The sequence below is a fragment of the Dama dama genome, chromosome 20 (assembly GCF_033118175.1).
Source record: "Dama dama isolate Ldn47 chromosome 20, ASM3311817v1, whole genome shotgun sequence".
Classification (NCBI taxonomy): domain Eukaryota; kingdom Metazoa; phylum Chordata; class Mammalia; order Artiodactyla; family Cervidae; genus Dama; species Dama dama.
This window is the reverse complement of record NC_083700.1, coordinates 56,470,301-56,536,200: the sequence shown is the minus strand read 5'-3', so window position 1 is coordinate 56,536,200 and position 65,900 is coordinate 56,470,301. Positions and strand designations below refer to the sequence as shown.

Sequence of the window (65,900 nt, the reverse complement as noted above, 5' to 3'; positions counted from 1 at the left end):
ACAGCTAGGTTAAAATCCCAGCATTAGAATCCGTATTCATCATTCTATGTACCCCCTTGGTGAACCTTATCTGAGCTGGGATGAGAACAGATTGGCTTTCTCTAGCAGCTGTGGATACATTCTAGTTGCAGCATGGCTTATAGGCTGTATCATGATTCGTATCAGTCCTGTCCGACTCTTGGCAACACCACATGGACTGTCTTCACTGTCCATGGGATTTTTCAGGCAAGAATACTGGAGTGGATTGCCATTTCCTACTCCAAGGGATCTTCCCAACCCAGGTATTGAACTTGAGTCTCCTATGTCTCCTGCATTAGCAAGCAGATTCTTTACCACTGAGTCACTGGGAAGCCCTCTCCTGGGAAGCCCAAGAAGCATAATTCTTGGGGCGTTTCTAGCACTAAACTAGGATTCTAACTAACTTTGCTAACTTGTCATAGAAAAATAACTGTACACAGAGGTTAGGCTTTTGTTAAGAAAAATACTTATTTAAATTGTATTGGTATTATAAGTTGTTGTTTTGTTGTTTACCACCTGTATAAACATTCAAGAGGAAACATTCACAAAAATCTCAAAGTGATTACATAAGATTCTTAAATTGACCTATTTAACTGAATTGTCCAGGTAAAGTAAATATGGCATCCCTCATCATCTGACTCTAGTCTGTTCCCTGAAATCTGGTTGGATAGTGAAATTTTGGATAGAAATATCTTTTATTCCATTTTTACATAATGGGAAAACATTCCAGTCCATCAAAAAACCCACTTTCCCCAAATATCATTAAATACTTGACCACCTGTGAAACAATCTGCCAAGGATTTCTGCATAATTTAAAGCAAAGGCCAGTATACTTTTTCTGTAAAGGGTCACACAGTAAATATTTTCAATTTTGTGGGTTATACAGCCTTTGTCATACTTAACTGTCACTGTTGCAGAAAAGATGCCATAGAAGATATATAAGCACTTGGCTTGTCAGTGCTCCAATAAAATTTTATTTACAAAAATAAGTACCAGAATAGATTTGGCCTATGGGACATAGTATGCAAACCTCTGATATAAAGCATTTTAAAACATCAAATGCCTAATAAACATTAAACTCATTAGTGGGACATTTGTGTGTAGGATCCAACAATATGGAGTTGGATAAAAATTATGTGTTTGTTTTTTCCCCCTCGGCAGTGCTGGATAAAATTTATGTTTGTTTTTTTTTTTTCCCCCCTCATGGCACCAAATGTACACTATAATGTAAAATAGCAAACAATGAAATAATAGGTTAAAGATATTTGATGAATAGAAATACTGAGCAAAATAAAAAAGCAATTTAAAAAATAGTTTGGTGGTACAATAAACTGTTTCCAAAGATGGCCTCCCAACAATTCTCAGGCCTGTACACACGTCACAAATGGAGTCTATTTTCCCTCCTCTTGAATTTGAACAATACAGTGTAGTGAAAGAGTGATCCTAGACTGGTTCCAGACCTAGGCCTTGGGAGACCTAGAAGGTTCTGCTTTCCTCTCTTGGAAACCATATGAGAAATCAAATTACCCTGCTGAGGAAGGAGACTTAGCCATATCCTAGCTGTTTAAGCCTCTCACCTGAGGTGCTAGACCTGTGGGCCAGTTGACTTTCAAGTCATAGCCTTGTTCCCAGGTGAATACAGCTGAATGGGTGACCCTAGCCAATACAACATCATGATCCAAAGCAATGCAAATTGAAACTACTTTCATTTTGAGAGAATAAGCAAATATATCCCAGACCATTTGGACCCCAGAAATTTCAGTGAGGTATCAGAACTCTGAATTGTCACAGAGTTTAAACCACCCTCCACCTCACCCCCAAATCATATGTGTTCTTTCCAATTTGTTTTAGTTTTCTTTTGTTGTTTTATCAAACTTAGTGGTTTGAAACAACACTGTTTTATTTGTTCTGAACTTCAGGCAGGGTTCAGCTGGGTGTTTTTTTTTTTGGTCCATGTGGCAATACCTGGGGTCTCTCACCAAGTTGCAACCAGACTGTAGCTGAAGTTGAGCTATCCATGATGACTTTATATATCTAGTGACTTGGTGGGTTCACTTGAGAGGCTAAGACCTCTTCCCCCTCTATCTATGTGGCTCTCTATGTGATACCTGAGTTTTCCTCATGGCAACTGTATCCCAAGAGTAAGTGTTCCAAGCAACAAAGGCAGAAACTGCAGATCTATGGCCACATAAGTTACACAGAATCGCTTCCGCTGCATTTTGTTATCTAAAATATATCAAGAGAGTCAGGCCAAATGTGAGGGATTCCACCTCTGAATGAGATAGTGTCAAGGTCCATAGCATCTATGGGAGACAATTTACTACACAAGGCATCTATGGTATGTGCTATTTCCTGATCATCGGATCTTGTCAGTACATTATCGTAAATAGAGTAGACAAAAGTGATGTCCCATAAGGTGATAAAATCATCATGGTTCCTGCACACTAAATTATGAGAAGGAGTGAAAGAATTATTAAAGCTTTACATAAATAAATTCTCCTTCATTCTCTCACTTCCAAATGAAACTGAATAGTTTCAGTTGTTCCATGCATATTAGGATGAGTAAAAGACATTTGTTAGAGTGATATCTGCATATTATGTGCTAAGAATTGCATCTAACTCCTAGGAATTGCTAGGAATCAACATTTTAGACAACCCATTCATCTTCTACACAGGCCAAATGGCAAATTAAATGGGAGTGTGGTGAGAATCACCACCCTGCATTTTTTGAGTCTTTGCTTTTGGCACTAATCACTAGAATTTCCCCAGGAATATGGTATTGCTTTTGGTTTACTCCTTTTGTAGAAAAGGCAGTTCCAAAGCTTCCAACTGGACTTCCTATTTTAATAGCCATGAGTTAAGAAGCCAATGATAAGATATTGTAAATCTCCATTAAGGTGATGAAGTTTAGGACTCTCTTCATCGTATCTATCAATTTTTCATTATCATGTAGATTGTCCATCCATTTCGCTGTGGGGACACCATGATCAATTATCCACAGCTAAAGATGCCTCTCAGTGAAATGACTATAATTACTTCTCTGGCACTCCTGCCTATCACCATAACCACAACTACCTCATCTCTGATGGTTAAGTGTGGTCATTTGACCTCTGCCATTTTTGGATTCTACTATGTGTATTAGGGAATTGGGGACCCCATTAAATGGTGTTATCTCCTAATTTCATCCCTGGGCTTAGAGGATAGCAGCTACAGTGCTGTGAAAGGATTCTGGCGCTCCTCCCCACTATTTTCTCCATGCATTAGTGAAGAGAAGGTCTTTTGGGCCTTTTCAGGACATATTTGGAGATGGATGACTGGGTCACACATGATAAACCTGTTCCAACTATCCTATCTCCTTAAATCATTTAAATCAATCCTCTAAAACATCTTGAGAGAGTTCTAGCATTTCAACTATATTTAAGTGCAGGCCACCACTGAGTCCAGGCTTCAACCAAAAGACTAAGAAAATCTTTAGAATCACCCCAGATGCTCATGATAAATCTATGGTCTCTGGTAAAGTATAGTCATTAAACATTTTTGTCTCATCAAAAATTGTATTCTTTCATGCCTGTTCCAACACCATTGGAATTCATTATTATATTCAATAGGTTTCCGCCAGCACGAATAAGCAAATTCTTGCTATGTTTTGTGTGAAAGCCTTTTCCTAGGCCAGACTTTTTACTTATGCCCTAGAATATACTGAGAGCCAACTCTGTAGATCTATACTAGTGGTTCTTGACATTTTTTTTTCTTTTTTTGGAGTCAAAACTGGAACTGTGGGAGGGTACTACCAGCACCTGGTGGGTAGAAGCCAGGGATGCTGCTAAACATCCTTAAATGAACAGGACAGCCCTCACATTTAAAAAAAAAAAAAAAAAAATTATTTTTCAGGCTAAATGTCTGTAGTGATGACATTAAGAAACCTTGGTTCAATATGGAGAATACAGAGGTCACTAGTCACCTATAGCTATTGAACATTTAAAATGTGACTATTTCAAATTGAGATATGCTTTAAGTGCAAAATACACACTGATTTTACATATTAAGTTGGCTTAAAACTCAACATTCAGAAAACTAAGATCATGGCATCCCGTCCCATCATTTCATGGCAAATAGATGGGGAACAATGGAAACAGTGACAGACTTTATTTTGGGGGGCTCCAAAATCACTGCAGATGGTGACTGCAGCCATGAAATGAAAGACGCTTCATTTCAAGCCATGAAAGATGCTTGCTCCCTGGAAGAAAAGCTATGACCAACCTAAACAGCATATTAAAAAGCAGAGACATTACTTTGTCAACAAAGGTCCAACTAGTCAAAGCTAGTTTTTCCAGTAGTCATGTATGGATGTGAGAGTTGGACTATAACAAAAGCTGAGCACTGAAAAATTGAGGCTTTTAAACTGTGGTGTTAGAGAAGATTCTTGAGAGTCCCTTACTTGCAAGGAGATCAAACCAGTTAATCCTAAAGGAAATCAGTTCTGAATGTTCATTGGAAGGACTGATGCTGAAGCTGTAACTCCAATACTTGGCCACCTGATGTGAAGAAGTGACTCATTGGAAACGACCCTGATGCCAGGAAAGATTGAAGGCGGGAGGAAAAGGGGACGACAGAGGATGAGATGGTTGAATGGCATCACCGACTCAATGGACTTGAGTTTGAGCAAGCTCCGGGAGTTGGTGAGGTACAGGGAAGCCTGGCATGCTGTAGTCCATGGGGTCACAAAGAGTCAGACACGACTGAGTGACTAAAATGGACTGAATAATACATTAATAATTTTATATTGAATACATGTTTAAATGATAGTATTTTGAATACATGAAATTAAATAAGATATATCATTATACTTTAACTATTTTTACTATTTTTAATGTGGCTACTAGAAAATTTTAAAATATGTATATGGCTCACGTATTTCTACTGGGTGGTACTGGTTTAGAAGGATAAAGAAGTGATAACACTGAGTTATAAGAAGGTAAATTCCTCAGCCGATGTTATTTCAGAATTTTCTAAAAAGACAGGACCAGCCTCATAAGACAGGGAAGGAGGAGTTTTTCAGAAAGCCCAAAGCTCTGTAAGGTCTGTGTATCAAGATGACAGAATTATCTAAGTCTATCCAAACAGCTTCACTACAGTTCTCAAGATCCAGCTCCTTCTCAGTCATTGCCTTAATTTTTCACCTTGTAAGTTTGTTTGTTCAACTTACTTTGTAACTCAGCTCTTCACAGTGTTAATATTTGATTTAGATATGTATGCTGGCTCAGCAGTAAAGAATCTGCCTGCAATGCAACAGACCACCTGCAATGCAGGAGATGTGAGTTTGATCCCTGGGTCAGGAGGTTCCCCTTAAGAAGGAAATGCAACCCACTCCAGTATTCTTGTCTGGGAAATCCCGTGGACAGAGGAGTCTGGTGGGCTACAGTCCTTGGGGTCGCAAGAGTTGGACATGACTTAGTGATTAAACCAACACCTCCATGTCATCCCAGCAACTCACAGTGATGTTTTTAGGCAATCACAGAAGCCTTCCTGACCGCTGTGCTGTGCTTAGTCACTCAGTTGTGTTCAAGTCTTTGCGTCACTGTGGACTGTAGCCCTCCAGGCTCCTCTGTCCATGGGATTCTCCAGGCAGAATACTGGAGTAGGTTGCCATGCCCTCCTCCAGGGGATCTTCCCAACCCAGGGATCCAATCCAGCTCTTGAGCTTATTGCATTTTTCTTTAAGCCCCTTAATACAGTGATAAAGATCAAACCCACCACATAATGTTTGTGTTCTTCATTTCTGCCATTCTCATCAAAGGCTTGCCTTTAATAACTACTTATTTCCTGATCACTACAGGTCATTTTTAAACTGAGTTAAAATGTACATTCAATAAAGTGCACAAAACAGATATTAAATGTTCAGAACATGAGTTTTGATGATCAGATACACTGATAAAGCCACTACCTAAAACAAAGATTTAGAAACTTACATCAACCTAGAAAGTTTATTTGTATTCCTTTCCAGTTCATCAGCCAAAACTACCTTCACTCCTTCTCACCACCTATGTGCACACTGAGATAACCATTTTCTAATTCCTGTCACTAGAGGTTAATTTTGCCTATCCTTGGTCTTTATATAAATGCAATCATACATTATATATTATTTTGTGTCTGGCTTCTTTCATTCAATATATATGTTTTTTAGATTCATTCATGTTCTTGCATATTTTAATACTTTGTTCCCTTTTATTCCTGAGTAGTATTCAGTTATATGAATTTATCACAATTTATCAATTCTCCTCTTGATAGCTATCTAGGTAGTTTGCAGTTTGGGATTCTGCTACAAACAGTCTTGTAAAAGGCATTTCATGAACCTGTTTTCATTTATTTACCTTGAAGTGGAATTGCTGGGTCATGGGATATACATATCTTTAATTTTATAACAAAATGCTATTTTCATCTTCAAAATGATTGTACCAGCAATGTGTTAGAGTTCCAGTTGCTTCACATTTTTGCCAATATTTTTTATAGTCACCCTTTTTTAAGCTATTTTAATGGATATGAAGTGGCATCTCATTGTGATTTTATTTTGCATTTACCAGATAATTAACAATGTTACTGAGCATTGTTTTAATAGTTACGGGCCATATGTATATCTTTATGAAGTGTAATTCAAGTTTTTTGCCCACCTTTATTGGGTTAATCTTTTTATTACTGATTTGTAGGAGTCTTTTATATTTGTGCTTTTATCAAATATAATATGAATATTTCCTCTCAGTCTGTATTTCAGTTCAGTTCAGTTCAGTTGCTCAGTTATGTCTGACTCTTTGCGACCCCATGGACTGCAGCTGATTCCATTCCTTGTGGGAGCCCTCTTCCTACTTTACAGATAGATCCTGTCCCCCCAGGAGAGAGAAAGGAAACAAGCTCTCTCATGTGTCTTTTAATGACGGCACTAATTCTATAATATGGGGTCCATGCTTATGACCTAATTATATCCCAAAGGCTTCATCTCCATATACCATCACATTCTTAAATATGAATTTGGGGAGAACACAAATATATAGTCTGTAACATTGGGCAACATACTACCTGTTGTTGAAAGGAAGTCCTTACCAGAAAACATTCGGAAATGCAGCAACCCCAGTTTGGGACTAACTTGTTCAAGCTGGTTTTAGAAAAGGCAGAGGAATCAGAGATCAACTTGCCAACATCCGCTGGATCATCGAGTTGGAGTATAAAGAAAGCTGAGTGCAGAAGAATTGATGCTTTTGAACTGTGGTGTTGGAGAAGATGCTTGAGAGTCCTTTGGACTGCAAGGAGGTCCAAGCAGTCCATCCTAAAGGAGGTCAGTCCTGAGTGTTCATTGGAAAGACTGATGTTGAAGCTGAAACTCCAATACTTAGGCCACCTGATGTGAAGAGCTGACTCATTTGAACAGACCCTGATGCTGGGAAAGATTGAGGGCAGGAAGAGAAGGGGACGACAAAGGATGAGATGGTAGGATGGCATCACCGACTCGATGGACATGAGTTTGGGTAAACTCCGGGAGTTGGTGATGGACAGGGAGGCCTGGCATGCTGTGGCCCATGGGGTCACAAAGAGTCAGACATGACTGAGCTTCTGAACTCAACTGAACTGAAACCACTGGAGATCAGGCTGGGAATAAGCATGAGATAAGGTTGAAATGCATTGTTACAGTAACATAGTGATTAGCAGCACGGGCTTTGAAAACATTCCATCTGCATTCATGTTTTCTAGTTGTAAGTCTTGAGCAAGTTACTTTATTTGTAGAACACATAGCCCTGACCTTAATAAATCCTGATTTCCCATAAGTAGGCAGTATTAATAAACAATGATAGTTTTAAGGTTCAAAGCACATGATATAAAATTAGAATGATTAGCTCTCTCTTTTTTTAAAGACTTAATTTTCTTAGAACACTTTTGGGTTCACAGTTAAAATTAAGAGGAAGGAACAGAGATACACTATATGTTTTTCTGCCCCACACATGCATAGGCTTCTCCATCAGCAACACATCTCACCAGATGGAACATTTGTGATGACTGATGAACCTCAACTGACACATCATGATCACCCAGAGTCCATAGCTTAAATTAGGTTTCACTCTTGGTGTTGTGCATTCTATGGGTTTGGACAAATATATGACATGTACTCACCTTTATAGTAAGATACAGAATGTTTTCACTGCTCTAAAAATCCCCTGTGCTCTGCCTATTCATCTCCCCCCCCCCCTCCAAAACACTTAACAACCACTGATCTTTTCACTGTTCCCACATTTTGGACTTTTTAATATATTTGGAATCATACAGTGTATGGCCTTTTCAGATTGGTTTCTTTCACTTGGTAATATGCATTTAAGTTTCCTCTGTGTTTTTTTCATGGTTTGATAGCTCATTTCTTTTTAGTGTTGAATAATATCCCATTGTCTGGATATACCATAGATTATTTATGCATTCACCTACTGAAGAACATCTCAGTTACTTCCAAATTTTGGCAGTTAGGAATAAAGCTACTCTAAACATCCATGTGCAGGTTTTTATGTGGACACACATTTTGAAATCCTTTGGGTAAATACTAAGGAATGAGACTGCTGGATCTGATTATCAGTTTTCACCCAGATACTGTCCGCAGAAGTTGACGTCTTCAGACATGAACTTTCTTAATGAACAGAAGCAATTTCAATCTAATGGTATAAAGATGCTGTGTGGTAACAGAGAGTACAGATGTTATTTTATTATTCTACCATTTCAAAATCTATCTACTAATATAATTAGAAATTAGGAGAGTTAGTTAACTATCTCAAGAACACTCAAAAAATAATGGACCCCCAGGTGTCAAATATGAAGAAAAATATTCATAAGAAGATAGAATGTGGTCTTTGGAGGCAGAAGATTAGTAACTCAGGGATACAAATATGAAATTGGCATAGTTACTATATTATGGTTAGTATATGCTTTAAGAATAGCTTAAAAAAGCTAAATGATTAACTTTGTTGTTTTTGATTTAATTATTTTTTTTTTGGCTTGTCTGCTATGGATGGGCATTTTTAAAACAGATCTTTTCCCTGCAAGCTTAGTGAAATCAACATGATCCTTTTGTACAGAAAAGAAAATCACTTGGACAAATTTTTTTCAAGGAAATGAAAATGATATTAATTTGTTCATCAGAATATCATACATTTGCTTATTAAACCTCTTACTGTACACGTTTTCAAACATTGACTTGCACTTTTTAGAAATGCCTTGGAAAAAGGAGCATCAGACACCACTTTTGACCTACGGTGTTGGAGAGTCCCTTGGACTGTAAGGAGATCAAACCCGTCAATCCTAAAGTAAATCAACCCTGAATATTCATTGGAAGGATTGATACTGAAGCAGAAGCTCCAATACTTTGGTCACCTGATTTGAAGAGCTGACTCATTGGAAAAGACCCTGATGCTGGGAAAGATTGAAGGCAGGGAATAACAGGGGACAAGATGGTTGGATGACGTCACCAACTCAATGGACACGAGTTTGAGCAAACTCTGGGAGATGGTGAAGGACAGGGTAGCCTGGCGTGCTGCAGACCATGGGGTCTTAAAGAGTCAAACACGACTGAGTGACTGAACATCAACATTGCTATTTTCTGGAGAACATTTATCAGTTGCAAGATTTTTGGTGGGAAGTAACTGGATACCTAACTAATGATGGCTTGAAGAATCAGCACTTACTTTACACAGTAAGAAGCCTGGAGTTTGGCACTCCCTGGTCGGCTCAGTTGTCACCTGTGTCATCAGCGACCTCGGCTCTTTCTACCTTTCAGCTCTGCTGCACCTCACTTTTTGGCTGCCCTCTTCACCTAATGACCACAGAGACTTTCCCAACCACTGTCCCTTACAGGAAAGAAGGGTAGGCTTTTTGTAGACATTTCTCTTCTTTTTCAGGCAGGAAAATCTTTTCTGTGAATGATCCCAACACCACCACTTCCTTCTCCTTCCTCTCTCTCCTGCTAGGAGACTACTCCTTAGACTATTGACTGGGATCACAGTGCCCCAGTATGAGGGAGCCTTGGGGAAAGAAGCCTCAGATATTTCTGACTTCTGTTCTGCCAGCAAGAAAGAGAAGGAGGCTGACTATTGGATAGGCAACTAATAGTGTCCAAGCAGTTGCCACACACCAGAGGAAGGCCATAATTAATATGGATTTAAATTTACTAAACTCTTACTCTGACCTAGACACAGTTTTAATCACTACATGTACAATTTAAATTTTACAGATGTTGAAACTGAGGCATGGAGATGGTTAATAGCTTACCGAAGGAAATTCAACCCACTCCAGTATCCTTGCCTAGAGAATAGCATGGGCAGAGGAGCCTGGCGGACTACAATCCATGGGGTCACAAAAAATCGGACACAACCGAGCGACTAACACACAAGGCCATTCAGCCAGTAGAAAGCAAAGCTGAGATTTCAATTCAGGAAGCCTAACTTCAAAGCCCAGTCACTTAACCATGTAACCACTGCTTCTACATAATTAATACAGTACAGGATTAAAGATGAATGCCAATAAAAATTTATAATTGAAAACAGAAGTGGTAGAAAATTTCAACATATCCTTAGACTCTGGGATTTTAATATTTTGGCTTGATCCACTGCTTAACAAGCAATCTACAGTGTGTGACTCATTGCTGTAGTTGATATTATGATAACTCATCCTCAGGGAGATAAAACATGTATGTGATATAATGACATTTAAGATAAATTATGACACTGGAAAAATTCTTTATTCTTTGTTAAGAAGATAAAGTGCTTCCTGAAAAGTTTCTTTTAAAACATTTGTCAGGTTTTCATAACCATTGTTTTAAAAATGCTCTTAATATTTTTATAATATGAGAATTTGATCTTAGCTAAAAATGTATCATTCATTGCACATTTTCTCCTTAAAATTATTGTGCTTTAATAACCAATTATAGGATCATATTAAAGAACTGATTGATTTTTTCCTTTTTCCTAGTTATATGACTCTGAAGAATCCCTACTCAAAAGACCCTCATTACTTTCTAATAGAAAAAAAATTAAAATGGCTATGTAATAAAAGATACATACTAATAATTCTTTTTAAAAAATTACTGCCTAGCATTTTAGGAGAACAGAAAAAAGGAGAGAAGAAAGTTGCCATAATTGAGACAAAAAAAAAAGAATTGATAGGTAATAAGGAATAAAGGGTGCTTCCCTGGTGGGTTAGACACTAAAGAATCTGCCCACAATGCGGGAGACCCGGGTTCGATCCGTGGGTTGGGAAGATCTCCTGGAGAAGGAAATGGCAATCCACTCCAGTATTCTTGCCTGGAAAATTCCAAGGACAGAGGAGCCTGGTGGGTTATAGTCCCCGGGGTTGCAAAGCATCAGACATGACTGAGCAACTAACACTTCACTTCAAGGAATAAAGAAAGGAGATCTCAGTTTAAGCAGGGCCTTCACTGGAATTTTCAAGCAAGCCGCAGCCCAAACTCTTGAAATAATTACAATGGGAAGTTATTCAAGAAAACTTGGCTCAAGGTAGTTTGCTAGGAATTGTGGGATGGGGGATGAACTCTGAAACCTTATCTATGCCCAGCTAGTTAAAGAGAAAAGACCAACTTTAGGAAATAGAAATGACATGTCACAGGAGAAGTAATGGTAAAAGAATAAATGCTTTGACTTTGAATTTAGAGAAGATGGAGAGATGAAACAAATCTTGCCTGGGAACCTATTTCTCAAGACTTGTATCCCTGATGACACAGCAACAGTATTATCTTGCCCAGAGACTTTGCCTGGAACCCACTCTCCCTGGTTAATCTTGTGCCAAAGTTATCTCAGGATGATGCCTTGGGAAAAGGTTTGGTGGAACTCTTACAACCTTGAGGTATTCTTTTTATCTATTCTCAGCAGCTAGTTGGAAAGTATACAAGGTCCTACTTAAACTAGTGAGGTGGCTATTCTCCTGCCCCCTTCTGATGTCTGTGTCAGAAGCTTTTTCTGTCACTTTCACTTTAAATAAAAATCTACCCAAAGCTCTGCGTGACTGAGACTGTCTTTGGTCCCAAAGTTAAATCTTCTCCCTTAGAGACCACGAATCTGGTGACACTGTTCACTGCTCACCGCATAAGCTATCATCTTGGGGGCTTTCCCAGGATCTTCAAGACAAGGTAAGAATACTCAGAGCTGAGGCTCTTTTGCTCTTTTACTGTAAAGTCTCTACTAACTCAGAAGCATAAAGACCAAACTTCTTTTGCTGGTCAGCCTTTTCTGGTCTCTCTGACCATTTCACAACTGCTTGGGGAATTAAAGCTACTAACCTAGTGTGCCAGATTGTAGACTTTCAGGAGATTCGCAATCCATGCTGTTATTGTGTTTTGCTAGCCAAACCCTCATTCCAAGTTTTACAGGACACTGCAGGCAGGAACACATTAGGGAGCTCTAGCTCCAGGGACATCTCTCAGACTGGAAATCATCATCCTGACCCCAGAGACCCAGAGGCAAGTTCTTATCATGGCTATGCCTCCAGACTATATGGATGGAGGCATTACTGGTAAGCATGAGATTCCTGAGGACACAGTTCAGGGAACCTCAGATTTGGGCAGATTGGAAATTCAGCAGGCTTCTTCCCTTGTAGTGCTAGCTCTTAGAGGACCAGAGAAAGCCCTCCAGTGGCTCTTGTCTCAATTCCTTAGATATTCTTTTTGTACAACCTGCAGGACAGGAATAGAAATATTGACCTTGACACACCATGAACATGAAAGATTATTTTTTTTCCCTCTCAGGCCAGCTCTCCATCACTTCATTTGTTATCACATAAACTGGTGTGATGACACTCAGATGGGACATCTTAGGTTTTTGTTCATCCCTTTATGACTTACCATTTCTACTGCAGTCAGGAATATGCTCGGGAATGTGCACAAGCATACAGAAGAAAGATGTTTCCCCCTAGCAGTCTTAGCTTGGGAGACATTCTGGAAGGTTATTCTGCTCCACCCCAGGAGGCACCAGAGAAAAAGGGGAAATCAAGTCAAAGTTTTAATAGCGGGGAACTGGGCATCAATCTGGGATGCCATCAGGTCTACCCCTGGTATACCTCCACCGGTAGGACACCTGTGTCAGTAAGAGACGGGTTAACTCTGGCCAGGAAGGAAGCTTAGGTGGAATACCTGTCTCTGGCCCCATCTGGAGTGGGGAGGGACGCCTCCAGTAGAAAAAAGCCACAGCACTTGGTACCGCTTTTTTCTCTCTTACAGATGGGATCTAGCAGTTCCAGAACCACCCCTTTGAATTGTGTATTGAAAGACTAGCATATGTTTGATCCGCAGAGCCTAGAAAGGCCAGTATATACAGGCTCTCTTTGCTTTAAGAGAGGACCTCACCTTCCCAGAGAGACAATCCCTGCTGGGTCAACACCTTATCAGTCAGTCCACCCCTGTCATCAGAGCCAATTTGAACACACTCTGGTTTAACTTTTAGCTATGAACTATAACTACAAAAAGGAGAGATGACATTTCTGACACTAAACTTTAGACTCTGGAGAAAACTGGTTAAAATGAAATCTTTTTTTGAAATTGCAGAATTGTTTCTTTTTGCATGTGCAATTAGAAAAAAGCTGACTTGTTTTTTGTTTTTGTTTTTGTTTTTTTCATTTATTTTTATTAGTTGGAGGCTAATTACTTTACAATACTGTAGTGGTTTTTGCTGTACATTGACATGAATCAGCCATGGATTTACATGTGTTCCCCATCCTGAACCCCGCTCCCACCTCCCTCCCCATCTCATCCCTCTGGGTCATCCCAGTGCACCAGCCCTGAGCACTTGTCTCATGCATCCAACCTGGGCTGGTGATCTGTTTCACACTTGATAATATACATGCTTTGATGCTATTCTCTCAGATCATCCCACCCTCGCCTTCTCCCATAGAGTTCAAAAGTCTCTTCTATATACCTGTGTCTCTTTTTCTGTCTTGCATATAGGGTTATTGTTACCATCTTTCTAAATTCCATATATATGCGTTATTATACTGTATTGGTCTTTATCTTTCTGGCTTACTTCACTCTGTATAATGGGCTCCAGTTTTATCCATCTTATTAGAACTGATTCAAATGTATTCTTTTTAATGACTGAGTAATATTCCATTGTGTATATGTACCATAGCTTTCTTATCCATTTGTCTGCTGATGGGCATCTAGATGACTTTTAAATTTAGTGATTTACACCTGTTGGTAAAGTTATAACTTTTTTCTCTCTGCCTCATCTCTCCAGAAATCAGAGCCTTATCAGATATAAACCTCAAAATATACTGGGGAGCTCTAAAAGAAAAATCCACCCAACTGATGTCAGGCCTATGGCATATATTATGTTTCACTGAATACTAAAGTTCTAGTTTTGTTAATTAAGGTCTGTATATACTAAGATTCACTTCTGAGACAGTTCCTTGTGGTTATGTTATATTGGTAAGAGGTTTAATTAAGTTATTTAAAAAGGCACTCTGAGTTTTTTTTATAAAGCTTATCTCAGTAACCAGTCTTTGAATAAAGATCAGATGCTCCAGGATCAACAACCAGGAGATTAACAATAGGCCAGAGTCATTTAACAAACTAAGTCAGATGACCTGGAGATGTCACTGAGCTATACCTAATGGAAGTTCTTGACTTAAGTTCTTGCTTATGATTTTACTGTTACTACTAACTATATTGTTTTCTATATTGCTTGTTGCAAAAGTGTTGCTCCTTACATTATCAAGTGTGTGACTGAGCCACTGATATAATGATGGTGTACAGTTACATTTGAAATTCATAATTATAATGGTGTGGCTCTGTATATGAGAAGAAGCAACAAAAGGGAATATTTTCCTGGACCAACAAACTAGTGAGACAAGTGTGGTCCAGAGACCTTTGCTACTCACAGGGCCTGGTCAAGTAACAGCACACTGAGTGACCTATCAGTGAAATCTTCAACAGAACTGGGAATGAGCCTTCCCAGTACTGTGGGACAAGACGGTCTTGAAATCCCCTCCGAACCATGGGCAAACTCATGGCCATAAAGGGGCCCTGTGACTGGAAATTGGCACTTGCCATCTGCCTCTATAAAGATTAAATCATGGACACTACAGCTGCTGACCTTCAACATCCCCTGAATAGAATTCAGGGTGAAAATCAGAAATTAGACACTCACTCTGTGCTCTGAAGAAAATGGACAAAACAGGCCTTCAGATAGTTAGATATTTTCAGGTAAATATTTCTTGAGCCCCAATTCTTGCATTTTCTCATACCTAGAAAAACACTGAAATTGTTAATGGTGACAACTACTTTGGCTTATATGTTAATACAACAATAAGAGGCTAAAGCCTACTTGGACAAAACTTAGACAACTGGTTACCTGGCTATAAGTTTCCCTAAAACAGCTGTCTACACTGGGGCTCAGACTCATTCTTCTAAAAAGAAATGGTAAGACTTATTTTGTTTGTTAAGATTCAGGTTGTCACTCTTCCAACTACTTCTAACTGGGTTTGTTATACCTACATTCAAAATGTGTATGAACACGCCAAATGGCTCCATTCTTATAAACAGGGCAGCCCAGGTGTTGACTCTATCTAGAACAGGATCAAAGTTACTACCAATGTGACCTGATTCTTACTCTTGCTTGGACCGCTAACTACAATAATTCTTTTACTAATTATTGGGCTCTGCCTTTTTAATCTACTTGTCTAGATTGTTCTTTCTAAAGGGTACAATGGCTTCCCAGACAAAGTAAAGGTGATGAAGAAATTCTGGTCACACTTCAAAATGGACTCCCCTGATGTTCTACTCTCGTCACAGATACAATTTTGATTTACAAGCTCTCCTTGGTGGAAAACTATCTCGACTGTAATAATCGTAATCATCTTAGTCTTGCAGTTTGTTCCTTATATCTGTAACTGTATAATGAATTTTGTATCTAAGCGGCTTGAGGTATTTAAGTTACAAATGGTTTTTCAAGCTCCTAAGATTGCCACAGCCTCTTCCAACTATTACTTGGGGCCCCAGGATCAGAGATCCTCAGTATGAGGGTAAGGAGAATATGTTGCCTAAACAATATAGGGTCTGTGCCCCTTACCAGCAGGAAAAAGTTACAGAAAGAATTCTCTGCCCCTTTCCCTTGCAACCATATTCTGCTAAAAGAAAAAAAGGGGGGGGGGGGGGATGAAAGAGTTAAAGCTTAGGCATGCCGTCTAAAGCCCTTTAAGGAGGAGATGAACATTCTCCCTCATGCTTTCTTTTTGCCTCGTGCAACAATGCATCTTGCCCAAGAACTGGCCTTTCTTTAGAAGCTAATGATCACACAGCACAACCTCTTACTCACAGAACTGCTTTTCTTAGGCTCTGTGTTAATGACTATAATTGTCACACGTCTTGCCTGGGAACCTGTTTCTCAAGAGGCACCCCTGATTACACAGCAACAGTATATCTCACCCAGAGTCAGTTGCCCAGAACTGTTCTCCTTGGCTAATCTTGTGTCAAAGTTATCTCAGGGTGTATGCCTTGGGAAAGGGTTTGATGGAATTCTTACAACCTTGAGGTATTATTTGTATCTATTTTCAACAACTAGTTGAGAAGTATATGAGGCCCCTTAAACTAGAGAGGTGGGTACTCTCCTTCCCCCTCCTGATGTCTATATCAGAAGCTTTTTCTGTCACTTTCTCTTTAAAGAAAATCTACACAAAGCTCTGAGTGACTGAGACTGTCTTTGGTCCCAGAGTTAAATCTTCTCCTTTGGAGACCACGAATCCGGTGGCACCAGTCACCATTCACTGCATAAGCTATTAAACCTAGCTATCTGTGTTAATGCTGCTATTTTCAACCTTGTACTTAGTAGTTGTTTCTTTACAAAGAATAAACAATGGTGTTACCACAAAAATCCATAATTAATGCAATATTTTTTCCCTGAGTTCTGAAGAAAACACATGCCTTTCCCATGAGAATTTAAAAGAAAAAAAAAAATTGTTAGACTACACAGACTACCTCTTTCTAGTGTAAGGAATGTAATCACGAAGTGTGGCCCAAGGACTAGCAGCCTCAGCATCACCTGGGAGCTGAATAAAAGTGCAGAATATAGACCTTGCCTTGACCTCCAGAGTTGGAATCTGCATTTGAACAGGTAACTCTCAGGAATATTTAAATTTGAAAAGCACTATGCCAAGTATCTTTTGGTCTACTCTAGAAGGTCTCTAGAAGGCTAATTTTGTTTGCTGAGAGTTTTGCCTGGGGATTCAGAGCCCCACGTACCTACACTCTAAAAACAGAAGGGGGAGCCCTAATCCCCCCATTTCCAGATCTGGTTAGAGTTGATTTCCTGTTGTTTGTCTGTCTGGTGGGATTAAATAGAGTAGTAGAAGCAGCATGAGAGAAGGAAAACTGAAAAATTTGCTGCCCCCTGTTGGTGGGAATGGGTGAAGTCAAGGAATCTGGCAGAGCTGGGGGCTTCTCAGAGGTATTGAGGACAGAATCAGACCAAGAAGAAAGCAGAAAGGGAAACTAGGGAAGAGCAGAGTCAAGATTTTAAACTTCTACTTCTGCTTTTTGTTCTTACTGAATCTCTCTGGTTATTTTTCATCTTTTAAAATAATTTCCCCTACATGTTTGCTTTCTCTTTTTTCTTCTCTGAAAAAGTAATGGTAGTAATATCTTATACATAGCGTGCTACTATACACTATCTGGTACATAATAGAACAATATTTTATAGAAAGCAACTTTATAGAATTTTTTGCAAATGAATATTCCATACCTTTCTCACATTTTCTTTATTGTGCTGTGTCCTCAGTCGCTCACTTGTGACCAACTCTTTGTGAACCTATGGACTATAGCCAGCCACACTCCTCTGTCCATGAGATTCTCTAGGCAAGAATACTGGAATGGGTTGCCATGCCCTCCTCCAGGGGATCTTCCCAACCCAGGGATCGAACCCACATCTTTTAGTCTCTTGTATTGGCAGGTAGATTCTTTACCACTAGCTTGGATTATCATTAAAAGTAGTTCTTGTTTCCATTCATTTGGGCAAATTTTGGAGGGTTTTCTTGTGCACAAAATCATCTTCATTATTGCCACCATGAGGGTGGAGTTATTGTTGTTCAGTTTCTCAGCTGTGTCAGACTCTTTGTGACCCCATAGACTGCAGCACACCAGGCTTCCCAGTCCTTCACCATCTCCCAGAGTTTGCTCAAACTCATGTCCATTGAGTTGGTGATGCCATCCAATCATCTCATCCTCTGTCGCCCCCTTTTCCTCCTGCCTTCAATGTTTCCCAGCATGAGGATCTTTTCCAATATCCTTTTCTAAGATCCAAGATGCAAAAGTCAGCTTTTTGCAGCAGAAGACCAAAGTATTGGAGCTTCAGCTTAAACATCAGTCCTTCCAATGAGTATTCAGGGTTGATTTTCTTTAGGATGGACTGGTTTGATCTCCTTGCTGTCCAAGGGACTCTCAACAGTCTTCTCTAGCACCATAGTTCAAAAGCACCAATTCTTTAGTGCTCAGCCTTCTTTATAGCCCAACACTCACATCTGTACATGACTACTGAGAAAACCATAGCTTTGACTATACAGACTTTGTCAGCAGAGTGATTTCTCTGCTTTTTAATAAGCTGTCTAGGTTTGTCATAACTTTTCTTCCAAAGAGCAAGCATCTTTTAATTCCACGGCTGCAGTCACTATCCGCTGTGATTTTGGAGCCCAAGGAAATAAAATCTGCCACTGTTTCCACTGTTTCCCCATTTATTTGCCATGAAGTGATGGGACCAGATGCCATGATCTTAGTTTTTTGTTGCAAAATCCCAGAGGTGAAAGACTGCATGGGGAGAATTCAAGAAATGAGAAATGAAGTGTAAGCATTCTGTGCTTTGGCAAAGTGGTGACTCAAGAAACACAAATGACTTCCCAGACCCTGTCTGCACCATCAACTGCACTCCTTTGCCTTGAAAATGAGTGTAACTGTAAAGAAAATGGGGTAAGGCAGGTGTACAATGTGCCATCTTCTTCCTTAGCAAGGTCTGTGTTTTATTTAAACTCTGCTCAATACTATGTAACAATTGGGAAAATAATTTGAAAAAGAATAGATATATGCACATAGGTATGATTAAATCACTTTGTTGTACACCTGGAACTAACAAAATATTGTTAATCAACTATACTCCAATATGAAGTAAAAAGTTAAAACAAATTTAGTCTACAACTAAATTTGTCTACAACAGTTTTACCTTCTGTTTTGATTTAGTTCAAAAACATTGCAAAACTGAAGTGGCCCATAAGCTTTGTAGCCAAGACACACAGATGATGATATTCTCCTCTTCTAAATGGGATTGCTGACAACCTGAAACAAAAGCCTGAGAGAAAATTATTCAAAGCTTTTGGGGACTCCTCAAGATGTCAGATCTTCTGATTGTCTGACCCCAACTGCATGTTTAGCTCACTTTGATTATGGGTCTCTACCTGCATATTCTGTGCGAAAGAAAGAGAGGCCTTCTGGGGTCAGCCTGAACTGTAGATTTAGACAATGAACAAAAATGTGCTTTAGATTCTTCAGTTACTGAAATGGAATAACTCTTATTTTCTTGAAAACAGATAAAAACAGTAGAATCCTAAAATTTATATAACATTGAAATAAATGTTTAAACACTGTATTCCCATTTTTCTTCACTTCAGGTTTGTTTCAGTTCTCAGATATCATAAAATCTAAGGGAGCAGTGGCTTTTTTTGAACGAAAGGATAATCTGGGTTTTTGTTGTTGTTGACAAGGTCTCACAATTTATCGGAAGTGGACACTGCTCAGGAATGACTTTAAGTCACTTAGTCAAGTCAGGATTTGCCAGCTTTTTAGTTTTGTCTCCTGTAGGGTCAGCGTGGTCAGAAGAGAAGGAAGGAAGAAGAGTCCTCAGCCCGGCCCCAGGTCTGGTTGCTGAGAGCAGAAAGTGTTCTCAGGTAGGTCAGAACAGAGGCGATGGGAAAGGGCTTTCAGGAGTGAGTATGACTCCCAAGACACAGTTTAAAAAAAAAAAATTGGCCAGGGACTAGGAATCTGAAGAGGCAGGTGATGAAAGCAGAATCCTGCCAAGTGGCCAGACCTAGGGATTAGGTTCCAGAACCAAGGAATCAAAAAGCAGATAGACAGGAAAGGATGTCATGCCTGGACTCTCAGCCCAAGGTGAGCAAAATCTGACTGTGTTTTTCAGGTTTTAACTCAGGTGAAGTTGGATAAAACTGTTCACTTATGATTGTTCTTTATAAGGTTGCACGCACTCTGTAGCCAACATTCTCCACCCCTACATTCTAAGAGAGCCATTGTAACTATTAAGAACAAGTAGAGAGAAAGCTGGATGTCCGCCCTCAGCTCCCACCTTAGCCAGCGAACAACTTACATAAGTGTTCACAGTGCTAAGAAGAAACTTCCCTGATTGTGGCAAAAAGCTACTGTCATGATGTGGCTTATGCATTTAATTTTTTAGTATATTGCTTTGCTGATGGGAATAATGCTTTTCTTGAAACCATAAGAGATTAGCAAAAGAAAATTAAATGCCAAGGAAAGCTGAAAATAAAGTGTATTGTTGCAATCAATGAGTCACAGTTCTGGACAAAGACTTTGAAGTTGCCACGCCTTATAGCTTCCACTCAGACACAGCATGAGTGAGAGGAAAAACCATGGCTGTGAGTCAGCCCCAGAAGACAAGACAGCTAAGCTGACCTCTGAGCTGTAGCATGAGCAACTCTGGTAGGCACGTGGTGACTAGTGACATTCATTCTCCAACACCCCTGAGAGAGCACCAAAACCCAAACAACTTCTTTTAAGAGGAATCAAGAGGGAAACGGTTCCAGAGCAGAAGCGATACCTTCTAGAAGAGATACTTTCAAAATTGGGAAGATTATTTTCGCACTATAAACCAGGGCTGTTTCTTATTCTGCTTTACTTTACTTCTCTGACTCTGTTCATTCATTTATTCAACAAATCTTTATTGAGTATTTACTGAATTAGGCACTAAGGAGGTAGTGAGAAAAACAGGCAGGGTCCCTCTGTCATAGGCCCCTCAGCGGGAAGCAGGCAGCCGATAACACAATATGAATGTGACATGATCAGGCTTCAAAGGGGAGGTACCTGATGCACTGACAGAGTGAAAGAGAGGATTCTAGGCAGGTAGAGAGCTCAGCTCAGGCTCCCAGGATGGTAAAGGAATTTGTGGGAAAAGCAGGTGAGATGCAGAGGGAGGAAAGTTTACAAATAGAAGGACAGTAAGAGACAAATTCCCTTCAATATCCCTGAACATTTCAGCTCTGAACACTTCATTTCTAGTTTCTTGAGAACATAGAGACATGTTTCAGTGAAAAACACTGGAACTTAGAGTCAGCTGGTCTCATTCTAACCCTGTAATAACACTCACACAGCTTTGAACCAGTTACTTAGATTTTCTGAGACTCAGTTTTGTTACCAATAAGATAGAAATGATAAAACCCAGCACATAATAAAAGTTAGCTCCCTTCCCCATTGGCCAATTTTCATCATCTGTCTGAGACTCAATGTCTTCGTTGAAAAATAGTAGTAAAAATTACCTATACTAGGCAATTGAAATTAAAGTGGGTTCACTTGTAAACTCTAAAGCATTATATAATTATCAGGTAACATTAATCACTTATAAAATATTTGTGAGGCCTACTGTACTCCAGATCCTGTGAGAGCTATTGGAGAAATGGAAGGTTGATTGAGGCACAGCCTTGCTCTCTGGAGAGAGTTGCTAAAAGAGAAATTCATTCTTTTCCTTGACCCGGAGAGAAAAGGCAGCAAGGTCAGAGGGAACGGCCTCTGTGGCCTGCACAGGCAGGCGAGTTCCTGGCACCTGACCCTCCCTGGGGGATACCTGATACCTTCCCTCCAGTTATCAGCTGACCTAAGGGAGAGGGTTGCAGGATGGATTTTCGAATCTTAAAAATCAGCAGACAAAGGAATCTTCCATCAAACAAAAAATTACCTGAGAGCCATAGGGAAGTAGTTGCTCTGACTGATGGAGGAGGTTTTCAAAGATGAAGAGAGAAAAACAGATCTCTGTGTGTCTAGTAAAAGTGGATGGAAAAACCCAGATTCTCTGATTCCCAGCCCAGCCAGCCAGCCCTCCCTCTCTGAAGCTCTTTTTGCCTTATTTTCCTATTCCTTTTGAGAAGACATAAAATAAGTAAGGAGTGGAAGATTTCTTGCCCAACCATGATTCAGGAGGAAACCCAGCCACAGAACAGGCAAGTGTGGTATCGCCTAGAGAAAAACGACTTGCAGAGACAGGTCTCATTTAGATCCACCCCAGATTTTGCAAAGAAGGCACCTCCTTCATCACAGACTCTAAGACCTTCCAAGTTCAGGAAGAAATTATCTGCGTCGCCATTAACAACTTGGCACAATGTACCTGGCAGGACCAGTGTGACTGAATCGGAGGTTTTTCTCAACATGACCCACAGGGACAGTGAAGGTCCTGTTTGCAGCCTGAAATTTGTGACTCTCCTGGTGGCCTTAAGTCCGGAATTCCTCTTCCTGGGAGCCGGACTGCAGCTTCGAGACAATGGGTACGATGGATTACTTATTGCAGTCAATCCTCAGGTATCCGAGGATCAGAACCTTATCCCAAACATTAAGGTGAGTGGCATATATGAAATTGAAACCATCATCTTATTCATATAGACCTGTAGCCTTCTTTACGGAATTAACAACCCTGCCTGGTTTGTATTTGAGCAGCAGAGAAAGGGGTGTTTCTCAAAGATAGCAACAACAATTATAATTAAAGCCAAGACAATTCATTCACCTAATTCTGTGTAGTCTCAGCCTACATACTGTTTACCTAGCCCCCTTTTATCTGTTGTTGGTTACTGCTAATTTTAGCTTTTGTGTTTAATGACTTGACTCTTTGGGGGGCAGAAACTCCAAAAATAACCCATTGTGGCAACAAAGACCAGATGTTTGGCTGATGAAGACTCATGATTGCACTTATTAAAATCATGTTGCTGAATTCCATCCTGAGGGTGGGAATTCTCGGACAGAGAGTCTGGATGGAGTGCCAAAAAGCAACATTCTTTTCACCTGAATGTCCTGTGAAGTAACTTGACTATTTTTACCTTAGTATGGTAAGGTAGACTCACACCTCCATTACTTGATTCTCCCTTTGGTATTGCTTTAATGAAATTAGTATTGTCATAAGGTATGGTCTTGGCCATGCCCACAGGTATGACATAAAAAAGATTTGTTTGGTGAAAGCTTAGAAAGCTTTGTGAAAGCTTTTCTTTTACAAAACTGGGAAAACTATATGGGCAAGCCGAGACACACAGTGTCCTAAATTCTCAGATAAGCATTTGAAGTTTATTTATCTTGCTTCTAAGTTTTCCCCAAATCTAATGCTGTCTCTAAAAGAAATGGGTTCCTTCAAAATATTTTCATTATTTTTGTTACTACTTATTTAAGTATAACTAGAAAACCAAAACAATAAGAATTCACAGTGATAATATAAACTTTTCTTTTATTTGGTTATAGGAAATGATAACCGAAGCTTCTTTTTACCTATTCAATGCTACCAAGAGAAGAGTGTTTTTCAGAAATGTAAAGATTTTAATACCTGCCACATGGAAAGCTAGTAATTACAGCAAAGTAAAACAAGAATCATACGAAAAGGTAAGAATTCAGGATTTCATTAAATGAATTTAACTGAAGAAGAAAATACAATATAATATGTTCAAACTTTAGGCAATAATAAATCATTGATATTAATACACAAATAATATCATTGAAAAGATTGTTATGCACAAAATGTATGAAAATGCATACATGTAATAAGTGAAAATTGTGAAGTAAAAAATAAGCAAAATGCCATTGCCCAGGTAGCCTCGCAGATGATCTCTTTCACTTTTTAACTTACAGGGTCCTTCCTTCCTGAAATTCTTGGTTAAGGACCAAGAACTAGTTTTATTCTGAGTATGAGATGTAAAGGGAATGATTCCAATTATGACTATCCTCATTTCCCACCCTGTCAGGGGCAATAAACATGCATGTCCACATGGAAGCCTAAGCCACTCACACATAAAAATTTGACTTTCCTATCCCACAGAGTGCAAATTAATAGAATTTCACATTAGCCCAAGTCCAGGACGCTGTTTTTGAGAGAAGCAAGGAAGAAAGCAGCATAAGAGGCATGGCTACCTTTTCTTTCCCAACCAAAAAAAGAAAAAGAATTTAAGCTTCAGGGACTCTCATAAGCTGAAAATTATAAACATCCATGGTCATGCCTGGCACATACTGGGAACATGCTACAAATAAATGTTAAAATAAATATTAAATAAATTTGGCAAATGACTATTTGAGATTACTGTGAAAAGAGTCCTAGCAGCTACCAGAAGGGGCAGGAGCAGAGGCACTGAGGACACAGCTCAGGGCGTCAGCAATGGAGCAGGTTCAAGATCTGTAATGGCAGCTCAAATAGAAGGGCTGGATTATGGTAATTTCCCCTTTTCCTTATTTGTGTCACTTGGCATGAATTTTCCTAAGGCTGTTTTAATTCTTAGCTCTTTTTTGAAGTTTATGCCTCAGTAACCAAATGATATATTAATAGCAATCTTGATAGGCATTCCAGCGTCCTAAAAAAGTTAAAGGGGCTCTTAAAACTATTTGATTTATAACCAAATGAAAGCATTTGATGCTCGGACATGGAGAAAAGAGAGACAGAGGCACTGGGATAAACTAAGAAGAGAGATACTGTTTATCAAACTTCAATTAAATGCCAGGCATTCCACATATACATATAATTATTACAATATTATTATATTGTTGATGTATTATTATATTATTGTGTATCAGCTGGTAAAGAATCCACCTGCAATGCGGGAGACCTGGGTTCGATCCCTGGGTTGGGAAGATCTCCTGGAGAAGGGAACACCTACCCACTCCAGTATTCTGGCCTGGAGAATTCCATGGACTATATATTCCATGAGATTGCAAACAGTCAGACATGACTGAGTGACTTTCACTTCACTTCAAATGCCAGACATTACATATATATATATAATTATTATAATATTAACATTATATTATTATATTGTTGGCATATTATATTATATAGTATGTATTCCTACATATTCCATATAACTGCTTAATTGCTTAATATATATATTGCTTAGTTCTCAGTCACACCTAAAATTGTTGCTGTTAGTTGCTGTTATCAAAAATTACAAAAATGAGGCTCAAATATAGTAAGGATTTTATCCCAAGTCAAACAGCTGGTAAATTAAGGAGCAATTTTGAATCCATGCTTATTTGATTCCAAAACCTGTGTTTTTTGTTCTAAGCTATGCTGTCACCAGTTATCTTACACAGATGTTATTAATCACTTTGGCCTTTAGTGGAACAAAAAAGTATTGGCGTTAACCAACAACAAAATCAGGTGGTACTTCTTATCCTAATGGAGAAGATAAATAAATAACTAAAGCAAAGATGACTGAACAGAAAGATTGAAGGAAAGAATCACTGAATCATATACCTGCTAGATACCAATTCTTTTAATCTCATAATGTTAATCAAGCAAGCACTTAGTGAATAATCATTATATACAGGAGCCATGCAAGGCGTGACAGAGGACACAGGAAAAGCAATATAGTTCCTGTCCTTGTGAATCTACAGTCCAGTGTAGGTAGGAAGCAGAGGGTGGAGAGAGGGTTAGGAAAAGCAGATAAAAACTGCCTTACTAAGGCCTATAAAGTAGAATATAACCCCAAACAGCCTGAGCATTCCATCCCATGCAGAGCACTCTTTCCTGGTTGCTTCAGGACAACTTTCCAGACATAGAAATGAGATTTTGTCCTCGTGAAGACTCTTCTAGGGCAAGATTGTAGCTCTTCCACAGGTGTTGCCTTGAAAAGTCCTTGGCCCGAATTTTTACCTTTCTAAAAATAAATGTTAATTATTATAAAAATAATCCATGCTTATTGCAAAAACACAATGTAGAAATATGGAAAATGAAAACATTACTTTCCATTATTCCTCAGTGGTGTGTACACAGACACACACACACACACACACCAGTACACATGTAGTACTTTTATAGTGATCATTACCTATATATATAAACATATATATACACACACACACACATTTGTGAAAGTGAAAGCCACTCAATCATGTCTGACTCTTTGCCACCCCATGGACTATACAGTCCATGGAATTCTCCTGTCCAGAATACTGGTAGGTAGCTGTTCCCTTCTTCAGGGGATCTTCCCAATGCAGGGATTGAACCCAGGTTTCCCACATTGCAGGCAGATTCTTTACCAGCTGAGCCACAAAGGAAGCCCATACACTTATAGGATTATATTAAATCTATTGTTCCAAAATCAGCTTTAAAGAAATCAAGCAGATACTCAACTTCTAAGAAGAAGTCTCCAACTTCTAAGAGCAAGTCTCGAGACAATGTATTATCTTTCTTCCTAAAAATGAACAATGTTGTATATAAAACTGTGCTCTAGATGGTTATTTGAATAGATATTTATTTTAGTTTTCAACTTAAAATAATGTGTTTTATAAATAGTAATTGAAATGATCAAGGTATAATATGAAATATATCTTCAACAGAAAAATTGTTTTGTTATTCTGATTGGTTATGGGAATAAAAGGACAAGGGATCAACCTAGAGAAAATTGTTCACAAAAAGCTATAACATTTCACAGTACAGCTCTAAACGATGTGTAAATGCTCTTAAAATTTCTTTAAATATTTAAAAAAATTTAAATTACATTTTACAGTGTATATAATGTCAGAATTTTACTGCGTTGACTTCTGAGAAAATTTTAATCTGGAAAATGGGTACATCAAATGACAGTAATGAAGTTCCATGGAAATCGGTCAAGTTTTTTAAATGTACACATTTTTGAAAGTGACAGATATTTGTGTTGACATTTAGTTGTGAATTCATTCTAAACTCCGTCTAAAGGCATATGTTTTTAAAAATCTGTTTTTAAATTGGGATATAAACCACACAGAAAGAATGCACATATCTTAAATGTACAGTTCAATGTGTTTTAACAAATGTAGATATTTGTGTCACCAATATCACAGTCAGGATACATGGTATTACAAGGCATTTCTTTTAATCTAGGCAAATGTCATAGTAACTGACTGGTATGGGGCACATGGTGATGATCCATACACCTTGCAATATAGAGGATGTGGAAAAGAGGGAAAATACATTCATTTTACATCTGAATTTCTATTAAATGATGGCTTAATAGCTGGCTATGGATCACGAGGTAAGTGTGGTCAATCAAGAAACAGACAATGGACAGCACTATTTATAATATTGTGCTCAGTGCTGAAAGGGATTCAGAGAACCTGAAACCTGTCCGGGACTTACATTTGGATGAGAAGATAGGCCACATGCCCATAAAAATGATGAAAATCAAGGTGAGCCAGAAAGGGTTAAGCACCAGATTAGTGGCCCAGACAGGGAGCACTTTAAGAATTCAGCAAAGAGGGAAAGCATTTTGAGCATCTGAGTTAGAGATCCTCTCACAAGAGGATCTTCAAGGTTGAATATCATTTTGATGAATGGAAAGAAGGGAGAGAAGAGTGGGAAGAGTATGAATAAAACTGTGGCAGCGGAAGAACCCAGGGCATATTTGAGAGAAGGAAGCAGTAGACCCCACTGCTGGTGCAGAGAGATTATGGGCAGTGAATAGGGGGAGAAAATGCTGAAATGCACACGGGGTAGGTAATGGAGAGCCTCAAATGCCCAGATTAAGGAATCACCACTGAAGGTTTACAAGCATAGCAATGAAACCATCCAAGCAGGGTTTTTCAGAAGCTGAATGTGGCTGCATGGATAATCTGGCTTCCTCAGATCAATGAGGAAGAAATTGGATTATTGAGAGAATAACTAGAAGTCCAAGCATGAGGCCATGAGATTTGAGTAAGATTGGAAGCAGTGAAATGGGGAGGACAAGAAAGATAGCCATGAGAACAAGAAAATTTTCTCTGTGCCAAGTGCTGGGCTATTTGCTTTTTAAATGTTGTTTTATTTAATCCTAATAACTCTAAGTAAGGATAGTCCAGAGAGTGGAAAAATATTAAATAGAGATCAGAACTGCTTCAGAGTGAAAGGCAACAGGTGTGTGTGTGGGCAGCAGCATTAAGGAATACATTAGGTTTTTGTCAGAAATAAAAGACAGCAGTTTAAAGGGGAAATCCACAAGTCTGAATTTAGGTGATTGAGTGTGAGGAACAGTGTTCTGTGCTTGGAAAGGCCTAGACTGTGGCTGGAGGAGGATGACTGGAGTGTGACAGAGAAGTCAGTATCATAGGTTTGGAGACCAGCATTTAGTGGATGGGATCTGAGAAAGAAACTGTGGTGAGAAAAAAATCAACAAATCGAGGGCTAACTTTTCAATTCTTAATTTTTTGCCTTTGATTAATGTACAGTAGTGCCATTCAAATGTTGTTTTCACTTTTACCCCCATTTAAATCCAAACAGATTTTATTATCCTCTGTATAACTAGCAGGAAGTAGAGCCATGCACCCCATAAAACACACTTTGTGTAACACTTTATAAAAAAGGCCTTTTTTCCTGGTAACTATGAGGTGCTGATAATCTCTGTACAAATATATGACTTCACCAGCACTTCTAAATTCCATGAGTAGGCAGAAACTTTTCCTTAACACTTTCAGCTTAGACTGTTCCCCTCCCTTCCTTTGTCCCAAGGTCCCCAAATTACACAACAGGTCACAGCCCGAGTCAACTCAGCAAACATTTCCTGCCTTCCCAGATCTTAAAAGTATTCAGTAAAGAAAGTGTACTTTGGGAGGAGAGTTAATCTGGAAAATTCTAGAGAAGTCAGTTTTTTGCTGAACATTGAAAGAAATGCAAGATTTAGAGAGGTAGAGAAAAACTTATAAAGGACTTGATGCCAACAAGGAGGATTTTCATGAGTAAGAGTTGGAGATAAACATGGAGAATCAGGGATATAATGAAAGAGAAAGGACCATCCAACCTGGTGAGGAGGTTCTATGATTCTTTTGGCTCCTTCCTCACTCCCTGGCCCCAAGGTTTTAATTTTTACTCCAGACAGAATTATCTATAGGAAAAAAAGCAGCAGGCCTGCCTGGATAAAACAGACTAAAAAACAGGAAGGCTTTATTTGCTTGTTTGGTGTCTTAGTCCATTTTGGTTGCTATAACAAAATATCATAGACTGAGAGGCTTACTCACAGCAGAAATTTCTCACAGTTCTGGAGACTGGAAGTCCAAGATCAAGGCACCAGCAGAACTGGTGTCTATGATGGCCCACTTCCCGATTCACAGACAGCCATCTGCTCCCTGTGTCCTCTCATGGCAGAAAGAAGAAGGGAACTCTCTAGGGTCTTTTGATAAGAGCACTCATCCCATTTATTAGGGCTCCAACCTCATGATCTAATAATTACTCCCAAAGGCTTTACCTTCTAACACTTTCACATTTGGGGTCAGGATTTTGACATATGAATTTGGGAGGGACATAAAAATTCAGTCCATTGAGTTAACACATTCAGTCCATATGGGTTTTTTTCCTTTCCCAGAATCCTGAACTTATAGGCATGTATGAAGCTAAATAGAAATCTGTTAGGCAGCTTCATTAGGGAAATGAGAGGATATGAGATTCCTCACTACTTTCTAACAGGTGTGCAACAGGTAAGTCACTGGTTTACACTTACAACACTAAACGTATTTTTATGCTCCCTTTTTTGTGGTGGTGGGAATAAAGCAGGAGATGGGAATGGGGTGGGGAAGAGGAAAGTGGAAGGAAGAATTGCACTTCAACCATTCAGAATCAGTATATATAGTCAGCTGATGCTATATCATCAATGATTAGCAAGGTCCATTGCTGAAATTTTATGAACTCAAAACAAAATTCTCTCTTCCACAGGCAGAGTGTTTGTTCATGAATGGGCCCATTTCCGTTGGGGTGTGTTTGGTGAATATAACAATGAGAAACCCTTCTACATAAATGGGCAAAGTCAAATTGAAGTAACAAGGTTAGTGGTTTTTCACATGTTTAAAATTTCTTGTTTATTTTTTTATTCTAAAATAGTTTATAATGGCAGGTAAAACTTAATTGACAATTTTGAAATTTTATTGCATTTTTAAAAATTTGTAAATATTTATGTGGTCAAATATGAAAACAATATAAAAAGTTATATTCTTATATATCATGCTGCCACCACTCTCTTCACCCTATCCTCTTTCATTCCCTCTAGGTCACCCACCTTATTTGTGTTTTTTTAGGAAAACTGAAATAAATATTAACAAATATTTTTCTTCACTTTTTTTTTTAATTGCATAGTGTTCCAAAGTATGATATGCCATAATTTTTCAACCAGTCCCTTGTTGTTGAACAAATGAGTTGTTTACAATGTCTGTCATTACTATAGGTTGCAATGATATATATATATATATATATATATATATATATATATATATATATATATATACATGACTTTCCCTGGTGACTCAGATGGTAAAGAGTCTGCCTGCAATGCAGGAGACCTGGGTTCAATCACTTGGTCAGGAAGATCCTCTGGAGAAGGAAATGGCAACCCATTCCAGTATTCTTGCCTGGAAAATCCCACAGACAGAGGAGCCTGGCAGGTTACTGTCTGTGGGGTCACAAAGAGTTGGACACAACTGAGCGACTTCACTTCACAATATTTGTTATTACTACAGGTCGTAATGATATATATATATATATATATATATATATTATATATATTATTTCCATTTTATACAGGCAGATCTGTATATCTATTGAACAGCTTCTAACAATTACCAGGTCATAGGGTAATTTTAGTTGTAACTTTGGTAGATACTGATTCTTCTCCTGAAAGTTACAGGTTTTTCATCCCTTTGACAGTATTGAGACTGTTAAATTAAGAAGGAATCCTTTATCATCATTACATGTTCACCCTCTTCTTCCTCTGATGTCCAATGGCAATGAGCTCAAAGAAGTCCTGATTCAGGATATCACCACTCATGCTTTCCTAGGGCCTTCAAAAGTTCATGGGGATTTCCTAGTTGCTTTTGCTTTGACCTTGTATAACTGGTAAAGCCCTTGGCAAAACAGAGCTTCCCATCAAAATCAAATGCCTGAAAATAAAGTGGAGGGCATTTATAGATTAATGACCTTTCTTAATAGTTTTAAAAATGTTTGTGTATCTAGCAATCTACAATCCTTAAAACAAATTATTTTATGAGTCAGTGAAAAGGAAACATAAGTTTTTATAAAACAAACCAATTTCTCTTACTATTTTAGGTGTTCATCTGATATCGCAGGCATTTTTGTGTGTGAGAAAGGTCCCTGCCCGCAAGAAAACTGTATTATTAGCAAGATTTTCCAAGAAGGATGCATGTTTATATACAATAGCACCCAAAATGCAACTTCATCGATAATGTTCATGCAAAGTTTATCTTCTGTAAGTATAATCTTAGAATAACAAACTCCTACAAGACCCCACCTTTCCCCAAGATAGACTGATATGTTTTAAGTATTGAAACAAAAAGGCAATTAAGATTCACTACATTTTAAATCTTGGGGAACCTTAGAGTTAATCTAGTTTTTACTTTACAGATTAAAAAAAATACCTCAGCATCCCCCTCCCCCCACACACACAGTCTAAGGTGATCAGTAAAAACTGATTCCTTTATAAAAGTGATTATTTGCTCTCCGGGGAAGATGGTTTAACAAGCAGAATCCTGGAGTCTTCAAAAAATTTCTTGTATAGCGGTTCTCCTGTATCCTTTTATGGGAAAGTATACCAGGGGTTAATGACAGAGATGTAATTTATGATTATATTTCTCACATTTGAGGTAGAAAACCATATTTATTTATATGAAATTCCCAAATTCTCTTTCCCTCACTTTGCATATTCTAGAACTTAAAAAGAAAAGTCTGTTGTTACCAAGGGAAGTCAACTAACCCTTAAGGTTTACAGGTTCACAAACTCAATCTTGTCAGTATTCCCCACCAACTGACAAGAAATTTGTGTAGGAATCCAGAACACATTTTTAATATTATTATTTAAAAAGAGTACTCTGTCATGGAGATCTGACACTTGCATCTTCTAGTCAGTTCATTTTCTATTTGAAGGAAGCATCATGGAACAGCCAAATTCTACCCAGAGCCCTGCTTTGACTTTGAGAGTGTGAAATCAGAAAGGAGGGAGATAGATAGGAGATTCAGAGATTTAGTTCCATCAGCCTTCATAACCTGATACATTTTCCCAACTTCATCATCTCTGTGGGTCACTTCCTCTCCAACAGGCCGGGAACACCATGGTCAGTGTTCCAGTGAAGTTTTCTGTCTCTGTGGCTGACCCAAGGTTCCTTGGTTTGACACATTCTTTTTTTTAGATAGTTTTTTTTTTTTCCCCCTCAGTCCAATTTTAGTCAAGGCTAAGAGTCATTCTGTAACTTTAATGTGACTTCTCATATTTCTTATCCAATTCATTACAGTTTTAATTTACAGTTTCAATATCTGAAGCCAAACTAATTCCATGTTATTTAATCCACTTTGTATGTGGCTAGTACTCTCTTTGTGATCATTTGAAAGCCCTACTCATTAATATCATCAGAGAAGTTTCACCATCTCCTAACCATAGTCATGAAATATAAAGAGTTAAAAACAAACAACAATAAGCCGGTTCTATCTTGTCTTCCCATCCTACTAAGAAACTCATGTCTTTACGCAATTGTTAACTTTTTGAAACTTCAGCTTATCTTCTAAGAAGTTAGACTCAAGATTAGAGAGTCTATAAGACTTCTAATTTTAGCTCTAAGCTTCCATGGCTCTATTAGCAGGAAACTTCTATTCTTCATAGGAATATAGCCACTGGGAAGTAGATAACACATTACTTTGGAAGGCAAATCATGCCTTTAAAAGGGGTGCTGCCATAGGTTTAGTATTTTTATATGAGTTATGGCCATATCTCCAAATGAGGGGGAGATCAGGAAATAGATTTCAGTTGCTTTTCTCCTTATCCTATTCTTACATAGATCAGTATTTGAACTAGTTTAATATATGTTGACTGATCAATAGATAGAGATGCAGTGGTTATTAAATATGATTTCAAGGAATAGCTGAACAAGATAACATCTCCTGGGGTGTTTTCTTTAACACATTATCATGCTAAGGAATGAGAATCGGGTTTTATTTTTTTAACGACTAAGTTATTTATACATGGTCTACTATCTCTGTTATCTAAGGGCAAATAAAATTTAACAGAGATTGACCACAATACCACAAGGGTGCCAGTGTTTGAAGCAAAAGGTGTCCAGGTTCATTTTTGAAATGGCATTCTTGAAGTAAAGATGGACATTGCTGTAGCACTTCTGATTTCTCGTGTTTTAGCTCACTTTTCCTTTTACCTTTAGTTGTCTGAGAATGAGAAGTATGTCTAGTATGAGAGGAGTATTTTTATTTTCTAATTACTTTTATTTTGTTCTTTTTCTAGGTGGTTGAATTCTGTAATGCAAGTACCCACAACCAAGAAGCTCCAAATCCACAGAACCAAATGTGCAGCCTCAGAAGTGTCTGGGATGTAATCACAGACTCTGACGACTTTAGTAACAGTCTTCCCATGAGTGGGACCGAGCTCCCACCTCCTCCCACTTTCTCTCTTGTACAGGCTGGTGACAGAGTGGTTTGTCTAGTGCTGGATGTGTCCAGCAAGATGGCAGAGGTAACATCTGAACAAAAATGGTTATCAACCATTCATCCCTTTTTTCTATCAGTTTTTAATTTCTTTTCTTTTCAGAGGATAAGGGCAGGGAAAGGTGAGGGCAAACGTTTGGAATATTTATGGGCATCATCTCTTCTTGCAGATGAGAGAAACAGATTCAGAATGTGGCCCAGAAATTGAGATAATGCAGATTAAAAAAATGCACAAGTAATTTCCAACACTTATTTTTGCTAATATTTGCAATCTTTTCCAACAAAAACCCTCTACAAAACTCTGACATGTAACTGAAGGCTCCTTTCTGACCACATTCCACTCAATGGTAAACACCCTTCCTGAGGCAATAGACTGAGTTTGCAGTTAAATGTGCATATCCACTACATGTATATTTTCTATGTCATTGTGTACAGAGAATCATATCTCAGTCACCTCTAATAGCAGCCTTCTAGAAACCCACTCTCCAAAGCTCCATAATTCCTAGGCAGTATTAGAGATTTGAAAGTGAAAGTCGCTCAGTCGTCTCCAACTCTTTGTGGCCCCATGGACTATACAGTCCATGGAATTCTCCAGGCCAGAATACTGGAGTGCATAGCGTTTCCCTTCTTCAGGGCATCTTCCCAACCCAGGGATCGAACCCAGGGTTCCCACATTGCAGGCAGACTCTTTACCAGCTGAGCCACAAGGGAAGCCCAAGAATACTGGAATGGGTAGCCTATCCCTTCTCCAGTGGATCTTCCCGACCGAGGAATCAAACTGGGGTCTCCTGCATTGCAGGCGGATTCTTCACCAACTGAGCTGTCAGGGAAGCCCGTCAGAGGTTTGTTTCTGGAATCAGGCAGCTGAGCCTTGAGTCCCGGCTCCTTCACTTACTGTCTGGATCAAGAGCAAATTACCTCTCTGGAAGCTCAGTTTTCTCTTCTGGTAAAACAGAGACAACAATACCTATTTCATTGTTGGGACAGAGCCAGTTCCTGGTGACTCACAGGAGTCAACTGTTAAATTTTTAGGAAATCTGCAAGTTGTAAAGGCAGCCATTATTAAAAATTAAACTATGTAGACTTATAATTAAATAAAATATTGAAATAAGCATTAATAAATGCTCAAAATTCATTACTTCCTAATTATTTTTCTACTATTTTTACCACTTTGCATTGCCTGCAAGTTAAGAATGGGTTTATTAAGTAGACACATGAAAATTATATGAAATTCAAATTTTAGCATCCATAGTAAAATTTTATTGGATGATAGCAACACTTATCTGTTTACATATTATCCATGGCTGCTTTAGCACTAAAATAGCAGAGTTGAGTAGTTGCTGAAGGGAATATATGTCCCACCCAGCCTAAAATGTTTACTGTCAGATCCTTTATAGAAGATGTCAGCTAATCCCAGATGGAGGCTCTTGAGGTTCTTTCTGGTCTATCCTATCTCTATGTCTGCTCCTACATATCTCTTTCCAACTGTGGACTCAGTGACATCAGGTTGACAACTTAAACCAGTCACAGTGGGAATATTTTACCCCACAGAAACTGTCACAAGCCCAGGATTTCCCCCTCTCTCTTTTCACCAGAAAGCCATTTTTTAGCATTTACCGGAGCACTACTAACTACTTCATAGGATTGTTGAGAGGATAATGAGATAATTGATATGAAGGTTTTGGTTTATAAGTGGCAACTGGTATTTTATTATAGTATTGAATACTTTAAGGAAGAGTTTATCCTCTTGCATTTTCTGGATCAGTTGTTTTGGAAATCTGGGTTTGATCCCTGAGCTGGGAAGATCCCCTGGAGAAAGGAATGGCTACCCACTCAGATATGAAGGCTGGCAACACAAGAGTAATAAAAGAGAGCTTCATGTTTCTGGCTTCACTAATTAGGAGTAGAGGTCATGACTATGATATTAGGGATAGCTACTATTTACTAAATGCTTACTATGTATCCATTTTGCAGATAAGAAAACTGCAGCTAAAAAGGATAAGTAATTTCTCTATGGTCACACTATTAGTAAAAGTTGAAGGCATATTCAGAGTCCTTGTTTTATCTACTCTGCCAGTTTACCTCTCAATATTGAAAGAAACAATATTTGGGAAGGAGGGCAATGAATTCAACGTGAGTAGATTTTGAAACCCCTATGGGATGTTAAACTGGTGGTATTTCCTAAGCAGTGTGAAAAGCAGGTCCAGATGTTACGGGAGATGCGTAGTTTGGAGACAGAGAGCAGAATCGTAACTGGACAGGCAGTCACTGGAGCTCAGCTTGTGGCTCCTGCAGCCTCCAAGACAAGTGGCCTAATGAATTTATCACTAGTGTCGCCTGCCCAGCCGCAGTCAGTCATATTAGTATCACTTTATACTTAGCATTTCAAGGGGTAACTATTGTCATATACATATCTCAGTTGATCCCCACGGTAATTCTGTTTTAATAAGTAAGAAAGACTATTATTCCTCCAATTTACAGATGGGATACCCAGTCTAAGATAAACATGGTAACAGAGGGTGGTGCTAGGACAGATACCTGACTGCTGTTCCTCTCTACCGTAAGGTCTTTGCACTGTTTCCTCTTACTCAGGATGAATTTTCAAAGAAGAAATTACAAACCAAGTCTCTATTGGTTCTACAGATCTTTGAATTCGGATAGGAGAGAAACAGTGGCTATATCTGTTCTTAGGGAATGGTAAAGTATGAACAGCATCTTGGGGGCAGAGTTCCAAATCACACCACCCTCCCCGAAAAGTGTTCATTTTTGAGCCTGCAATATCAAACAATATTCTAGCATCATATCAATCTTTACAACTCAAAAAATCACAATCTGATATCTCTAAAAAATTGGCAGAGATATTTGCTAATTGAATTACTAAGTCATACTTTTGTCTACCAACCAAATGTTATTATCTTTCTTTTTTCCTTTTTGAAACATAGGCTGACAGACTCCTTCAACTGCAACAAGCAGCAGAATTTTACTTGATGCAGATTGTTGAAATTCATACCTTTGTGGGCATTGCCAGCTTTCATAGCAAAGGGGAGATCAGAGCCCAGCTACAGCAAATTAACAATGATGATGACCGAAAGTTGCTAGTTTCACATCTGCCTGTCACCGCGTCAGCTGAAGCAGAAACCAGTGTTTGCTCAGGGCTGAAGAAGGGATTTGAGGTACAGTAGAGCACCCTAAGCCTCGGATCACCATCACTTTCCTTTCTCTCACTTCATATCTGAGGTTGCTTCTGATTTGGGGAAATCTGTTACAATGTTATCACAATGTCAAATATAGGAAAATAATAATGGATTAACTTTAAGATCAGGAACCACAACTTTCTCATCGCTGAATCCCCTGCACCTAGTAAAAGGCATATAACAGTAAATAGTTGCTTCAGAAATGTTTGTTGAAACAATGAGTAAATAAATGAATACAATGGTCAAGGTTGGGACATCAGGATCATCTGAATAATTTCTAACACTGTCCCTATCCATTCTGGGACTGTGGCCGTTGTTAACCTTGGATTTTCCAAACAAAATCAGCATGTCTGGCTCCTGCCTACAGTCATACTAGAACTTAAGCATTTGAATATCAGTTAAAGCCAGAGGTATGTTTCAAGAATAACGGAGTTCATCTAAATCAGCATAAGTTTGGATTTGACACTGAGGATACAACCATTTGTTAAACATCTAGGAGCAAGCAGAACAAAGTTGCAATTGTTACTGCTCATAGGTAAGTGTTTCTCAACCTTGGCTGCCCATCAAAATCACCTGGGGATACAAAACTTCTGATATCTTTGTCTCACTCTGAGAGATTCTATTTTAATTCATTTTGGGTGTGATCAGACCATTAAAAAATTTTAAGTTCTCATCTGATTCTAATGTATAGCCACTGCTCTAGGTCCTTTTATTGGCCACTTATTGGATCTCAGAAGCAAGGATCTCACACTATAATGTTCTCCCATATCCTCTATGATGGACACTGTTCTAAACTAGGGCATCTCATAGTGATTTGAACAGGAAGAAGCCCTGTCCATGAGTAAGCTGACAATGGTGTGTAGGGTGACAGGTGCTCTGATGGGGTGAGGTAAGTACTGAGCACACATGTAGAGTGCAGGGAGCTATAGAGGACCTGGAAGAGGAAGAAGCCCCATGTATGGGGAATTTGCAACGAAAGTGAATTCTTCTGCTTAGTAAGGCAATCTGAATTACATCTCCTCCTAAATGACTGATACCCTGTGTTCAGGTGGTTGAAAAACTGAATGGAAAAGCCTCTGGCTCTGTGATGATATTAGTGACTAGTGGAGATGATGACCATATCACCAACTGCTTCCTCACTGCTCTCAGCAGTGGTTCAACTATCCATACCATTGCCCTGGGTTCATCCACGGTCAAAAACCTGGAGGAACTGTCACGTCTTACAGGTAAGTAAATTCCTGGGAACATATTCTAGAGACTTTGCTTTCAACTTGAATATTCAAAGAACAGCCATGAAACGCGTATAATGTGAACAAAATACAGGGCTTAATTGAAGGAAAAAAATATAAAGTTTTCTTAGAAAAAAACACAACAATTCAGTGCTAAATTCTGTCAAAAAATTTGCTGACTTTTTTGTACTTTCCTTATGAAGTGCCAGTTATATACATCTAATGAAAATATTATTACTACTTCTTTGTTAAACCAACCTGAGTATGTGTAATCACGGAGCTAAAAGTATGTTTAAATGCACTAACTTCTATGATAAGATCACACGCAGTATTAAACGTATATCTTTTTGTTTTAATTGAGGCATAAGATAATTTTATCTTATATTCCTTATATTCTATAAAAAATGAGTACACTAACTTGAAAATTAGGTTTTATTGAATTATGTTTGAAAATAATGTTTTCAGAATGTAAATGTAAACATATAGCTATATAAATAGGTAGCAATTAACCTAGATTATCTGGGAATTGCCTTCATTAAATATTTATTGAATTCAATAAATATTTATTGAGTTTTTATTGCATACTGGATAAAGCTCGAGACTCTACAATTACAGCCATGAATAGCACAAAGACACCTGCTTTGGCCATCTACTCATCACGTGATTGTATAGGATGTCTTGTATAGCAAGCCAAGCACAGCTCCTGTTTTCCCCAAACTCACCCTCTTAAGCAAAGGAAGTTTGTTAGGAAAAGCCTATCATTTTATCTTTTGTATTACTTTACATTTTAATACATTTTAATCCCACTCATGTATTTCAGGAGGTTTAAAGTTCTTTGTTCCAGATAAATCCAATTCCAATAGCATGATTGATGCTTTCAGTAGAATTTCCTCTGGAACCGGAGACATTTTTCAGCAACATATTCAGGTCAGAATTTCCTCAGTATTTTATTTACAGATGAGTGAAAGAGGAGCAGGAAAAATAGATGAATTGTGCTGCCTCATTAACCTTATTTGAATATGTAACAGTCCTTGTTAAATTAAAAGAAGGCTTTTAATGAGTTTCTTGACATCAGTAGATCCAGGTTCCATCTTTATCTGATGTCTATACATCTCAGACCTACGAGTCATCTCACAGATGGTGAGTGAACCTCCCAAGTTAATGGCTTCATGGGAGCAATGAAGTCAGTAAAGTGTTCTAAGAAAACATTTAACATGAAGATTATGTGTACACAGTAAAAGCAATGATCACAATTCTGTCATTAGACTTGGAAAAAGATGAATTTTAAATGCCAATTTATATTTTAGATTAGAGTACAATTTGCTCTCCTGAATAGTCTTTCTACCTTTGATTTTCTCATTAATAATATGAAAGAAAAACAAATGTTCAAGAAAGTAAAGCAAAAAAATTAACAAAACATAGTTCATATAACTCAAATTAGTTTCCAGACTTGGCCACCTCTCCCCCATTCTTTGCACGTCATTAACCCCATTAGACTATGGGCAGAAACTATATCTAATCCCCTTGAACAGTACAGAGCGCGGCAGAGAATGTGTTTGGCACAGTAGTCAGCAACCAGGGACACTTGTGAAATTGGTTTGGACAAATAACCCACAATGTCTTTGCTGTTATTCACCAATAAAATTTTATGTTCTTCACAAGTTTGAGCAACTTTACAGTGTTGCTAATGTATTTATTTAATAAATGCAATTTTTCAAAGTTACGTATAGATTTGTATCCTTTGTGAATGCACAGCAATTAAATGAAAAGGATCTGGTGTCAGCTAACCTGGGCTCTAGCCCATTTCACCTCCTTGCTGTGTGACAGCTTCCTTCCCTAAGTCTCAATGATTTCATCTGTGAAATGTGAGTGACCATAGCACTCATCTCAGAGGGCTTTGTAATGCCCTCTGAGAACAATGCGAACAATATGAACACATGAACAATATTTTGTTAAATTTTTTCATTTACTTTTTTAAACATTTAAAAAAATTTCATATTATTAAAGAGAAAATCAAAGGTAGAAAGATTTTTTCAGGAAAATCAAAGGTAGGAAGATTTTTTCAGGATAAGCCTCTTCTCCTCCTCCATCAGAGGGCAGACAGAATGAAAACCACAATCACAGAAAACTAACCAAACATGGACCACAGCCTTGTCTAACTCAATGAAACTATAAGCCATCCATGTAGGGCCACCCAAGACAGATGGGTCATGATGGAGAGTTCTGACAAAACGTGGTCCATTGGAGAAGGGAATGGCAAACCACTTAAGCATTCTTGCCTTGAGAACCCCATTAATAGTATGAAAAGGCAAAAAGATAGGACACTGAAAGATGAAATCCTCAAGTCAGTAGGTGCCCAATGTGCTACTGGAGAAGCGCAGAGAAATAGCTCCAGAAGGAATGAAGATGCTGAGCCAAAGTGGAAACAACTCCCAGCTGTGGATGTGACTGGAGATGGAAGTAGAGTCCAATGCTGTAAAGAGCAATATTGCATATGACCCTGGAATGTTAAGTCCATGAATAAAGGTAAATTGGAAGTGGTCAAACAGGATATGGTAAGAGTGAACATTGACATTTTAGTAATAAGTGAACTAAAACAGACCAGAATGGGCAAATTTAACTCCACTGACCATTTTATCTACTACTGTGGGCAAGAATCCCTTAGGAAAAATGGAGTAGTCCTCAAAGTCAACAAAAGAGTCCAAAATGCAGCACTTGGATGCAATCTCAAAAATGGTAGAATGATTTCTGTTCATTTCCAAGGCAAACTATTCACAATCACAGTAATTCAAGTCTATGCCCAAACACTAATGCCTAAGTAACTGAAGTTGAACTGTTCTATGAGGACCTACAAGACCTTATAGAACTAAAAGCAAAAAGAGATGTCCTTTTCATCATAGGGGACTGGAAGGGAAAAGTAGGAAGTCAAGAGATACCTGGAGTAACTGGCAAGTTCAGCCTTGGAATAAAAAATGAATCAGGGCAAAGGCTAACAGACTTTTGCCAAGAGAACGCACTGCTTATAGCAAACACCCTCTTCCAACAACACAAGAGACAACTCTACACATAGACATCACCAGATGGTCAACACTGAAATCAGATTGATTATATTCTTTGCAACCAAAGATGGAGAAGCTCTATACAGTCAGCAAAACAATACCGGGAGCTGACTGTGACTCAGATCATGAACTCCTTATTGCCAAATTCAGACTTAGTTGAAGAAAGTAGGGAAAACACCTAGACCATTCAGGTATGACCTAAATCATATCCCTTACAATTATACAGTGGAAGTGAGAAATAGATTTAAGGGACTAGATCTGATAGACAGAGTGCCTGAAAAACTAAGGATGGAGTTTTGGGACATTATACAGGAGGCGGTGATCAAAACCATCCCCAAGAAAAAGAAATGCAAAAAGGCAAAATGGTTTTCTGAAGAGGTATGGACCTAACAGAATCAGAAGATATTAAGAAGAGGTGGCAACAATACACAGAAGAACTATACAAAAAAGATCTTAATGACTCAGATAACCACGATGGTGTAATCACTCACCTAGAGCCAGACATCCTGGAATGTGAAGTCAAGTGGACCTTAGGAAGCATCATTATGAACAAAGCTATTGGACGTGATGAAATTCCTGCTAAGCTATTTCAAATCATAAAAGGTGATGCTGTGAAAGTGCTGTGTGCAATATGCCAGAAAATATGGAAAACTCAGCAGTGGCCACAGGACTATAAAAGGTCAGTCAGTTTTCATTCAAATCCCAAAGAAAGGCAATGCCAAAGAATGTTCAAACTACCACACAATTGCACTCATTTCACATGCTAGCAAAGTAATGCTCAAAATTCTCCAACCTAGGCTTCAACAGTATGTGAACCAAGAAGTTCCAGATGTTTAAGTTGGATTTAGAAAAGGCAGAGGAATCTGAGATCAAATTGCCAACATCCGTTGGATCAACGAAAGAAAGAAAAAAAAAACCACATAGTGTTCCAGAAAAACATCTACTTCTGCTTTATTGACTACGTTAAAGTCTTTGACTGTGTGGATCACAACAAACTGGAAAATTCATTAAGAGATGGGAATACCAGACCACCTAACCTGCCTCCTGAGAAATCTGTATGCAGGTCAGGAAGCAACAGTTAGAACTGGACATGGAACAACAGGCTGTTTTCACACTGGGAAAGGAGTATGTCGAGTCTGTATATTGCCACCCTGTTTATTTAACTTACATGAAGAGTACATCAGGCAAAATGCTGGGCTGGATGAAGCACAAGCTGGAATCAAGGTTTCAGGGAGAAATATCAATAACCCCAGATATGCAAATGACACCACCTGTATGGTGAAAACGAAGAGAAAGTAAAGAGCCTTGATGAAGGTGAAAGAGGAGAGTGAAAAGGCTGGCTTAAAACTCAACATTCAGAAAACTAGGATCATGGCATCTTGTCCCATCACTTCATGGGAAATAGATGGGGAAACAATGGAAACAGTGAGAGACTTTATTTTCTTGGGCTCCAAAATCACTGCAGATGGTGACTGCAGCCATGAAATTAAAAGATGCTTGGTCCTTGGAAGAAAAGCTATGACAAACCTAGAAAGCATATTAAAAAGCAGAGACATTACTTTGCTAACAAAGATCTGTCTAGTCAAAGCTCTGGTTTTTCCAGTAGTCATGTATGGATGTGAGTGTTGGTTCATAAAGAAGGCTGAGTCTTGAAGAATTGATGTTTTTGAATTGTGGTGTTGGAGAAGACTCTTGCGAGTCCTTGGACAGCAAGGAGGTCAAACCAGTTAGTCCTAAAGGAAATCAACCCGAATATTCACTGAAAGACTGATGCTGAAGGTGAAGCTCCAATACTTTGGCCACCTAATATGAAGAGCCACCTCATTGGAGAAGACTCTGATGCTGGGAAAGATTGAATGCAGGAAGAGAAGGGGAGGACAGAGGACAAGATGGTTGGATGGCACCACTGACTCAATGGACATGAGTTTGCTCCAGGAGATGGTGAAGGACAGGGAAGCCTGATGTTCTGCAGTACACATAGTTGCAAAGAGTTGGACAGGACTGAGCGACTGAACAACAACGACGGCAGAGGACTTTCATAAGGATTGTGTAAGATAATATATGCAAAGCATTTAGCACAGTGCATGTCATCTGTATGTAGTTTACATATGTTACACACACACACACACAAGTCACAATTGCACACATAGTTTAAGTGCATACAGCTTAAATCATGACTAAATGATTTTTTTTTTTAATGTACAATACCCAGCTGAAACCCATGTCTGATATCTTAGCAAAATACATAATGGTATCTGGACAGATTATATACAAATTAATTAGAGCATATTCACAAAATGAAGTAAAAAGAAGCTGGTTTTAACTGCTACTCTGAAGCTAATGTTGATTTGGATAAGAGGCAAATATGAGAACACCTAAAATCTCTTGATAAAAATTAATGAAGTGACATGTGTACTAACTACAAAAATATTTTATATCTACTGTACTTATAATACTTGCTGAAGCAAATATTTTTATATGAAAAATAATTTATATACTTAGGACATGTTAGAATGAAATGGTTTTTATTTCTGCCAATTCAGTTTTGTCATAAAAATAAAGAAAATATGGAATGATTATGCATATGCTGGAAACTGTCACTTACATATTCTTTTGAACAGCTTGAAAGTACAGGTGAAAATGTTAAACCTCAGCATCAACTGAAAAACACTGTTACTGTGGATGACAGTGTGGGCAATGACACCACCTTCCTAGTTACATGGCAGACCAGTGGACCCCCTGAGGTTGTGTTATTTGATCCTAATGGAAGAAAATACAGCATGGACAATTTTATCACCAATCTAGCTTTTCGGACTGCTCGCCTCTGGATTCCAGGAACAGCTAAGGTAGGTGTTGTAAGCTTGTTCATAGTGACAACGTTTAGTCAAGCACATGACTTTCGAATGAATCACAGAACTAAATGCATTGTGTAAAAGAAACCAATTCTGATATACCGAAATTCTACTTTAAATTTATGAGGGAGTTTTGTGAATGTTCGAAATTTAAAAGGAACGACTAAGGTATGTTCAAAAACTTTAAAATGGATACCAAAGCCTTCTCTCACTTCAACAGTGAAAATTAGTATTTACATAGTGCAAATAAGTTTTTGCTTACTTCCTTCTTTACAAAGTCTATATAGAATACTTATCCCTACACTTTGAAAAAACCCTCTACTTAGAATTTATAATATAAACACATGCAGTATATGTTTTGGAACACCTCCTATGTGCAGGGTCTTGTTCTAAGTGCTTTAAAATAAAATGCCATAATAGGAATAAGAACAGGGTACTCAGAACACAAGAAGGCATGTGCAGGCAGTAAGGGAAGGAGAATGCTTCCTGAAAGTGAAGACATCGAAATGGAAATATGGAGGACTAAGGAGCCAGAGGTGTAAATGACATTCTGGGCAGAGGAAACAGCACATAGAAAGGCTTATAGAAAAATAATATGGTTTTTCATAGAACTGTAAGTACTAGTTTGATGTGGATGAAATACAAAATAGCATAGAAAGTGGAGATTTAGGGGAAGAAGAGGAGAGTGTGATGGGTTTAGATGGATATACAGGAGTCAATAAGAGGAACAGTTAAAGGGAACCACTAAAGGTTGTCAGCAGGGTGGTAAATTCGTTAGATCCACTCTTGCATTGCCTGAATGCAGTCCCTCTTCAGGTCTGTTGGTCTTCACCTCCCCTTCACGTGAATGTTGATAGGCTCTGCTAGGTCTTCCAGCCTCTGCACCAGCATCCTTCCTTTCATGCACCTTTATTAGAGTGATCATTCTGAAGCACAAATCTTATCAAATCTGTGTCCTACTCAAAACTCTTTGATGGTCTCAGAATAAAATACATGTGCTTATTATTGCATACCAAGCTTATTACTTTCTGGCTTCTGCCTAAACTTATCTCTTTTTTAAAATTATTTTTTAATTTAAAATTTTTAATATAATTTTAAAGGCTACTTTCCATTTACAGTTATTACAAAAGATTGGCTATATTCTCCAGGTTGCACAATATATCACCGAGCCTCTCTTATATACTATTTGTACCTCCCACTCCCCGACCCCAGGCTTATCTCTTAACCGTTCTCCCAAATACCTTATGCTCTGCCCTTCCTTTTCTCCACACTCATCATGTTCTTTTCACACCTGTGCACAAGGACCAGGCCACTTTACCTACTTCTTGCTGCTTTTACCTGACCCCTTTGTCTGGATTAGGTGCCCTGTATCAAAACACTTGCTATGCCCACAGAGAAGTTTTCCATGTGGAGTTTCCACCATGTGTCTGTTACTAATGTTATGAGTACAAAAACCAAAAAAAAAAAAAAAAAAAAGATAAATAATCTTGTTGCTTGAATTGTGACTTCACTGTAAAATGGTAAAGCATTGTTTCCCAATGAAGAAGGCTGGGTAGGGCATTCAGGCATCTTAATTTTACAGTCAAACCTTAACCCATTGTTCTCTCTTCTTCCTCCTGCTCCACTGTGCTCCTTCTGCTACTTCCAGGGTTTAAGAAGGAGCAGCAGTAGGAATGAAGAAAAAAGGGAATACTTATGGACAGTTTTATCAAAAAAACAAATTTCTGCTACACTGTAGTTTAAGTTTTTTCTTCTAGATATTCTTTTGCAGGTTTCCCTCAGGCAGCCTGGGCAGATAAAGAGAATGGCATCTAGCAATATTTCTATAATTCAACATAGACATTATGAAATCCTGACCTATTAAAAAATAGTATTCCTTTTCTTGATCCCTTATAGTGCATATGGATTTTGTTGCTTGAGATTTCTGGGTCTGGGAATATTGAAGGAAGTAGAGGGAAGGAAGGATACTATTGCCTTTTAGTCCAGGTTTTCCACATAAATCATAATTGTCCACTTTATTAGTTATAATTTTTTCCATTATGTAAAAGGAATAAAAACACTGAACCTCCTTTTGGGTGAAGGAGCTCAGATTAGTGTTTGCCAAGTACTTTGAAGGTGGACACTTATTATTATTCTCTAAAAATGTGAATCAAATTGTGTCCTTCCCCACGAACAAATTCAGGGTTTAATTCCCTAAAGAGAAAGTAGGTTGTACAGTGAAGTCATGTAAATACTGAATTTAGTTATCTCTTAACCAATATTACTCTTCCTGACATTCTTTTGTATTATTTTAGAAAATGCAGTATCAACAAAACAAGAACAATAAACCCTTGGAGGTTAGGCTTGCACTTTAAAATAAGGGTTGGTTTTCTTCTTGACAAACAGTCTTTGTTTTGCAGCCTGGCCTATGGACTTACACACTGAACAATACCCACCACTCTCCTCAAGCCTTGAAAGTGACAGTGACCTCTCGCGCCTCCCGCTCAGCCATGCCCCCTGCCACTGTGGAAGCCTTTGTGGAAAGAGACAGCACCCATTTTCCCCATCCTCTGATGATTTATGCAATTGTGAGAAAGGGGTTTCATCCCATTCTCAATGCCACTGTAACTGCTACAATTGAGCCAGAGACTGCAGATCCAGTTATGTTGAAACTTTTTGATGATGGAGCAGGTAACAAGGAATTCCATGTCATTTTTCATGTTCTTAAGAGCTGTTCTGATGTAATATCAATATGAAGTTATTTTTTTAATTCTCTAAATTTATATTTTTTCTCACCTAATCTTATGAGATTCTCAGATTGTCATAGTCATTGACATACCAAGTAGCTACAGGTTTCCATCTGCACAGCAAAAGTAAAAAGTGAACTTGGGAAGACGAGTCCCCTTGAGGCTCCTGAGAGTGGCTGTGTGTGAGCAGCATTGAGGGACGAAGTCTCCCGACATTCAGGTCTTGGCTTCCACTTGTCCTGTGACACTGAGCACATTCAGTAAGGTCACTTGGGAATAGGCATGACCACATTCCTCTCGGATTCACCAGTTTTACTATGCACTGAAATAATTGGATTAGACAATTAAATAGTAAATGAAAACCCAAAAAGGGAGATGCTTGAACTTGTGAGTCATGAGATGTCATAGACTGTTCTTTAGTCAAGTAGCTCAGATGATGAGAGAAAATAGCCAGTGCCTTTTACATGTGTTATTTGATCACAAGAAGACCAGGCCAGCAAGCCTAGTGGAATCAGGGTAGAGATTTTTCCATCTCTGGAAAAACAAAGCAAATAAAACCAAACTCTGCCTCAAAGCACTCATTCTGCATAGAGTTAAGAATTTCATCATCATACCTCATAGCACAGCATCAAGCTGGGCAAGGAACAGCAGTTGGGCTCTTTCTGACTAACTTGTGTTAACTTTTAAAAACAAACTCCTTTATTGTTTTATCTTTCCTGTTCTGTTCTTTTCCTAATCTAAATTCTCAGAATTACAATAGACCTCGAAGCTTATGTTGGCAGCCCCAATGTTTGATCTACCATTAAAATCATATTCTTTCCCTTTGTTGTTTCAAAGGTAAATTTTTTGCAAGAGCCTCATGTTTGACAACTCATTAGTATCTTGCCATGTCAATCTTGTATGATATTTATGAAGCAAAGGTTCATTTAAAGGATTTTAGTTCAAGTCCACCTCAGACAATACTAGAGAAGTCCTCTTGTTTTGCCTGCTGGAATGGAGCCAAACAATTTTTCAGACTCTGATGCCACACCTTTCACTTTTTGTGTATAGTCCAAAAATACACCTGGGCTGGCCTGGAGAACAGATCCTGCTGTCTTATGTTCAATATGCTCAATAGGCTTTTATATTTATTCCCTGGAACCATTTTATTTATTTGATGTCAAAATTTAAGCCGGATGAAAGAAACAATGAAAAGGCTGTTTAAACATCAAAGTGTAAATTTTTATTTTCCCCCTGTATTTACACACTTGCATATAGTTTTCTAAAACTTATTTTTATAGTGGAAATAGTATTTATCAGCTAATAAAATGAACAATAATAAAATTTATACTAATAAAATGTCATAATTTAAAATGTGCTTTCTTATGCATACTCTCAAGTAATCATCACAATCACCATGTGAGATGTTATGCCCATTTTATAGGAGAGAAACAGAGGCTCAGAGGGATCAGCTACTAAGTGGCAGATCCAGACCGTAAAAAAGTCCCCTGAGATCCAAGTCAGTGTTCTTTCCCATTTCTTTCTGACTCAGCAATTAAAAGAGGTAACAGTGGTAACCATGGCAGGAAGAGATTTGGTTTTATCATTACTCAACAAAGATAGACCTTTATAAATAATTAAAACAATAAATATCAAGATCTGGTTCCTTTCCAGTACATAAAAACGTTTTCTAAAACTACTATGATGATAAAGTGCTTAGTGTTTTTGTTTTAATAAAATATACTCCCATTTTTCTCATGTTAAGAAGCAGCCCTGCCTCTCTAGCTGAGATTCTAGAGCCCTTCAGTGCAGGGCTTGGGTGTGTGGTGAGAGAGCCGAACTGGCCCTAGACTAAGACAAGATGCTTGCCCCATGTGGCCATCTGCAGTTGAACAGTAAATGTGATCTCCGGCCTCAGCTACACCTTCTGTGGCTGCCCTGGAGTCCAGGCCTTGCTGCCATTCAGTCACGTACTTGGTTTGGAATTGAATGGCTCTCTGAGGAGCAATGCAAATGGAAGAAAGTCTAGCAAGCTTTCAGAATGCCTCCAGAAATAAGGCACATTCTCCTGAAGCAGACAGATCCCAAAGCCTGTCATTCTCCAAGTAGTGAGCCTCTTCAAATTGAGAACAACAGTTCCATGTATCCTCTAATGAGAAAATTAAATAATTTAACATTGTTATATCAACTACCAAAGTTTTTTTTTTTTAATCAGGGCTTCAGGGTATTCATAAACATCTTGAATTTGTATGAAAGTGTGTGTTTATGTGTATATATATTTATTCACTGGGAGCAGAAAACTTTTACCTCCAAAGGGTCTGTGACTATAAACTGACTTAAGAATGTATTTGGTTTCTGTGAAAACCTAGTACTATTTTCAGTGATAGAAATGAGAACTCTAAATGTGATTAAATGCTTTACTGGCACTAAAGCAGATACAACTCATTCACCTTTAGAAAATAAATTTTCAGAGGTTAATGAATCACAAGGAGAAATTATAGAGCCAATGGAATTTTTTAACCATCTGATAATGTCAAAACTAGATATTAGCATGCCCACATAGGTCAAAAATTGGAAAAATAAGGAGAATAAATCTTATTTTAATGACTTAATTAAATGTTAGTAATCAACTGTGATAAGTATTGACCTTGAGTTTCTTTTTTTATATATATATAAACAGGTGCCGATGTTATAAAAAATGATGGAATTTACTCGAGGTATTTTTTCTCCTTTGCTGTAAATGGTAGATATAGCTTGAAAGTGCATGTCAACCGTTCTCCCAGCATAAGCACCCTAGCCCACTCTATTCCAGGAAGTCATGCGATGTACGTACCAGGTTACATAACAAATGGTAAGAATCATAAATACTGTGATTTGAATAACATTATTTAGTGTGTGTATTTCTAGTGAATGTGTGTATGTGTATGTATTAGAGAGAAGTGAATTTCAAAACTCGTGCAAGTCAGTGCATAATTTGTTGATTATCTCTTCAGTCCTTAGTGATTTATGGTAGTGGATAACAGGAAGGCAGTAGGTAATTCCCACAGATTATTTTGACCTCTTTCTTGTGAGTGTTTTATCAGAATTACTACCAGGCAAGGGGATTAGTTGAATTTTCTCAGTTCCAACTCCTATATTTCTTTATAGAGCTTTAGGCAAAAGGAAGAGGCTAAACGTTGTTAGCAGTTTAAAGAAGGAAGCAAACAGCCCAAACAATCCACACAGGAAATGAGTTCCTGGAAAAATATGAGTGTGGATATTATGGGAAAATGAGGGCTTCCTGAAGATGTTCTGCCTTCCTTCAAGATAAAAGTGCCGAATACACATCTCTTTTAAACACCATTATTATAGTAGTTCCTGATAGGAAGCAGTGGTTAAAGTATAACAAACAGAAATATGCTGTAGTCTTTAAACATAATCTTAAAAAATGTTTGGAAGCATTCTTATTTGCAAAACAGCAGTCTTTAAGAATACCTACATGTATTTTAGCAGCTACAACCAATCATTTGGACTATACAGTAGCATGATTCTATATTTTTCTACTATATGTACTTTTCAGTAGAAAACAATTAAGATGTTACAGTGGATTTGCATCTCATGATATTTTTTGCATTGCTAGAATATAACTTGCTTTCACCTATATTTAAAATAATTTGGATTACTTCAAAATCAACGTAAATCAATTTGCAAGGTAACTCAACTTTACTACCAAGATATGATTTTGTATCTAGATGTAATACTTCATTTCGAAATAGATATCTCCTCCTTTATATCATACATTGACGTTTTTGAAAGCCTAGTAAGTGACAGGCTTAGTCCTAGGAACTTGGGATACCAGGACTTATTAATATCAAGTCAATAAGACTTGATTCCTATCAAGGAGCTTGCAGACTACAGACTGGTATCTTGTTTAAAGCCATGAATTTAAAGTATTCAAATATCAATATCTACAGTACACTGAGAATAGAAAAGTCGTATTCAACTCTGCTTTTACCTATGTACTTCATATAGGCCCTTGATAGCACAGAAAGAAAAATTTAAATTTCTCTAAGCATGCCTGGCTCACATAACATTCGTTAGCTCATTTTCAGGTGATGACCCTGAACGTGCACAATATAGCACAAAATGGCAACTTCTCTGTTTCCACACAACCGAATCTCCGAATCTGCAGCAACTACTCCCTTCCTCTCCTCCCCAGGGCCTCTGCTGAATCTGCTGTAGATTCCACCCAGCCTGCTCATTCAGAGCTTGAGAGCTCTCCCTTGCATGTCCCCACACTACTGATCCCTCTGAACAGCATTCAATAATATTAAAAAGAAATTTTGTTGGTCCCCCTTAAGCTACTGTCCACCTCTTTACTCTCTGTCATCTAGTTCCTTGAAATTAAATCTGTCTGTACCTTCTTGTCCCGTTTACTATTCAGCTCACTGCAAGCAGACTTCCAGCCACATGACCATGACGCCACTGGAATTGCTCTGGTTCTAGTTACCAATGACCACCTGCTGTTAAGTCCAAAGGACAGATTTCAGTCCTCATTTTACTTGACACAGCTGATTGATTTCTCCTTTGTCATTTCCTGGTTTCTATGATACCACACTCTCTGAATTACCTTTTATTCTCTGGAATTTTTATTCTTAGGCTCTTTTCCCCCTCCTCTTTTTCTACCAAGCCTCTAAGTGTTAGCAATTATCAGAGCTTAGTCTTAACCTTCTCACTTTTCTATCTGGAGCCACACTGCCTGAGTTTGAAATCTAGCTCCTCCATTTACTAGTTGTGTGACTTTGGGCAAGTCATTTAGACTCCGTATGCTTAGCTTCATCATCTATAAACATAGGGGCAACTGTGCTCTCCTCATAGCATTGCTGAAAAAGTTAAATAGTTGATACATGGAAGGTACTTTAAAAAGTGCCTGACATATAGCAAGCACTCAGCAAATGCTATTTGTTTTTACAGCTGAAATTCTTACTGGGTAATAGCATTAACCTACATGGCTTTAATAACATCTTTATGCTGATAATTTCCAAATTTGGAGGTTCAAAAGTATTAAATGCAGCTAAAACTTTTTCTTTGAGCTTATAATCTATGTCTAACTGGCTCCTTGACATCACCAATTAGATGTTTTACAGGGACCACAAACCTTGACACTTAAATTTGTCTTCTCCTCTTAGCCTGTTAGTCTTTCCATTTGCTCATTTTAGGAAGGTGGGAGCTATTCTTTTTGTTCACCAACTTTCTCTCCTTTACCATTTCATATTCAAATGCATAACCAGATTTTGCTGATTTTTATCTCCAAAATGCGTCTCAAAATGCCTACTTGCCTCCTCTCCACCACTGTCACCAGCCCAAGCTACCATCTCCTCCTATCTGGACTGTTGCAGCTGCCTCACTGCTCGCTCTGCTAGTCCATTCTCCGCTGACAGCAGCCAGAGTGACCTGTCAGAGAGCAAAGTGACCATATCACTGCCTTGCTTCCCCGCAGCATGTAAGATTAGACTATAAAACTGTCACAGTGGCCCACAAGGTCCTGCCTGAACTTTCTCCTCGCTCATCTCAAACTATCTTCCTCCTAGATTTAAATTTTTCTAATTTACAAAGCTCTTCCATACCTCAGGATTTTTTACTCAGCTTGTTCTCTCTGCCTGGAATGTTCTTAACCTCCACTCTTTACCTCCCTGACTCCTACTCATCCTATAGGAAATCTTTAAATGTTACTTCCTTGATTCCACTTTAAGTTATTTGTTGTTGCTTAGTTGCTGAGTCCTGTCTAATTCTTTATGACCCCATGGACTGTAGCCTACCAGGCTCCTCTGTCCATGGGATTTCCCAGGCAGGAATACTGGAGTGGGCTGCTATTTCCTTCTCCAGGACATCTTATCGACCCAGGCATGGAATCTGCATCTCCTGTATTGGCAGACATAGCACCCTTCCTTCTTTTTCTTTCAACATTTGCCACAATTATAAAACATGTGTTTATAAACAGGACTCATAAATTCTGTGAGGGATCCTGTTTGTCTATGATTGCTGGCACAGCATATGCCCTCAAAATACTTATTGAATGAATGAATGGTTGAATGAATAAAAGAACTGTTGAATAAACAAACTTATTCTAAAGATGTAGCAAAGGAAATAAGGACTTAAAATGTCAATAATCTATAAAAACAAGCTATCCAGGAGATTGTAATTTGTTGTTTTGGCTATTTTTTTCTTTGATGTCACAGGTAATATTCAGATGAATGCCCCAAGAAAATCGGTGGGCAGGAGTGAGGAGGAGCAAAAGTGGGGCTTTAGCCGAATAAGCTCAGGGGGCTCCTTTTCTGTGCTGGGTGTTCCAGCTGACCCACATCCTGATGTGTTTCCACCATGCAAAATTATTGACCTGGAAGCTGTAAAAGAGGAAGAAGAGGTGGTTTTATCTTGGACAGCTCCTGGAGAAGACTTAGACCAGGGCCAGGGTAGGTTTCTTGCTTTCATTGTCTGTTTTTCTATAAAGTGGCATTTCCAATAACTGTCAGGGGTCCGTTGGCTAAAAATTTGGGGATTTACAGCTGACAAAGTTGTGAGGGTTGTCATGAAAAGTTTTGAGTTGCTGATAAGGCCATGTATCCTGGAGCACAGGAAGAGAATGTATCAGCTCCCCCAGGATTGAAGAGGTCCTGGTAGACTTACTGACACTAATATGGAAACCTCTGTTGGAAACGTGAATATCACATGTAACAGTGATCTAGTCAAGAGAAATGGGTTTTACATGACAGAGCATGGACTTTTAAATATTGGAGGTGATTAGTCTTCTGAAGATTGAATGGTAAATTGTAAATTCAAGGATTTACAATTCACGTTTAAGGGAATAATTCCTTTAAGTCATGAAGTACTTGGCACACTGTCCTCTCCTACTTCTGGTAATTTTTTGTTAGGGAGGCTGGGGCCTGTTCTCCAATTTGAGGCTTTCTAACCCTTGCTTGGACATGATGAGTTCCTTCTTCTACCCTCTCTTTTCTAATGCTTTTATGCCAGCTTCCAGGCTTCCACCTACCTCATTTCTTGATAGCAACTCAACAGACTAAATTCTGTGAAAGAATAAATGTTCCAACATATTTGCCATTACCAGAACATGATTATCATTGGTTACACATGAAATGGTTGATTTCCTAAAGCCTCTGATTGAGATTTCTGTAGGAACCAACCTTCTCTCTTGAAAGCTAATTTGTCAATATCAGTGAATAACAGTGGCCACCTTAGGCCTCTTCCAGTCTTGCTTTCAAATTTGATCTTTTTTTTTTTTTTTGGCTGATAATTCTGTACTACTCTCTCCAGAAAGCATCTTAATTACAAATAATTCTGCACTGCTGAGAAAGTCAATATTGTACTTTTGTCTTGAAAAATCTGTTATCACAATCTATCTCTTCTTGCTTGAGAAGAAGGAAGAGAAATATTTTACATTCTAATTTAAGGACTCTCCCAATTTAAAGTTTGGAGATATGAATTGATTGAAACTGTGGGGTGGGTCTATCACTTGTATAATGGAAACAGCTGTAACTTAAGATTAAAGCCTAAAAGTAGTTCCCACTGTGACTATAAGTCCAGCTGTTGGATATTTGGCAGTTTGCTTAAACTCTATTAGCCTCAGTTGCATATGTGAAAAATAGAACTAAGACTATCTATTTCACAAAGTATTATAAATATGAACTAAGGTGGCATATATGATACAAAATGGAGGAGAAAGAGGGCCCAGGAAATTTCCTGGGCTCTTGATTTATGTTTCTAGAGTTCTCTAGCTTCTTATTTGAAGTAAGGAGCCACCAACACTCACTCCCATCTTTATGTAAAAGTAAGTGTGGTGCCTGCCATCTAGAATTTTTCCTCTTTCCTCACTGCCTGAGAAGCACAGTAGTGTGAAAAGAGACAAGCTCAGCCTACTGGTAACTGTGTTCCCAGTTCTCAGGGGTTTCAACTATACCACTGAATTAAGAGTACAAAGAAAATGGGTGTACAGTATCAGTGGTTTTGGATGGCTTGAAAGAAGAAATACAACTGAATGGGACTTTAGAACTATTACAAAGGGCTTTAGAAAGGGAGAGAGGATTTCACACACTCACATAAATGGGCCTGCAGAATGGGGAGGATGACTAGAGCAGGATGACTAAAGCATATCAAGCCTGTTACAGTATGAAATCTCAAATCACAAAAGATTGGGAGGTAAGGAGTGGTTAGATGTGTACTAACTTGCTGAGATCACTCAGTCATAACTGACTTGATGACCCAGCATTGGCAAAATTGACCAATTAGCCATGAGTATACCAACTAGCAAGTAGGTGCCTGTTTAACTCATAAACATGTGCTTTCATCCCCTTTTTTTTCACAAATTGTTGTCTAGAAAGGTGTGATATTCACCTCTATCACCAGAGTTAAAAATAATCAGGGTATGTCTCTGGCATGACAATTATGAAAAATTTCCCTATTCTTAAAAACTTTATTAGCAATAAATGAACAACTCATATATATCACTCTATATACAGTACCAACTCTTTACCATATACAATGTACTGTAAAAAGATGACAAAGTATATGAAACAAGCAAAATATTACCAGATCATTATTATGTTTGGGAATATATGTGGACAAGGTATTATGGAAATGGGTTATCTCCTTAACTCTTCATTAAGAGTTTGGGTTAATAACTGTTAAAACTGAGTTTTTATTATTTACTGTGTGCTAAGTCACTTCAATATGTCCAATTCTTTGCGACCCCATAGACTGTAGCCCTCTGTCCATGGGATTCTCCGGGCAAGAATACTGGAGTGGGTTGTCCTGCCCTTCTCCAGGTGATATTCCCAACCTAGGGACTGAATCTGCATCTTTTATGTCTCCTGCATTGGCAGGTGGGTTCTTTACCACTAGCACCACCTAAGCAATATTAAGTGCCCAGTACAGTGCTTAAGTGAAAGTGAAAGTTGTTCAGTCATGTCCAACTCTTTGCAACCCCATGGACTATATAGTCCATGGAATTCTCTAGGCCAGAATACTGGAGTGGGTGGCCTTTTCCTTCTCCAGGGGACCTTCTCAACCAGGGAGCAAACCCAGGTCTCCCGCATTGCAGGCAGATTCTTTACCAGCTGAGCCACAGGGAAAGCCCAAGAATACTGGCGTGGGTAGCCTATCCCTTCTACAGCGGATCTTCCTGTCCCAAGAATCGAACTAGGGTCTCCTGCATTGCAGGTGGATTCTTTACCAACTGAACTATCAGGGAAGCCTGTAAACAGTGCTAAACATTATATAAAACTAATTTAAGATGGTATTACACTCCAAGAACTTATAATCCTATGTTAAGAGAGAAAAGACATAAAATAGTCAAAAAACCATTTTATGTATTACACAGTGCCATTTGTGCAATTCAGACTTTGGGAGTTAAAGGTATTAAAAGGATGTAGAGTGGGTGGAAGCAGATCGAAGGCCAGATTCTAGTGCCAGAGGCCTGAGCAGAGCCTTTGGAGTAGTGACAGATCACAAAAGCACCAAACTCCCACCTCCTTCCTTGTACTGAGTAGCTTCCATGTGTCTAACAGCCTGACTTTCAAACTGTTTTTTCTGACATCTTTTCATTGTGTTCTTATACAACTGTCATTGAATATATTATCTTTACAAATTGTTGAAAATTTGCTGCTTCTGAAAAGCTTTTCAGTGACAATAGTTTTTCCCACTTCCCCCAAACCTCAGTTATGTTTCCTGGATGGAAGAAGGCTCAATGTAGGAGAAACATAAAATAATCCTCAAGGGATGGTTTGGATTTCAAATGAAGAGAGGAAGTGGGAACTGTACCCACTGACAAAGAGTAAACTCCCTGAAGATTGGGTCAGGTTTTTGATTCTCCATGTACTAAAAATTTATTGGCAAAGATGTTAATGAAAGTGTAAACCTTGGTAACTGGAAGAGTAGCTTATTAGGAAATAGGAAATAGGAGACAGTGTAGCCTAGCAGAAGGTATTGAGCTCTGGAATCAGATGGACCACCTTTTATCTGCGTAGCCTTAGGCAAGTTACTTGATTTCTCTAAACTTCTGGTTTCTAGTCTGAAAAAGCAGATAGTAAGAGTACCCATCTTAGTTGAGAGAACTGAATGAGAAAAGGCACAAAGAGGGATTAAAACAGTGTGTGTGTGCGTGTGTGTGTGTGCGTGTGTGTGCGTGTGTATGTATGTGTGCGCGTGCGCATGTGTGTGTGTGTGCGTGTGTGTGTGTGTGTGTGTGCTAAGTTGCTTCAGTCATGTTCAGCTATTTGCGACCACATGGACTGTAGCTTGCCAGGCTCCTCTATCCATGGGATTATCCAGGCAATAATACTGGAGTTGGTTGCCATGCCCTCCTCCAGAGGAGCCTCCCGACCCAGGGATTGAATCTGTGTCTCATATGTCTCCTGCTTTGGCAGACAGGTTCTTTACCACTAGTGCTGCCTGGGAAGCCCAAAACAGTGTCTGGTCCATACTAAATGCTCAGTAAATATCAACAGTTATAACATTTTGGAGCCTGAAAGGATCTTAAAGATAAACTAGTCTGACCCCTTGTTTTAAATGCAAGGGAATGTTCCTGAGAGATTAAGTGTCTTGCTCATGGCCTTGAGAGCTGCTTTCATAGGCTGAAATATACTAGGAATGTAGAGGTAGAGGGCAAAACTAGAGATATACCTAAGAGGTCAAAGATACAGAACCAGCCCATTTTCTTTCTCACAGGGAGGCAACAACTGTTGTAAACAGAAAGAAACCTTTCATGAATGTATGAGCTGAATTAGTTTTGAGTCTTTGTAGTTACACAGTTGTCCTGAATCATTTTTAATAGCTGCTCATTATTGAAAGTACATGGCGCTTGGAATTAGAAGAAATGAGTTCATTTCCCATACTACAGCTTCCTAACTTGACTATAGGCATGACATTTAACCTTCTGAGTCCCAGTCTTTTTTATTTTAAAATGGGATGATCAACTTCACACAGGGAGAGCTAAGTATGTGGAAAATCTATGTAAATGCAAAGTCTTATGGTATATTACTTGTTTCATTATTTAGGAGAAGATTCTGGCACAGCCCCATGGGGAGGGCTTTCTCTATAGAGAACAAAGGGCATAGGAAAAATGAACATGTTCCACTGTGAGTGTAGATCTGATGGTCAGCCCAGCTTCTCATTCCTATCTATACAATTGTATTTGATCCACAGTAGGAAGCAATTCAAGTGGGTTCACCCAGAGAAAATTGGCTGATTGATAAATTTGAATATGAAGGTGATTTTTGTTTTGCCAGCCTTCTCTAAGGGTACTTTACTCTAACTACAACTCAGAAATAGAAATAGTCTCATTATTAAAAGTTATTATAGATTTAGAAAATGCTCAAAACATGGTCACTAGGATATTTTTATTTTTTTGATTAAAACTCAGAATGTCCTGTTGTTTTTATTCCTGAGAATAAAATTGTTCTTTGTTGAATTCTGTTCACTGTTGAATCTATTTTTAACCATTTTAGGTAAGAATTATGCTATATTAGAGTTAGTACTACAGGTGGCTTTCTTTAGCAATTATTTCTGACCAATAATTTTGTTTTTGAGTTGATATTACATGAATACAGTTTGAAAGTCATAGCAGTACAACAATATAAATGTACTTAACACTGCTGAACTACACACTTTAAAAAGTGGTAAAAATGGTAAAGTTTATGTTATGGGTATTTTACCACAGTTTTAAAGGTCAAAACAATATAAGGGAAATCAAAACAAAATTCTGCCCTCATTTACTCAAATTTTTCTCTTCTATCAATTGCATTTTTCTTAATTTATCTCAATCTGCCTTGCATTAGTATTATGCTACTACACATATAGAAAGAGACATGGGTGGCTCAGATGGAAAAGAATCTTCCCACAATGTAGGATACCAGGGTTGGATCCCTGGGTTGGGAAGATCCCCTGGAGAAAGGGATGGCAACCAACTCCAGTATTCTTGCAAAGAATCCCATGGACAGAGCTGCCTGACGGGCTACAGTCTATGGGGTTGCAGAGTCAGTTTCAACTGAGCAAGTAACACACATACACACACATATAATATGTGAATCTTTCAAAAGTATATTTCCATTTACCCTCTGTCATCCATTGTGATCTTGCTGTCATATATTTTACTTCTACATTTGTTATAAACCCCATAATGCATTATTATGGCTTTTGTTTTAAACAATCAATTATCTTTCAAAGAAATTTTAAAGAGAAAAAATATATCCTTTTTAATTACCTATCTGGTATAAACACCATTTCTAGTCCTCTTCTATTCTTCCTGCAGTTCAGAATTTTTATCATTTCCTTTGTAGTTGAGGTCTTTGAGTAACAATTTTTTTCAATATTAATTTTTCTGAAATGTGTCCCTTAATTTTTAAAGGATATTTTTCACTAGGATGTAGATTTCTAGGGCAACAAGTGTTTTTTTCAGCAGTTTAAATATATTATTTCATTGTCTTCTGGCCCCAATTTTTTTCTGACAAGTTATCTTTCAATTATTTTCCTTTATCTTTGGTGTTTAGCAGATTGACCGTGATTTGACTCAAGTGTGGTTTTCTGATACTTACTCTGTTGGGGATTACTGAACTCTCCTAGTCTGTGGAGCATTCTTTTGATAAAATTTAGAATATTTTCAGCTGGTAAATCTTCAAAAAATATCTACATTAATTTATTCTTCTTTCCTTCCTGGGTATTATATATCATATCATAACTTATCATACACACCAAATGGATATGTCTGAGGATCTTAAAAGTCACTGAGATTCTGTTCAATTTTTGTTCCTTTTCTTTAATGGACCTGTCTTCAAGATTACAAATTCTTTCTTCCATTGTGTCCAGCCTGCTACTAATCCTCTCAAATGATTTTTTTCACTGTATTTTTTTCTAAAATTTCCATTTGTTTCCTTTTTAAAGTCTTCATATCTCTCTTCAAATTTCCTATGCCTTAATTCACTATATCCAGCTTGTCTTGTGTGTAGACCATATTCACCATGGTTATTTTAAGATCCTTGTCTATTAATTTCAAATCTGTCATTTGTGATTGCTTTGATTTGCTGATACATTTCTTGACTACATATCACATTTTCTCTTTCTTTGCATGTCTAGTAATTTTTATTATATATTGGACATATGGTAGTAAATTATAGACTCTGGACTTTGTTGTATTCCCCTGAAGAGTTTTGAAATTTTCCAGTAGATACCTTGGATCACCTGGAATTTTAGGATGCTTGATTTTACTTTTAAATAGTGTTTGTCTATTTCAGTTTTGCTCTTAATCGTATGGTATATCCCTTAATCCTGGGACACAATTTTATTCCTAAGGCACAGCTTTTATAGTGTTTAACAGGCATGTCAAGATATTTACCAAGCTCCTTTAAAGTGGCAAGACTCACACTCCAAACTCTGTATCTCCCCTGTGATGGGCACTGGCAGAAGACTCCACTCCATTTATGAGCCATCTAGCTGTGGTTTTCCCCTTGAGTCCTTGATTTTTCACCAACACATGTAATTCAGAGGTCTTCCAATAATGTGAGAGAAGCTAATACCCAGATTTGGGGCTCATCCCTCTGCAGCTCCCCAATTTTCAACCACTCTGGCAATCCCACACTATCTCCTCTAATTTTTAAGACCAAGAAGATAGTAGCTTTGTGTATCAGTTCTAGATAGTTGTACTGAAGTGGAAAGTACCTTCAAAGGAAAAGTTGTATAAATGTAAATCAGTCCCAGTCTGGTTTTCTTCTTTTACAGGTTGTAACTCCTTTGGTTCTTATTTGTTTTTATTGGATTCTAGTTTTTCTTTCCCCTTTCCTTCTTCAGAGTTTATATCTATTATCTGCTAGTGAGTTAGTCCAATAGAAGCCACTCAACCATTACCATTTATCTTTGATTTAAGTTACAAATATTTTTGTCATGTAACATATATGCTTATATTTTGCTTAAGAGTCTTTTTCCCATGTAGAAAATTTTTATTTTATGTGTATAAATTCATGGAATTTTTTGTTTATGGCATATGAATCTTGAGTCCTAATTATAAGATCCTTTTCCACTTCAGGGTTTTAAAGAAATTCATTCATTGTTTCCTACTACTTAATATTTTTCTACATCAAACTTTTTATTTACTTTGGAGTTTTTATCCTGAAAAAAATGTTTGCAGTATGGATCATATTTTTTCCATCTTTTTGCCCGATTGTTATAATATCATTATCAAGAAATTTGTACCTTCCCCCATTAACTTGGATTCTATCTTTATCATATACTAAATTCCTGAATATATTTTGGCAGATTTTTATATATGAATCTGTTCATGCACCTGTGCTGCAGTTTTTTAGCTATTGAAGCATTGCAAGATTTTTATATATGATAAAGTCAGTCCTTCCACTAAAAATTTGCTATTTTGTAAATTTATATGGCTAATTTTGATTATTTAGTTTCTGTTTAAACTTGCAATAAGCTCGTTAAAACAGAAACTAGAGGTACTTTTAATAAAATCATGTAAAATTTATAAAATAACTTAAGGAAAAATAACATGTTTTATTCTGTTGAATCTTGCTATTGAAAAACATAATAAATCTTTTCTCTTATTCAGTTTTTAGTATGAGTTCTTATGTAGTGTCTTAACAGTTTTGTTCATATGCATATTTCTCGCCTTGTTTATTCATAGGTATTTTGATTTTTTTGGTTGCTATTGTCATTAAGCCATTTCTAATAAACTAGAGAGTTTATTCAAAATCACCTAACTTCCCATTTGTATTTTTTTTTTTTAATTTCAGCTAACAGCTATGAAATAAGAGTGAGTAAAAGTCTGCAGAAGATTCAAGATGACTTTAGCAATGCCATTTTAGTGAATACATCGAAGTTAAATCCTCAGCAAGCTGGTACCAAGGAGACATTTAAATTCTCATCAGAGCTTTTCACAAACAGACCTGAACAGCAACCTGATGGAGAGGCACAAAAAAGCCACAGAATTTATATGGCAATACGAGCAGTAGACAGAAACTCCTTAAAGTCTGCTGTCTCTAACATTGCACAGGCATCTCTGTTGATTCTCCCAAATTCTCCTCCTGTACTTGCCAGAGATGATCTGATATTAAAAGGAGTTCTGACAGCAATAGGTATTATAGGAACCATTTGCCTCACTATAGTTGTAACACACTGTGTTTTAAACAAGAAAAAGAGAGCAGGTAAGAAAGAGAATGAAACAAAATTACTATGAGCAAATGTACGGAGTACATTCCCGCTTAAATATAAGTGGCTTTTGCACTTTACAAAAACATACTAATAAAGTCAAATTAACATCAAATTATTAAAAATGCCTTGAGTTTCTGTGCAGTATAGATCAGAATTTTACATGGTAAATAGACAAAAAATCTTTTTTATAGCATTAATTTAGGGGGAGGGGAATTAGAAAACCTTTAGGCTTTGGCTATGGACAAAATAATGGAATTTATTCTCTAAGTTTATGTGTTGAAAGGCAAAGGCAATAGCAAAATTGAAGCAAAGATTCAAAAGCTTGCTCTACTGAAGAGGAAATACAGCCCCAAGTAAAGAGAAGAAGTTTATGCCTGAATGATACAGTATAATTATCTACATGAAACAATTGTTCAGTTGTTATGATTAATTTTTCATTTCTCCTTATTTGTTTAGAGCAGGTTGCTTGTTTATGACTAAAAGTCAAGTTGTATTTTCTATATGAAGCACCTATTGTAAAGTTCTTTTCTTCTTTCATTTGGTTAATTAGACTGTAGATAGATGCCACTGCTAATGCTCAAAGAGATTTGGTTCACTGTAAGAGGTAACCTTAAAATGTAGGTATTATAAAACCTGACACTGGTTTTATAACAGAGGTATAACAAATTTATTGCTTAAATGTTCTACTCTTATCAAAGCAGCTTTCCAAGTAATTTGCTTTGAGTGTTATTCAATGAAAATGGTTATAGTTCTCATAAGACTAAGTAAAGAAAAAAGTACATAGTTCTGAGCGTATTTTAACACATATATAGGCTATATCATTTCATTCAACTTCAACCAAAGAAGTCACAGGGGAGGAACTGACCTTTGGAAATTATTAACTAATTCTGTTTTTTACTGTTTAAATAAGACTTCAGGAATCCTTTCCCCATAAAAGATTATTTACCTACAGGTATTTACCTACAGGGGTGGAGGGTGACCAGAGAGAGGCAAGCACAGGTCATAAGGAAATAAAAAATTATCTTTTATTTAATTTTACTCTTTTTTTTTAAGATTATGGGGCAATAAAATTGCATGCTTTGCATATTATAGAACTTAAAATTTTATTGGGTAAATATAAACAATAATGTGGAATAGAACTGTTTCATTACTAGTACCAACTAAGAATGACAATTAGGTTAAGTTTTGGAGGTGGACTTCCTTGGTGGTGCAGACGGTAAAGCGTCTGTCTACAATGCAGGAGACTTGGGTTCGATCTCTGGGTCGGGAAGATTCCCTGGAGAAGGAAATGGCAACCCACTCCAGTACTCTTGCCTAGAAAATCCCATAGACGGAGGAGCCTGGTGCAGGTTACTGCCCATGGGGTGGCAAAGAGTCAGACACGACTGAGCGACTTCACTTTCACTTTCACTTTCACTTTGGAGGTGGAGAGGGATAGTGGGGAGCTGGAAGAAGAATGCAAAGAGACAAAGAGCATGAAACCTTGAGTAAGAGACTCCAGAACAGTGCTGGGGAGTCAAATGACCAGCAAATACCTTTACCTAGGCTGCCTCCTTGCAGTTCATACGACATCCCAGGTCTGGCCTGTCACATGCTGAGTCTCACGGTGCCTAAATTTTCACTGATGGGGACTTCAAGATTTCACTGGGCAGGCAGTCCCTAATCCCTTTCTTCCATTGTGTCGGTATCCTGGGATCTGCTTTTTTGTAGCTTCACTAAGCTGGTAAAATACTGAGATGGGGTGGGTGGGTTTTCAAATCTTTTCCTCAATTTATAAATAGGGAAATGAAGGGCTGAGGGAGTAATCTAAAGCACTGTGCTGGCTAATGGCAGAGTATACAGGAGTGAAGTTGTCATAATGCTCCTTCACTCCTGCCTATTTTTTTAATTTGTTTATTTATTTATTTTGGCAGTGTTGGTCTTTGTTGCCGTGTGGGCTTTCTCTAGTTGCAGCAAGCAGGGGCTACTCTTTGTTGTGTGTGAAGGCTTCTCATTGTCGTGGCTTCTCTTGTTGCAGGGCGTGAGCTCTAGGCAGGCAGGCTTTGGTAGTTGCATCACCCAGGTTCTAGAGCTTCAGGGCTTCAGTAACCTTGGCACATGGACCCAGGTGCTCCTTGGCATGTGGGATCTTCCCAGACCAGGGATCGAACCTGTGTCCCCTGCACTGGCAAGTATGATCTCAACCACTGGACCACCAGGGAAGTTTACTCCTGTCTATTTAAGAAAATGTGGGAAAATGCCAGGGATATGTCTAGAAATATTTAAATCTTCAAGGTTAATAAGCAAGAAAACAGGGTTAGGCTGAAGGAACAGGGCTTTTTTTTTTTTCTTTTAGTTTTGTGGGTATAGTATGAACACATGGCTTTAAATCCACAAATCACTGCATTGAGAGAGACAGAACTGAAACAGATTAATGATGTTGAAGTGGTAAAGTGAAATATAGCAGAGTTGAAAGAGTGATCTCATCAAAGGTATAGGATAAACAAGCTTCAGTGATTGTGAGGGAGTGAGAAACACTTTGTCGGCTTATCTTTTACTCATTGCAAGAAAGTCTGCTTAAACAAGTGAGTTCTTTGAAAGAAACATGGTGCTTGCAACTGCTTGCTAGGAGCTCATCTCCTGCCTAGTACACCTAGGCTTATCCAGGTGTACATTAGACAATAAGAAAGATGTGGTAAATGTGGGATGATACTGATTTCAAGACCCCAATGATCATCAATAGAACAGAGACATAAGAAAGGAGGTGACACTGATCCTGAACAAATGATAAAGAATATAAATATATGACAGCTGGGCCAAAGAGAATGAGCAACTGTGAAGTATTGGTCACTAGTGGGATACCACATGAATGGTGACATCACTGATGATTTGATCCAAGATCGCAAGAGGAGGAAAAAATTTTGAGCCAATTGCTCAATTATTTGGGAGAGGAAAGAGAAGTTTAGGAATTGAAGGTGACATAAGCTGCTCTGCGGCTTCGTCATGTCTGACTCTCAGCAACCTCATGGACTGTAGCAAACCAGGCTCCTCTGTCCATGGAATTCTCCAGGCAAGAATACTGGAGTGGGTTGCTGTCCCCTTCTCCAGGGGATTTTCCCAACCCAGGGATCAAACCCAGCTCTCCTGCATTGCAGGCAGATTCTTTACCATCTGAGCCACCAGGGAAGCCCAAAGATGGATAAGCTGCCTGGGAGGTAATATAGGAAAGTATTATTATTATTATATTCATATGCCAGAATGGTTAGTTATGCAATATATAGAAATCTGTTCCTGATATTGAGGACAATATCCTTTCCATTTTTACACTATTCTTTTTAGGGATAGTAAAAGCAGGTTAAATTTCAGTGAGAGAGATTTTTAGGAGATGAATTCATGTAGCCTATGTGCTGAGCAGATTGCTATTATATGTGCAATGTTGACTGTTCCAAAATGCAAATGCTTTTGCACCTGCATATTGTTAGAAAGTCTACTAAAAATTATTTTCTTTGGTTTTGCCTTATGCCATAATGTAATTATTTCAGAAGAATTGATCCCCACCTATATCATTTATTTAAAACAACATGATGAATCCAATTGCACTAATGGCAAATTTCTTCATATCAAACCAATCATCTTGTTGATAATATTTATAACCCTGGAATAAAATATAAATCACAACCCTTTGAAGGCACTGGAAACCAAGAAACACAGGTGAAAACTGGAGGGGATATGATCCTTGAAAAAAGGAACACAGTCTAGGTGATATCCACATTTAACCAGTATTTCCCCCAGAAGTCATTCCCAGTTTGCTCAGAATATCTGGATAGAGCTCAAGCAGAAAGCAGCAGTATTACTGAGCTGATAAACCAAAAGTAAGAGTTCTGTGTTGCTAAAGCAGTTGGCAACTGATGGAGGAAATTTCAGAAAGGAAGCAACTGTAAGGAGGAAAT

General features: G+C 38.1%; 1 protein-coding gene across 2 annotated transcripts; it reads left to right on the top strand.

Moving 5' to 3' along the window:
- The first annotated feature begins 22,224 nt into the window (after positions 1–22,224).
- On the top strand, positions 22,225–62,180 carry CLCA2 (chloride channel accessory 2). 2 transcript variants are annotated; one of them, XM_061121482.1, is made up of 14 exons: positions 22,225–22,660; positions 23,549–23,686; positions 27,153–27,303; positions 29,949–30,057; positions 31,332–31,491; positions 33,529–33,615; positions 36,671–36,901; positions 37,971–38,148; positions 38,972–39,078; positions 43,832–44,056; positions 46,462–46,732; positions 49,448–49,618; positions 52,986–53,219; positions 61,554–62,180. In XM_061121482.1, the coding sequence occupies exons 1-14, from the start codon at positions 22,238–22,240 to the stop codon at positions 61,994–61,996; spliced, it is 2,928 nt and encodes a 975-aa protein (XP_060977465.1). In that variant the 5' UTR covers positions 22,225–22,237; the 3' UTR covers positions 61,997–62,180. The 2 variants fall into 2 exon arrangements, with proteins under 2 accessions (XP_060977465.1, XP_060977464.1); XM_061121481.1 differs by having other exon boundaries at positions 33,529–33,756.
- Positions 62,181–65,900: the final 3,720 nt, after the last annotated feature.

What these genes read in the sequence shown, in the direction of transcription:
- CLCA2 (XM_061121481.1), top strand. Translation starts at nt 22,238, where the DNA reads ATGATTCAGGAGGAAACCCAGCCACAGAACAGGCAAGTGTGGTATCGC. An exon ending in GGCTGAAGAAGGGATTTGAG is followed by an intron (nt 36,902 to 37,970) that starts GTACAGTAGAGC and finishes CCCTGTGTTCAG; the next exon opens with GTGGTTGAAAAACTGAATGG. An exon ending in ACTTTTTGATGATGGAGCAG is followed by an intron (nt 46,733 to 49,447) that starts GTAACAAGGAAT and finishes ATATATAAACAG; the next exon opens with GTGCCGATGTTATAAAAAAT.